General features: G+C 35.8%; 1 protein-coding gene and 2 long non-coding RNA genes across 7 annotated transcripts; all 3 read right to left on the reverse strand.

Annotated features, from left to right (window-relative positions):
• Window positions 1-10,342: 10,342 nt before the first annotated feature.
• On the reverse strand, window positions 10,343-11,974 carry LOC107761466 (uncharacterized). The gene is made up of 2 exons (XR_012699133.1): window positions 11,836-11,974; window positions 10,343-10,893 (listed from the first exon to the last, which is right to left on the reverse strand). It is a non-coding gene; the product is annotated as an uncharacterized LOC107761466 (long non-coding RNA).
• An 18,656-nt stretch (window positions 11,975-30,630) lies between these two features.
• LOC107761477 (uncharacterized) lies at window positions 30,631-31,812 on the reverse strand. Its single transcript, XR_001642604.2, has 2 exons — window positions 31,663-31,812; window positions 30,631-30,930 (listed from the first exon to the last, which is right to left on the reverse strand). It is a non-coding gene; the product is annotated as an uncharacterized LOC107761477 (long non-coding RNA).
• A 1,045-nt stretch (window positions 31,813-32,857) lies between these two features.
• Window positions 32,858-41,936, reverse strand: LOC107761491 (ethylene-insensitive protein 2.1-like). 5 transcript variants are annotated; one of them, XM_075230546.1, is made up of 10 exons: window positions 41,577-41,786; window positions 41,002-41,041; window positions 40,752-40,839; window positions 39,898-40,610; window positions 38,446-38,532; window positions 38,248-38,358; window positions 37,910-38,122; window positions 36,872-37,057; window positions 34,047-36,773; window positions 32,858-33,534 (listed from the first exon to the last, which is right to left on the reverse strand). In XM_075230546.1, the coding sequence occupies exons 4-10, from the start codon at window positions 40,147-40,149 to the stop codon at window positions 33,142-33,144; spliced, it is 3,969 nt and encodes a 1,322-aa protein (XP_075086647.1). In that variant the 5' UTR covers window positions 40,150-40,610; window positions 40,752-40,839; window positions 41,002-41,041; window positions 41,577-41,786; the 3' UTR covers window positions 32,858-33,141. The 5 variants fall into 5 exon arrangements, with proteins under 5 accessions (XP_075086647.1, XP_075086644.1, XP_075086650.1 ...); XM_075230543.1 differs by lacking the exon at window positions 41,002-41,041 and having other exon boundaries at window positions 41,577-41,787; XM_075230549.1 differs by lacking the exon at window positions 40,752-40,839 and having other exon boundaries at window positions 41,577-41,761.
• Window positions 41,937-72,089: the final 30,153 nt, after the last annotated feature.

A 72,089-nucleotide genomic window follows, 5' to 3' on the forward strand; every position in this document is an offset into this window, starting at 1 on the left:
TCGAACTTCCCTGTGTATACTACCTTCGGGCTCAACTCCCAAATTTGCATTTAGGGCGACATGTGAACTGACATCTACGGGATTTGCAATTAGTGCTCCCTCGAGGTCGGCCTGAGGCACCTCGATTCCTGGGGCGGCTATGTTATCGTTTTCCCCGTGAAATCCGAGGTTGTTGTCACCATGTGTAAGTGTTGCTTGTGAGTTTGACATGTTTGTCCTGAAAACAAAGATTCTTACGAGAACAAGTGTAAACCAGTGTGTGTTATTGGAATCAGTATCAAGCAATCACTATTATCCTTAGCCCCACGGTGGGCGTCAAACTGTTTACCCTTAAAATTGGATAATAATTAAAGTTATAATGAGGTTCTAAGGATATGCAATTTCACTTAATACCGATAGACAAATATAAAGATTAATAATAGAAATGAACAACAAAATAAAGCGAACTAGTATTGAAACGGAATTCAACCCTCTAGGGTGCCCTCGAACTGACTGATACCAAAATAGTTGAAAATAAAGCAAAATTGATGAACAATCGTATCAACAAGAAAGAAAAGTGTATTGCTTTTTTACGTGAGAATTGTGCCTTACAAATGGTTAATACTCCCCTTTATATAGTAGATGAGTTTTACTTATGGTATAACTCTAATTACAGAAGGAAATCCCATGATCAGATAATTAACCGTTTCTGATTTGATCTGTTCCGAGATTTACGCCATGATCCTCGACCAGTCACCGAAATTTATGTCGTGATCCTCGACCAGTTAGGGATATCTCGCCTTTCTGTTATTGTACTATCTTCGATCTTGCTCGATGTCTGTCTTGTTTGGCTTCGATCGCTACTAGCCTCGATCTTGACTGGTACATCGGTTCTGAACTTGGTACCTTATCCTCGTGATATGGCCTATTTCGTTACGAGGCCATCATTCGATGCAAACTCCCGATCTCAATCAAATAGTAAAAGTGGATGGGCCCGATTTTAACCGTATACAATTATGTTTAAAGGTCTATGGTAATTTGTTTTACATTGTTTCCTTTGAGCAGAAAAGGCTGGATTAATATGAACCCAATATTTATATTCTCCATGAGCCACGGTCGTTATTAGTATTGAATTATTGTCTACTCAATTATGTATTATCTTTATATCGGGAGATCTCTTAAGGCGTATAACTCAGTCAACATAATTGTCGGTTATTAGCTTTAATGATATAGTATTATATTTCGTTGAAGTAAAGATTTATTAGTCAAACGATAATTTTCCATCAAAAACGCACTTTGATACATTTGATAAAGATGCTCGTGTCTTTTAGGGGATATTCGGTAAAATTGAAATGAGACAAACTGAAACGAGACAAATAGGCTTGCAATAAGGCACATTATTTGGTCTCATACAATTAAACAAACAACCAACTTGCTCAAATTTTAACAACATGACCTGTACAAGTGAGAATGACAGAAATAGGTGTGCCACTATTAATTTTTTTTATCCCGATAATATAAGTTTGGGAACTTTTATCAGAAAAGAGCCTTTAGTTTTCCTTTTGTTTTTTTTCGTTGGTTCACATGATATTGCTATACTAAAACGACCTGTTAAACTTGACGATATTCTTTATTTAGAGATTATTTTCTTTTCTTCAATCTATTGAACACCTAGTTTTCAGCTGTGTTTATTCAACGGTTCATATTGATATCATGATATGGTTAGAAAAGCACAATATTTTCGCAATTATTCTAACAATAATTTTTCTTTCCTTGACACCACTCTACCCTCCACAAAACCGTGCCAGGTATCCTTGAGATTTCTCAAATGCAATGTCGAACTCAATATCGAACAAGAAGTTCAATAATTTCCCAAAAAAAGAATTAGAAGTCACTTGTAAAAATAGAGGTTATCATTCTTTTCACGCCAAAAACAAAATGAACACCGAAGAGGACGTTGTAGGTGGAAGGACATAATAGACTGAAGAATAGACTCGGCCTCTAATTCGATTATAAGTCGTATTAGCGCAATATATAAGACATTTTGTAAGTGCGATTTTATAAGTCGCGTTTTATAAAAAACGCATTCACTAAATGCGACTTAAAAGTCAAATTCTGCAATTACGACTCAGTGCGACTTATAGGTTGCATTTTGGAATGCAATCTATAATCAATTAATGATACAGAAAATACGAAAAAATTAAGAAACAATAGAATGCGAATCGAACATATTCGACATAGAAACATTCGAAAAGAATATTAACATAATCTAATGCTGACAGAGTTGTATAAGTCAAGAATTATCTTAGTTATGTTTGGGCTATATCAACACTAAGAGGGCTTGCGAGGGCTGTCACGTGTCACCTATACAACTTCAACAAAAGACACATTCAAGGTAGAAGTGATCTAACAAGAGATGAAGGATCGGGTCAAGGAGTTAACAGAGATCAAGGTCGAGGACGAGCACCCACCTTAAACAAAGTAATAATGGCTAGTTTTAAGATAAGACTTTAAAGAGGATATTCCACAGAATATTCTCTAGATCTGTACTATTAGAGTTTTTGTGGCGCATGCACCCTTATAAATAGAAAAAGAGACATAATTATAGGGGACATGGAACACTCATTTGTAAGATAACACATTGACATTCTCTAAAGACTCTTGCTTTATTATACACATACAAATATATATCTTTTTCTTGAGATTCTTGTCTAACTTTTCTCCCACGATCCAAGGAGAATCCGAATATTCAAAGGCTCATCAATCATTCATCATTGTCAGAAAGAATACCAAATAATCTCATCCTTTTCGGGTAACTCACATGCTTTTATTTACTTAAATGTCATTTATTGCTATTTATTGTTATTAATGCTACCTCCTTCATTTTAGGATTATTGAATATAATCATATTGCCACTATTTATTGCTACTTAGACAATACCCGTATTATCTTGTCACAAAATCGGTTAAGATATCTATTGGATTTTAATATCGGCTAAGATTAACTCTACTTTATTATTAAATCTAATTGTTTAAATCTAAATTTAAATTTTGGGTCAAACAAGAGAAACACATATTCTTTTTTTTTTTGGGTTAAAACTGAAAATTTTTATTTAACCAAGTGTAAGTATGTATAACCACCTGCTCATTGGACTCTAGAGTCGGGTCTCACAAAACCACCCAAAACTTCGTAACGGTTAAGAATCCTCCACTAGATCTCTCTCTATAGTGGCTAGATTCCTATTTACATGGTAATCTGTTTATGCTATCTAATATTGTCCTCCATTTACAATATTTTTCTCCCATAATGTATAATTGTAAGACAATTTCTCTAACTCTATTACTATTTTCTTTCCTTGTATTTTGAAATCTTCTGAGATTCCTTTCCATCCATGTGTGGTATACTGCAGCTGCAAAGGCACTTCCTAGTGTACTCCATTGAATGTTCCTGCTCCTTGTTTTTGTTGCAAGCCAGCCGACTTCGTCATGCCACTGGCCTATTTGTCTTTTAATACCAAACTAACCTAACAATTTTTGCCAGATAAACTTAGAGTAGGGACACTCGTGATCATGTGTCTCTTCTTCATCAGTAGTACCGAGGACACATGCAGTGGATATTAGGATCCGCCATTTGGTTAATCTGCCCATTGTAGCTAATCTCTGGTGAATTGCCATTCACAAGGTGAATTGATGTCGAGGCATAATGCCTTGTGCCATGAATAATGACTTCCAGGAAACCTTTGGAAATTGTAGCGGAGGATTCTTAACCACGTGTAGTAGCGGACTAGCCAGTTTTCGGACTGGTAATTCAAAAATAGTCAGCGTTTGCAAAGTCATTAAAAAATAGCCATTATTTTGCTGCAACACGGACCGGTCCAGCATAATATACTGAAGATTGGTGCACATGTGTATGAACTTCCAGCATATTTTGCTGGAACTCCAACACGCGAAAAGTTCCAGCATAATATACTGGAGATTGGAACACCTGTGTATGAACTTCCAGTATATTATGCTGGACCGGTATATTATACTGGAATATTTTTCGGATTTTGGACAGTGTTTTCGTTCTGATTTATCTTTACATGAAAAATGGCTAAATTTCGATTACTTTTGAAACTGTGACTATTTTTTAATTACCAATTGTAAATCTGACTATTTTTGAATTTCTCCCACGTAACATATGGTTCTGCAACCCATACTTTGGTATTTCCATTTTGATTACTTGAAAGGTGTGTGTATCGTTAATAGTAACGTCTGATGTCTTCAAGTCTCGTACAATTATTTGGTCTCATACAATTAAACAAACAACCAACTTGCTCAAATGTTAACAACATGACCTATACAATGAGAAGCAAAATAGTAAGAAAATAAGTATGCTATTTTTCGGGTATGCTATTTTTCGGGTGGCGGAGAAAGGGTTCCGGGAGGAGGTGCGGGTGGTGGTGGTCCATAAAACTGAGGAAGTGTGGCGGCTTCGTGGCGGCCTCGCGATCTACCAAAAAGGTAACAAGCAAGGGCCGTGATGAGGAAGAAGAGGATCAATGGAGGTGATATCAGAATCACGTAACCCATTGATTCAAGTTTTACTTCAACCTAAAATGCTTCTCTTTTCCTGCCAAAATAATTGCGCGCACACATTAAAACATTACTAAACATAACTACTCCGAAGCTCACGTTATATATACTAACAACATAAATTTTTACCAATATATTCTTAACAACTTACAATCTACTTCAAGTTACCAATCTATATTACAGTTTACGCACAATGCATTAATTTACTTTAATTTAAGTGCATTAGACATTGGTATGATAAGAGAGTTTCAGTGTGGTGATAAAGATATAACGGGTTAAATTCAAAAATAGTCAGATTTACGAGTGGTAGTTGAAAAATAGCTACGATTTCAAAAGTAATCGAAATTTAGCCACTTTTCATGTAAAGATAATCTGAACGAAAATACTGTTCAAAATCCGAAAAATATTCCAGCATAATATACTGGACTTCCAGCATAATATACCGGAGTTCCAGCATAATATACTAGACTTCAAGCATAATATACCGGACTTCCAACATAATATACTAGTCCAGCATAATATGCTGGAAGTTCATACATAGGTGCTTCAATCTCTAGTATATTATGCTGGAACTTTCCGTGTGTTTGAGTTCCAACATAATATGCTGGAAGTTCATACACAGGTGCACTAATTTCCAATATATTATGCTGGAACTTTCCGTGCTGCAGCAAAATAGTGGTTATTTTTCAGTGACTTTGCAAACGCTGGCTATTTTTCAATTACCAGTCCGAAAACTGGCTAGCCCACGCTATTTTCACAGATATAACAGCTTGCTTCTCGAATCCATTCGAATCTTTTGGGCTCGATATTATAGGCTTACAGCAATTGTGTTTCCAGTTACAACCCTTGAAGAAATAGCCACTTGGAAGCCTCAAATATTGCCAAACTTTCAAGCTTACCAAAGTGGGTCATTTGTGTTATTGACCCAAAAGTGGCTAGTCCGCCAACAAACGGATTCCCTAGCATGATCGAACCTAGAGCTTGGACTTGACTCAATCAAAAGGAACGACTTAAATCCAAGACCCGAGTTTTCTCCTCACTAGAGTTTTACTAACTTAACTTTTTTTAACTACTTACACAAAATCACTGGCATATATGTTGCGTACTTAAATATCTAGGTCATTTAAACTAAGTTTAGATAACATTACAAAAGAATTTAGAACTTAAAGTATCCCTATGTATATATATATAAAAAGAACAGAAGTCACCAGATTTCTCTAAATCCTTAATTCGCTACTGTTCAAGAGTAAAATCAAGGTATAATTATGGGTAGATTTAAAACTCAAGGCAGCTTGAACCAATAATTTACATGTGAACAGAATAATCTAATAAAATATTTAAACTATAGCCACCTAACTTCGCCAAGTCTTTAATCTTGTGTTGGTTTATGGTTTTAAAGCAATGATCTCCCAATTTGATATAAGCCAAATGAAAGGAAATTAAAGTAAAGAGAAACGTACCTCGTTCAGACAAGAAAACAAAACTTTTTGATGACCTAGTACTGAAACAAAAAAAACTGAACTGTTTCTGAATCCTTAAAATCTGAAAAGAGGTGAATTCGAATAGTTGAGGTGTAGCTAGGTGTGTTTATTTGGGAAGGTTCGAGGATGATTAGGATGATGAGGTGTTTCAATGTAAAGGCTTTCAATACGAGTATATTACAGCTTTTCGTTTGTCCTTTATTTTTTCCTTTATTATTCTATTATTTATTATGTATAGGAATTTTTAATGCATATATAATATTTAAAACTTATTTATTAAAATTATCCTAATTTTATATATTACCCGTCCTAAATAATGATTACTTACAAATTATATACAATCAATTATTAGTGTCTTAAATTAGGGGATTTAATTATATTATTTTTTTTTTCTCTCCTATCCTCTTTCCCTATTCTCTGCCGTCTCTCTCCATATATAATCCATTATTAGTGCCTTAAATTAAGGAATTGAGTTACACCCTTTTTCTTCTTTTTTTTCTCCTCTCCTCTTTCCTTATTTTTCTTCCGCATTAATTGCTTGTAAAATTAAGGTGAAATCTTTCTAGAGCAATAAGGAAATGTCAAAAAAAATCTACCGCCTTAATTGCTTTTAACAAAACTTGGCTCTATGAATTTTATAAGAATTTGCTTCCTTAATTGTCATCGTCATACACTGTTTAGTTTAACTTTGCTATTGTTTTATTTTCCCGATATTTATTTAGTAAAAATGGAATATTATTTTTATTTATTCTACCACTTACTAATAAAATAAAAAAAACTTAACGCGATAAATGATATTTTAAGTGACAGCAGCATCATACAAATTTGTATGGTACAACAACATATAAATTAAAAATAAATTTCGTACAAATTTGATATATCTACAACTACATATAAACTAAAAATAAATTTTATATAACTAATTATATAGTATAAAACTTATTAACTTATCTACAATTTTCATACATTATTTTTACCCAATTAAATACAACTACAACATCATACAACTTAAATATAATTTTTATATAATATGTCTTTTGTATGTATTTTGTATATGATTTGTATATATTTTGTATGTGGCGTGTTCTTTTTCATCTTTGAAATTTCAATCAAAACTTCCTCTCTTAATACAATGCTGATAGATATCAACAAATTTATGTAAATAGATAGTATTTATAACTTAAATATAAATTTTATTGAACGATTCATACACTATACAACTATTTTCAACTTTCATACAATATTCAAATAAAAAAATATATAACTAGAACATAATACAATTTACATACAACTATAATACAACTTTAATACAATTTCGTAAGTATATTGTATGTCAGGTCTTCTTCTTCTTCTTTTTCTTCTTTTTCGATTTTCAATATGAAATTCGGCCAAAATTAAGTCTAAACTAAACACCCTTAAAATTGAGATATAAGCTCCAAAGAATATGCTCAATTGTTTGCAACAACACCAAATTCAAACAAATAATAGTTTTTGAAAACCCAAATTCGAATTCAAAGCTTCAAGCCTTTTTATGGTTGTCAATGGTGGATAATCAAACACCTTCAAATTTATTGATTGACAATTTTAATTCGAAGATCAATTGTGCAACATGAAAGAAAATTGCCAAATTGTATATGACCATGTAATTAAGTTAAAACTTGATTAGAGAGGATAATAAAATTTCATATATAGTATTGGAAGGTAAAAATTCCTAATATATGGTCATTTTGTTTATCCTTTCCTGTACTTGAGACAGTCTAGACTACTCCCTAAGCATTTCGGTTTTGGGTTGCGTATTGTTCAATTCACAACCGTAATAGGTACTTGTGTGGGAAAATTACGCGGACATCAAATATTTATATTGTATTTATTATTTTTAGATATACTTTCAATAAATTTATCATTCGTAGTTATATTTAAATTTTATAGCAAATTCATGAAATAAGAAATTAATTATTTTAAAATGAAATAAGAGAACAACAATTTCTTGTAGCTTAGTTGGTTAGATGGCTTGCTTTGTAAGAGAAAGTCTTGGGCTTGACTCTCATCAAGAGTATTTTTTTAAATGTATTTCGCCTTAGTTAACGAATACAAGTGATACATGCTAGTAAAAATTAAACAGTAACTGCGAATAATAATTAAGCAAACTATAGTGACTAAGTTCTAAACTGTAATGCCTAATGAAAATTCCTCTACTTGTTTCGCTTTCGATTTTTTAAAACTTTGTACTCAATTGAACTAAAATGCAAAAATTAAAACGGAAGAAGTATCCATTTTTTTAGTACAACATATTTGCATAATTCACCTTTACCACGATCAAAAACAAGACTAATAGATATCAATCAAATCTTACTAGGAAGCGGGAAGATTCTCAATTTTTCAGTTTCAATTCACATCTATGTTCTATAAGCAAAGATTCCGATAAATGATAACAACCCCTGTCGCTTAGCTTAATTAACCATATAGAAAATAAGATTTAAACTCAATTTGAAATCCTTACTATCTTAAGATGTGCGAACAAAATTTTACATTGATAGCTAAAAATATTGAAAACTTAAAAATAAAGTGTATGTATCTTTCAATGGTGTAAAGTCTTTTGAAAAAAACCGTGCGAGTTTGGCTCAAAGCAAATAATATTATACTATGTTAAAAGTATCTTTGGACATATTTAACCTAAAAACTAGTATCAGAGCCCAGATTCAATAGGACATGACGAGTATGACGATGACAGAGTGATAGCGTAGAGCTCTGTTGGCACATATTGAATCTTGAAAATTAACTTGTGCGAGCTTGACCCAAAGCGAATAACATCACACCATATTAAACGTATTTTTGAACCGATTTTGATGAACATTCAGCGAGTACTTGTGTCGACGTACTCCTATTTAGGATAGCCTACCCTTGGGTCATGTAATGAAATACAATATAAACTTTGTCTTATAATACGAACTCCTAAAGTCCTCAAGTAAATTAATTTAATATATACTACAACAAATGTGATATTTAGCTACGAAATTTATAGCTCCAACATAAAATTTATCACTAATTGTTAACTTTTTGTGACAAAAATTACTTCTTGTGTCTAAATACACAAGTCACTTACTTTTAGTGACCAAACAAAAACTTTTGTAGCAAAGTTTTGTCCACTAAAGTTTTCCACCAAAAAAATGAGTTGGCGCCATTTAATGGAAAATATTTAGCTACAAAGATAATGATATTAATGAAAAAAGAAATTGTCATTGACGTTGTATACCATTTGTGACGAAATATCTTTTGTCTTAATAATACCTAAATTTAGATACGAAAAAGTTTCGTCACAAAAAAAAATGTTAAAATAGCAACAATTAAAAATTTGTACCTAATAATGCGAATTTCAGCTACAAAATATTGTACTTATTTGTGACCATAGTTTTTGTCACTAATAAGGTAGATAATTTGTGACGATCATTCTGTTGTCCCTATATAATACGTAGTTTAGCCACGATGAAGTTTTGTCTTAAAATATAGTGTCTAGCTACAACTAAACATTCGTCACAAATCACTCATTTTTGTGATAAATATTAGATTTCATATTTGGATGTACTATTTAGGGATGATATTCAAAATTTAATAACAAACTTTTTCTAATACGATTTCCCACCAAAAAAATATTAAACACTATTTACAGAACAATATTTAGCTACAAAAATGAAATTGCTGATCACACATTATTTTATCGTTGACCTTGTGTACGATTTGTGACAAAAATAAAAATATTTGTCTCAAGTTGTTAAAATTACATTCAGAAAAAAGGTTAGTAACCACAAATTGGTTCTTGAATAATGATAATTAGAATTTATAGTTAAATTGCGCAATTTTTAGCCATAAAAAATCTTGTACTTATTTGTGGTGATAATTGTTGATATTATTTTCTAAACATTTTGGGGGAATGATTGCATTGTTTCTCAGAAATATGGAATTTATATTTTATTGTCACAAAATTATGTGTTTAATTTGACTACAACTAGAATCTCTAACACTATAAAAGTAGAAAAAATATTCAAATATGCTACTAAACTTTGAGAAAGACCCAAATATACTATGTGTCAATAATTGAATACTTCATATCGTTACATGATTGGTTTAAATATACCCTTCAGTAATAGCTTCCAAACACGCGATATATATATATTTTGCAATGGATGGGAAAAGACTCAAAATTGACTTTAAACTGGGATAGAGTACAAACAGTTTAACATATAACGATATATAGTCGAATCTCTCTTTCACCTTACGTTCGAGGAAAATACACTTGTGCATTACACAAGACACCACAATTACTAGTTTCATTCTTATAAATACACTATCAAAAAATAGGGTACAACTAGATAGAATTAACCTCTAGGATAGATTATACACTTTGAGCAAAAGGTTTCATTTTTCCTCCCTGTATCTATTTGTCTTTTGGGAGGAAAGGGCGACTGTATTAACGGAGTCAGAATTTTCACTAAATATTTTTTTTTTTAAAAGTAAACACGAGACGAAATCAAGAGAATTCAACAGCTAATACATATATATAAAATTCTTTTTGATCTTATATATATAGTGTAATTTTCTGACTATCTGAACCGTCTTCCGCAGCCCTAACTCCGCCCATGTTGCTAAATGGTCCAACAATCAATCTTAAACAGTGATTCTTTGACTTTCTGTGCCAAACAATCACCAGCGGCCCCGAGATCTTCCAAACAGGAAACAAGCAATGGCTACGATCAATACCAATATGACCAAAGGCAACGATATCACTATTACATGCATCTTCTTCTTCTATTATTGCAATTTCTGCTTCTCTCTCTTTAAGTAGTGGTGCGATTTCTCTCCTCCTGCATTGACACGAAAACATAATTTTCAAGAAACAAGTGCTATTAATTTATTGCTTTTTTATTGAAGATGGGAGGGTAGCCCGGTACATTAAGTTCCTTCCATGTGCAGAGTCCGTAGAATGACTGGACCATAGAGGTCTATTGTAGAATGACTGGACCATAGAGGTCTATTGTACGCAATCTTATTTTGTATTTATGCAAGAGACTATTTTTACGGCTCGAACCCGTGACCTCCTGGTCACATAATAACAATTTTACCAGTTACGTCAAGACTCCCCTTCCTATTGAAGATGAGAACATTGTTAATTGAGAGATGTTATAAGTACCATTGACCCAATCTAATTTATGTGACACCGTTTGGATTTCGAGCTGAGTCAATTAAGTTTTTCTTTGACCATAATTTTTAAATATTTTTTTATATATTTTAAATTATTAATTATTGTGACTTATAGTAATTTATAAGTAATTTTTAAATATGTATATTTTATTTTTAAAAACTAAAAGAATTATGTCTGAATCCATATATATAAATTTAGTAAGTTTCACCTTGAAATCCAGATGTTACCGCATAAATTGGGAAAAAGGAAGTATTAAAATCATTAACATGTTTACTTTACACAGTTCATGTGATATTTCTCTCCATATCTCCAATATATCTTAATCTAAGATATAAGGAAAAAAATAAAACAAAAAAAGATTCTTTCTTTCCCACCCCCCAAAACCCAAGCCAAAACCTCATATGTCAAGACTAGCCCTAGTCACGACAATTGTAAATTATTTTTTTTATTGCAATTTATGTGACGCTCTTTACTTTTTAATCAATCTAATAAAGAATGATACATATAATTTAACTTTAAATTTATCTTTTCATCCTTAATAAAATAATATCTAACCACATAAATTTCTATAATTTCCATAGACAAAGAAGAAATGAATACATACCTTAGCAAAACTACAAAGCCAAAACGCACATAAACAGAGAGGAGGGAGAGTTTGAGAAGCTTGGAGGCAAAGGCTGAAACTTTGCAGAGAGAAATGAGGAGTGGAAAGTGATATATGCATTTAGCAGACAGAAAAGGAGGAATAAAAAGACAAACAAAAGTGATATGCAGACAAAGTACAAACACACGATGCTAGCAACTTTCTACGTGTATGCTGTTGGACGAAGTTTCTTCCTTGTCACTTCAATCGCCCCAAAAAATGACTGCAACAATTTCTTTTCTTTTACTTTAAAATATCTAACGATTAATTAAATCTATACCGAACAAATAAACTTATTAAAGGGAATATATTCTTCAAATTGTTATAAAATAAAGATAAGTATAGAAAGAAACTGATATATTATTCAATTTCAATCTAAGGTACATAATGAACTGAAATCTCCTCTATTTATAGAAAAAAAGATGATGTTGTATAAGCTGCTACTGCAAGTTGCTGTGTAAGTTGCTTGTAAGTTGTTATTGTACCATATATAGATAATCTTCTACCGAGGTAATATTTATCCATAACGGAGTACCGAAATGATAAGCTCATTGTACCATATATAGATAATCTTCTACCAGTGATAATATTTATCCATAACGGAGTACCGAAAGGATAAGTTTCTTCATAAAACTTATTTCCAATAGAGTACTAAATAGATAAACATATTTACGGTTAAGTCCCATATGGATAAGTTTCTTCAGGAAGCTTATTTATAACGGAACACTAAATGAACATCCATAATATAATATATTTATAACACTCCCCCTTGGATGTTCATTAAAAGATAATGTGCCTCATTAAAACCTTACGAGGAAAAACTCCGTGAGAAAAAAAATCCTAGTGAAGGAAAAAGAGTACACATATTTAATAATACGCATAACTAGTTGTCTCATTAAAAATCTTATAAGGAAAACCATATGGGAAAAAGAGTATAGCGCATATTTTACTCCCCTGATAAAAATCTTGTTTCAAATATTTGAGTCTCCGCATTTCAATCTTGTATCATCTTCTCAAAAGTTGAAGCTGGCAAAGATTTAGTGAATAAATCTGTCGGATTGTCACTTGAACAGATTTGTTGTACATCAATGTCACCATTTTTCTGAAGATCATGTGTGTAGAATAATTTTGGTGAAATGTACTTCGTTCTAGCTCCTTTTATAAATCCTCCCTTTAGTTGGGCTATGCATGCAACATTGTCTTCATATAAAATTGTGGATCTTTTATCACATTCCAAATCACATTTTCCTTGAATAAAATGAATCATTGATCTCAACCATATGCATTCCCTACTTGTTTCATGAATAGCTATTATCTCGGTATGATTTGAAAAAGTAACAACAATAGATTGCTTTGTGGAGCACCATGATATGACAGTACCTCCATATGTAAACACGTACCCGATTTGAGATCGAGCTTTATGTGGATCAGATAAATAACTTGCATCTGCATAACCAACAAGATCTCCACTACCTTTGTCAGAATAAAATAAACTCATATCAAGAGTTCCCTTTAAATATCGCAACATATACTTAATCCAGTTCCAATGTCTCCGTGTAGGAGAAGAGCTATATCTTGCTAGTAAATTAACAGAAAATGCTATGTCAGGCCTTGTAGCATTAGCAAGATGCATAAGTGCACCAATTGCACTAAGATAAGGTATTTCGGGACCAAAGAGTTCCTCATCCTCTTCTGGAGGTTGGAACAAATCCTTATTCACTTCAAGTGACCGAACAACCATTGGTGTACTCAATGGGTGCGCTTTGTCCATGTAAAAGCGTTTTAAGACCTTTTTTGTATAAGCAGATTGATGGATAAAGATCCCGTCTGCTAAATGTTCAATTTGCAGACCAAGATAAAGTTTTGTCTTTCCAAGATCTTTCATCTCAAATTCTTTCTTAAGATATTCAGTTTTCTTTTCGAGCTCTTCTGGAGTTCCAACAAGATTTATGTCATCAACATAAACAGCAAGTATAACAAATTCTGATGTCATTTTCTTTATAAAAATACATGGACAAATAATATCATTTATATAACCCTCTATCAGCAAATATTCACTAAGGCAATTATACCACATGCGCCCAAATTGCTTTAAACCATACAAAGATCTTGTAATCTGATTGAATACATTTCTCGAGATTTTGAATATGCTTCAGGCATTTTAAATCCTTCAGGGATTTTCATATGAATTTCATTATCAAGTGAACCATACAAATAAGTTGTAACTACATCTATTAGATGTATTTCAAGCTTTTCATGTAGTGCTAAACTGATGAGATATCGAAATGTTATGGCATCCATAACTGGTGAATATGTTTTATCAAAGTCGACTCCAGGTCGTTGTGAGAATCCTTGTGCGACAAGGCGTGCTTTGTATCTTTCAATTTCATTTTCGTCATTCCTTTTTCGCACAAAAACTCATTTATGACCAATTGATTTTATACCAGCAGGTGTTTGGACTACTGGTCCAAAGACGTCTCTTTTAGCAAGTGCGTTCAATTGTGATTGAATTGCCTCTTGCCATTTTGGCCAATCAGATCTTTGTCGACGTTCTGCAATAGATCGGGGTTCAAGATCCTCGCTATCTTGCATAATGTTAAGTACAACATTATATGCAAAAATATTATCCACCACTATTTTTGATCGATTTAAATTAATCTCATCACTAGTAGAACTTATTAAAAGATTCTCACTCACTTGAGTCTCGGGTTCATTGATTTCTTCAGGAATCTCTGAACTAATCAGATCTTGGGTCTCTTCAGGAGATCCCTTCATAGTATCATTTTGACCATTTGTCGATTTTCCTTTTCGAGGATTTCGATCCTTAGAACCCAAAGGCCTACCACGCTTCAGGAGTGCTTTAGGTTCACTAGCTCTCATGCTAGTATATGGTCCTGCTGGGACATCAATTCAGATAGGCACATACTCTGCAGGGATATGTGACTTAGTTATCCTCTTCAAATCAGTAAATGCGTTTGCCATTTGATTTGCTATATTTTGTAAATGGATGATCTTCTGGACCTCTTGATTACATATAGGGGTACGTGGATCAAAATGAGATAATGATGAAACTTTCCACATAATTTCTCTTTTGATTTCCTTTTTCTCTCCCCCTAATTGTGGGAAATTTATTTCATCAAACCGACAATCTGCAAATCGAGAAGTAAATAAATATCATATCAATGGTTCAAGATAGCAAATAATAAAGGATGATTCATGTCACGGCCCAAAATCCCACCACAGGCGTCGTGATGGCACATAATCTCTAAGACTAGGTAAGCCGATTTCAATTATCTTTTGAAGCTATTTTTTTTTTTAATAAATAATCAAAACTGACAGCGGAACAAATATGAATATACAACCTCCCAAGACTGGTAGTACTGAATCACGAACTCTAACTGAATACATGGAATGATCACGAGGACCGAATATACAATACTGTTTGATTACGAGTTAACAATACAATGAAATGAAAAGACTCCAAGGGACTGCGACGACCCAGCAGCTCTACCTTGAATCCTTACGATCCCGCTTTAACTCTGCTCATGTCCGTTATCTTCAATACCTGGCTCTGCACAAAATGTGTAGAAGTGTAGTATGAGTACGTCATGGTCGGTACCTAGTAAGTATCAAGACTAACCTCCATGGAGTAGAGACTAAGTACAGTCAAGACACTCACTAGCCTAATAATTTGTGCAATATAATATACAAAATAATAGGAAATAAATAATAATAATAATAAGGGCAGGATAAAGCAACCAAATATTTGCACAACAGACAACAAGAATACAATTAATATCACTCAACAATTAATAAACATAATTACACCCAATTAAATAAAGTCTTTCAAATAAATGTCTTTCACATATAATTCTTTCATATAATACTTTCTAAATAAAAATCCTTCCAAATAAATATTTTGAATATAATTCTTTCAATTAAAAAGTCATCATAATCATAAAAATACGGGTCTCAGCCCATTTTCATATTTTTTGTAAACACGGGTCTCAACCCATTTTCATATTTCCACGGCACCTCGTGCCCATAATTAAATCATCATATTTCCCCGGCACCTCGTGCCTCATTTCATCTCACAACTGCACGGACAATTCGCGTGCCAAATATCATTACCACTTCATCACAGCACCTTGTGCCCACATTTCATATCACAACTGTACGGACAATTCACGTGCCAAATATCATTACCACTTCATCACAGCACCGCGTGCCCACATTTCATATCACAACTGCACGGACAATTCACGTGCCAAATATCATCATTATTTACTCACGGCAACTGGTGCCCATATTTCACTTTATAATCTGCCTGGCAATAGCCATAGGTTCTCAATTTCAACATAACACAGATTGTTATCAATTTACTATCAAAAAGACCAATTGCACAAGACATAAAAATAAACACAAGAAAAATCACAACATTACATAAAAATCATCAACACCACAACCCCACATCATCACATATCGTCCCTGACAATAGCCACCCTTATCGCTCTTATTGCCACCCTTATCACTCTTATAGCCACCCTTATCGCTCCGCCCAAACAATATCAATAGCCACCCTTATAGCTCCTATTGTCACCATTATCGCTCCTATAGCCACCCTTATCGCTCCGCCCAGACAATATTCCAACAAAATACAATAACAGTGAAATGCCACCCTTATAACCAAATAATATCAACGGTGAAATGCCACCCTTATCTCCCCAAAAAAATAACTCACACAACACAACAATTTACACGGAAAATTATCACAACATAAACAAATCAGTTCATATCACAATTTTTCCAATGGCCACAACCAAATTCCAAAGCTACAACCAAGTCAATTAATTTCACAACAAATAACCAAAAGCTCCACACAATGTATACAACATCCAAAAACAATCAATAGAGATAGAAAGTACTCAACATAAAGTGAAGTCTTCATTAAATTCAAATTTTTAATAATTATATAAATACCTCTTCTTAAGCTCATTTAATTAATTATTTGCAGAGGAAAAATCCATAATGAAATTAAATTCCAATAATTATCAAACCAACAAATTCATGAATTACATAAATAATCAAGTAACAATCACATCAAATTGTCATATAACAACAAATTCAACAACAACAAGGATTTAGGCACGACAAATAGATGATTAAATATATACCAATAATTATCCAATTTACCACACAATATGCTCTAAACTTTAACTCAATAAAATTTACACATATAAGCCGAGTACGTACTCGTCACCTCGCATACACGGCTTTTTCACATTTTACAAATGGCACATAAGACTCGATGCCTAAGGGGTAATTCCCCACTCGAGGTTAAGCAAGACACTTACCTCGTTTTGCAACCAATTTCAGGATTCCAATAAACCTTTTTCTCGTGAATTCGTGTCCGAAAGCTCCAAATCTAGTCACAAACTATTCAATATACTCAACATGAATCGTAGGAATTAATTCCATATGAGAATACAAATTTTCCAACAAAATCCGAAATTTAACTCAAAAATTGCACGTGGGGCCCATGTCTCGGAATCCGATAAAACTCATAAAATCCGACAACCCATTCAATTATGAGTTCACCTATACTAATTTTATCAAATTACGATATCGGATTGACCTTCAAATCTTCATTTTATATTTTTTGGAAGATTTTACAAAAATCTGATTTTGCTTCCATAAATTCACGGATTCATGATGTAAATGAGTATGGAATCATAAAATATAATCAATATAGGATAAGGAATACTTACCCCAATGTTTACCCGTGAAAATCGCCCAAACCGAGCTCCCCAACTATTTTTATGTCAAAAATGGCCAAACAACCCGTTTATAGAGCCTCTGGTATTTTCGAGCGTCACAGGTAGCGTGGGGCGCTGCCTGTGGCGCTATTTCCAGTACCCTTAAATATCCCTGCGCCAGGGCTAGCACCCCACGCTACACTGGGCGTTCGCGGCGACGGAAAATCTCTTTCGATACGGAAATGGGCATAACTCTCTCATACGATGTCTGAATTAGACGATTCTTTTTTCTATGGCTCCAAAATTTCAAAATGGATCTAATGCTTCAATCAAAACTGAATTTGGATCGCATTTTCTTAATGGGATACCACGTATTCTTGAATAATCGATGTCGAAATATAACAAATCCAGTCCGATTGACCTCAAATTTCACATACAAGTCATAATACATCATATGAAGCTATTCGAGACTTCAAATAGTAGAGAGGAGAGTAATTAATCAAAATGACAAGACGGGTCGTTACATTCTCCCCCACTTAAACATGCGTTCGTCCTCGAATGTGTCAAGAGTTATTTTCCAAGCCATCAAATCACTATTACATCTTACCACGCACATACCCGGAGGTGATCCCACGTCACCCTATTCAACATAAGCCCGACAACACCATCTCAATTGAGATTATTCCTTTTACCCATATTTGTAAAATTTAAGACCAAATTTATTACACTCCAAACATTTTCAAAAGTCCGATTTTCACATCAACGCACGGTATTAGTCTCAACTGGATATAGCAACTCTTGCCTATACACACATCAACTTTCTTAATAAAGCTTAAGTACTTCTAAATTTTCCGAGGTGTTACATTCTCCCCCACTTAAGATTCTTCACCCTTGAATGAGAAGTAGAGTCCGCCCTCAAACATATAACATAACTTATCTCTTCTTTCGCACATCTCAATCCCCCAAATTTTACTATCTCCCAAATTTTTCAGAAATTTCGGCAGAGTCTCCCTTGTAATTGGGCCTATTCACCTGCCAGAGTAACACCAAAATAACTCCTAACAGCACCTCCACAACCCAACAAAACACCACAAGGTATATATCCATAACACTAATCTCAGCATTACAAGCATTGTATTAACATAATGATATCAGGACATGAAGCACATCATATGTATGCTCCTCACCACATCTCTGGTCTTAAAAGTTGTTCATAATTAATTCCAGCAGCATCAATTATTCTCATATTAACCAACACCTCGTTTCAAATTTTTACAATACTGACAACAGAATGTGAGGCATGAAGACCTCATAACTATTCACCCGACTTAACGAGTCATATTTAAAGCCATCTGGGCACTCACCTCGTAGGCTAAAGCTCAATTATTACAGCACAATTATGGCATAGAAACACATAAAAGAATTATCACATAAGCCTATCAGGCATAACTCCCTATTAGTACCATAGTACAAATTTAACTTCACAAAGGGAGAATTTAAACTCATAAAATTTCACCACAAGGACCTCGTCCTTATATAACTTCCATCACGGCTCGTAGTCCAGTTTAAATATTTCACATCATAAAAAAAATGTGAGGATCTCGTCCTCTACTCCGAATCACAAGTACTTTGCACATTGTGCCAACTGAATTTTTCAATTTTCTTTCTTTCCACTTTTCAATATATTTTGTAAACAGTTTTCACAACACATAATGAACCCCTCATTCCAATAGGGCATAAAATTCATAAAATTGAAATCAATTATTCCGAAATCACATCAAAACCACTGTGGTGAGTAATAAAAAGTCACGTTTGGACTCATATCCCACAATAATGTGCAAAACAAAATTGATACACGCGGGCTAACACCATAAAATCTCCCAACAGGGATAAACACATAAGTGGTTCACAAAATTACGATGGTCGCCCAAAAGTGGAGCATAATAGGAGGACTCGTCTCGATATCTAGAACTGAATCGAATTAAGGAGAATTATCCCTTAATGAAAAATAGGGATCGTACTTTTAACAACACCATCTGGTGTATCGACCTCAGCCAAATTATTGCAATTATATCAACAGGTTGGGCCTCCACCTCTTAGGCCCCCTCTACCCGTCTGTCCTCCACCTCTAACTGGCTGTGCACGTGGGGTAGTAACTTTATTGGGGCCCATAGCCTAAGTGTTCTGATGAAATCCACCCCTCCCAAGTCTGGGACAATTTCTCATAATGTGCCGAGTATCACCATACTCATAACAACCCCTCTGAGGTTGCGGCTGCTCGTACTGAATCTGTGCCGGATAACTGGAATAATCACTGTAAGAATCTCGTGTCGGTGGTGCACTGTAAACTGGAGCACCCCGAGTAATCTGATGTGCGGACTGAGCTGACCGGCTGCTCGAGCCTCCGCTATAATGGGTTCTAGCTGAAGAGTAAAATCCACTGAACCCTCCAGATCTTCGAGACATTTTGGCCTTCTTAGACTCCCTTTCCTCGCCTAAAACACCCTCAATCTTCCTTGCAATCTCCACTACTTGTTGAAATGGAGGATCAGTTTGCAACTCTCGAGCCATACATATTTGAATTTCATATTCGAGCCCCTTAATGAATCTACGGGTCCGCTCTTTGATTGTAGAAACCAAGATAGGTGCATGACGGGCTAACTCATTGAACCTTATAGCATATTCTGACACTGTCATAGTGCCCTGACGCAACCGTTCAAACTCTGCGCGCCACGCATCTCTGAGAGTCTGGGGAACAAACTCTTTCAAGAACATTTTCGAAAATCGAGCCCAAGTTGGTGGTGTGGCATCGGCTGGTCTACCATCTTCATAGATTTTCCACCACCGATACGCTGCGCCTGACAGTTGAAATGTAGTAAAGGCAACTCCGCTCACCTCCACAATACCCATGGTGCGGAGAATACGGTGATAATTTTCTAGAAATTCTTGGGCATCCTCTGTAGTTGTGCCACTGAAAGTTGGTGGATCGTATTTCTTAAACCTTTCAAGTCTCCTTTGTTCTTCTTCTGATGCCTCGGGCATGACCTCACGCCGAATCGGAATAACAGGTTGTACCGGTACTACACCCGGAACCTGACCAACGTGAACCTGCTGCTCTGGAGTTGTGATAGGAGTCTGAGCTACTCCCCCAATCTGCGGAATGTTTGGTGCAACAGAGGTAAATCCCGCCTGAGTAATGTACCAAATATACTCAGGAACTGTGCCAAAGTCTACTGAAATCCGGGGGTAACAACAGGTGTTTCTGGCACCTGTCCCCCAACTGGAGCTACTGGTGGCTCCCCAACTGTTGTTTTTATAGGTGTTCTAGTTGTAGCACGTGCCCTTCCTCGGCCTCTACCTCGGCCTCTACCTCGGCTCCGGCCTCTTGTAGCCCTAGCAGTATGTGCGGATGCCTGCTCAGCTAACCCAGCAGTACGTGTCCTCACCATCTGTGAGAGAATGGAGATACAAAGTTTCAAATTCCAAATTCAACAAATTTCGCACGATAGGAATGAAAGAAATGGAAATTTCCTAACAGTTCTGTAGCCTCTCGAAGATAAGTACAGACGTCTTCGTACCGATCCGCAAGACTCTACTAGACTCGTTCGTGACTCGTAGAACCTATGAACCTAGAGCTCTGATACCAACTTGTCACGACCCAAAATCCCACCACAGGCGTCGTGATGGCACCTAATCTCTAAGACTAGGTAAGCCGACTTTAATTACCTTTTGAAGCCAATTTTTTTTAATAATAAATAATCAAAACTGACAGCGGAACAAATATGAATATACAACCTCCCAAGACTGGTAGTACTGAGTCACGAACTCTACCTGAATACATAGAATGATCACGAGGACCGAATATACAATACTCTTTGATTACAAGTTAACAGTACAATGAAATGAAAAGACTCCAAGGGACTGCGACGACCCAGCAGCTCTACCTTGAATCCTTACGATCCCGCTTTAACTCTGCTCATGTCCGTTATCTTCAATACCTGGCTCTGCACAAAATGTGTAGAAGTGTAGTATGAGTACGTCATGGTCGGTACCTAGTAAGTATCAAGACTAACCTCCATGGAGTAGAGACTAAGTACAGTCAAGACACTCACTAGCCTAATAATTTGTGCAATATAATATACAAAATAATAAGAAACAAATAATAATAAGGGCAGGATAAAGCAACCAGTTATTTGCACAACAGACAACAAGAATACAATTAATATCACTCAATAATTAATAAACACAATTACACCCAATTAAATAAAGTCTTTCAAATAAATGTCTTTCACATATAATTCTTTCATATAATACTTTCTAAATAAAAATCCTTCCAAATAAATATTTTGAATATAATTCTTTCAATTAAAAAGTCATCATAATCATAAAAATACGGGTCTCAGCCCATTTTCATATTTTTTGTAAACACGGGTCTCAACCCATTTTCATATTTCCACGGCACCTCGTGCCCATAATTAAATCATCATATTTCCCCGGCACCTCGTGCCCTCATTTCATCTCACAACTGCACGGACAATTCGCGTGCCAAATATCATTACCACTTCATCACAGCACCTTGTGCCCACATTTCATATCACAACTGTACGGACAATTCACGTGCCAAATATCATTACCACTTCATCACAGCACCGCGTGCCCACATTTCATATCACAACTGCACGGACAATTCACGTGCCAAATATCATCATTATTTACTCACGGCAACTGGTGCCCATATTTCACTTTATAATCTGCCTGGCAATAGCCATAGGTTCTCAATTTCAACATAACACAGATTGTTATCAATTTACTATCAAAAAGACCAATTGCACAAGACATAAAAATAAACACAAGAAAAATCACAACATTACATAAAAATCATCAACACCACAACCCCACATCATCACATATCGTCCCTGACAATAGCCACCCTTATCGCTCTTATTGCCACCCTTATCACTCTTATAGCCACCCTTATCGCTCCGCCCAAACAATATCAATAGCCACCCTTATAGCTCCTATTGTCACCATTATCGCTCCTATAGCCACCCTTATCGCTCCGCCCAGACAATATTCCAACAAAATACAATAACAGTGAAATGCCACCCTTATAACCAAATAATATCAACGGTGAAATGCCACCCTTATCTCCCCAAAAAAATAACTCACACAACACAACAATTTACACGGAAAATTATCACAACATAAACAAATCAGTTCATATCACAATTTTTCCAATGGCCACAACCAAATTCCAAAGCTACAACCAAGTCAATTAATTTCACAACAAATAACCAAAAGCTCCACACAATGTATACAACATCCAAAAACAATCAATAGAGATAGAAAGTACTCAACATAAAGTGAAGTCTTCATTAAATTCAAATTTTTAATAATTATATAAATACCTCTTCTTAAGCTCATTTAATTAATTATTTGCAGAGGAAAAATCCATAATGAAATTAAATTCCAATAATTATCAAACCAACAAATTCATGAATTACATAAATAATCAAGTAACAATCACATCAAATTGTCATATAACAACAAATTCAACAACAACAAGGATTTAGGCACGACAAATAGATGATTAAATATATACCAATAATTATCCAATTTACCACACAATATGCTCTAAACTTTAACTCAATAAAATTTACACATATAAGCCGAGTACGTACTCGTCACCTCGCATACACGGCTTTTTCACATTTTACAAATGGCACATAAGACTCGATGCCTAAGGGGTAATTCCCCACTCGAGGTTAAGCAAGACACTTACCTCGTTTTGCAACCAATTTCAGGATTCCAATAAACCTTTTTCTCGTGAATTCGTGTCCGAAAGCTCCAAATCTAGTCACAAACTATTCAATATACTCAACATGAATCGTAGGAATTAATTCCATATGAGAATACAAATTTTCCAACAAAATCCGAAATTTAACTCAAAAATTGCACGTGGGGCCCATGTCTCGGAATCCGATAAAACTCATAAAATCCGACAACCCATTCAATTATGAGTTCACCCATACTAATTTTATCAAATTACGATATCGGATTGACCTTCAAATCTTCATTTTATATTTTTTGGAAGATTTTACAAAAATCTGATTTTGCTTCCATAAATTCACGGATTCATGATGTAAATGAGTATGGAATCATAAAATATAATCAATATAGGATAAGAAATACTTACCCCAATGTTTACCCGTAAAAATCGCCCAAATCGAGCTCCCCAACTATTTTTATGTCAAAAATGGCCAAACAACCTGTTTATAGAGCCTCTGGTATTTTCGAGTGTCACAGGTAGCGTGGGCCGCTACCTGTGGCGCTATTTCCAGTACCCTTAAATATCTCAGTGCCAGGGTTAGCGCCCCACGCTACCCTGGGCGCTCGCGGTGACGGGAAATCTCTTCTGATACGGAAATGGGCATAACTCTCTCATACGATGTCCGAATTCGACGATTCTTTTTGCTATGGCTCCAAAATTTCAATACGGATCTAATGCTTCAATCAAAACTGAATTTAGATCTCATTTTCCTAATGGAATACCACGTATTCTTGAATAATCGATGTCGAAATATAATAAATCCAGTCCGATTGACCTCAAATTTCGCATACAAGTCATAATACATCATATGAAGCTATTCGAGACTTCAAATAGTAGAGAGGAGAGTAATTACTCAAAACGACAAGACGGGTCGTTACAATTCAAACCCAACGTATATTCCTAACCTTATCTGTGTGCCCATCTTACTACGTTGTGGTGGTGCTACTGGCACATATACAACACATCTGAAATTTTGTAGATGGGCAATATTTGGTTCATGATCAAAAACTAATTGTGAAGGAGAATATTTATTATAATGTGTTGGTCTGAGACGGATAAGTGATGTTGCATGCAAGATAGCATGGCCCCAAACAGTATTGGATAATTTTATTTTCATAAGTAGTGGTCTTGCTATTAATTGCATGCGTTTAATAAATGACTCTGGAAGGCCATTTTGAGTATGAATATAAGTTACAGGATGTTCAACTTTTATCCCAACTGAAACAATAATCATCAAAAGCTTGAGATGAGAATTCTCCAGCATTATCAAGGCGAATAGCCTTTATAGGATAATCTAGGAATTGTGCCCTTAATCGAATTATTTGGGCTAATAGCTTTGCAAACGCCAGGTTGCGAGATGATAGTAGGCACACATGAGACCATCTTGAAGATGCATCTATTAGGACCATAAAATATCTAAACAACCCACTTGGTGGGTGAATAGGTCCACATATATCCCCATGTATACGTTCTAAAAAGGCAGGGGATTCAATGTCAACCTTCATTGGAGATGGTCTAGTGATCATTTTGCCTTGATAACAATCATCACAAGAAAATTCACCATTTGTAATAATCTTCAGGTTCTTTAATGGATGCCCACTTGAATTTTCAGTGATTCGTCTCATCATTATTGATCCAGGACAGCCCAAACGGCCATGCTAAAGCACAAAAATATTTGAATCAGTAAACTTCTGGTTTACGATAGAGTGTGCTTCAATTGTACTAATCTTTGAATAGTATAAGCTAGAAGATAAAATTGGTAACTTTTCTATAATGCACTTCTGGCTAGAAACATTCTTTGTAATATAAAGATATTCCACATTCATTTCATCTATCATCTCAACATTATACCTGTTTCGGCGGATATCTATAAAACTCAACAAGTTTCTTTGGGACTTGGAGGAGAATAATGCATTGTCTATAATAAGTTTTGTTCCCTTAGATAGAAATATAGTGGCTCTTCCGGAGCCTTCAATCAAACTTATATTACCAGAAATTGTTGAAACATTTGCTTTTTCCTTATGCAAATAAGAAAAGTATTTCTGATATTTGAATATGGCATGAGTTGTTCCACTATCAATTACATTAATATTTTTATGATTGGTCTTTGATCCAAACATAATTTGAGGATTATCCATATTCTACAAAATAACATAAACAAAATAAATGTGATAGTAAACATCATTATCAAAGCACAACTTTTATTTATGTACAACAATTACATAACCATACTATCTACTACAATCAACAAAAATTAAAATATTTATATTTCTACAGATTCATCATCGATCACATGACTTGTTTCTCCTTCCGGGAGTGCAAAGTAATCAGCTACATCCAAATGCATTAAGTCTAAATTATCTTCAGAAATAAAATTTATTTCAGCATTTTTCTCTGTCTTCTTTAGGTAGGCTTGATAAAGCCCAACCAGGTGCTTTGGCGTACAGCAAGTACGTGACCAACGCCTTTTTTCTCCACATCTATAGCAAGCATTTTTTGCATTTGTTTCTTGCACCGCTTCATGCTTTTGTTCCTTCCTTTTCCACTACTGGTGGTGAGAATAGTTCTTTGGTGCATTATTATTACCATGATTAGAGTTTCTTCCCCGACCACGGCCATGACCACGACTGGGGCCACGACCTCTTCCACGCTTAGCTTGGTGGAAGTTCGTCTAATTCACTTCAGGGAATGGATAAGAATCAGTAGGTGGGCTTTCATGATTTTTCATTAATAGCCCATTATGTTGCTCGGCTATAAGAAGATGTGAGATAAGTTCATAATATTTTTTGAATCCCATCTCTCGATATTGCTGCTGCAGGAGCATATCGAGGCATGAAAAATGGTGAAAGTTTTCTCCAACATATCATGATCAGTAATATTATCACCACATAATTTTAATTGAGAAAACATTTTGAACATAGCAGAATTATACTCACTGATAGATTTAAAATCTTGTAACCTTAGATGAGTCCAATCATAACGTGTCTGTGGAAGAACGACCAACTTCAGATAGTCATATCTATCTTTCAAATTATTTTACAGTAGGACTGGATCTTTAACAGTGAGATATTCTATTTTCAAGCATTTATCAAGGTGATGGCTGATCTCGTCCAATTTCATTCCTTTATTTGAGGATATGAAAACGGTCGATGCAATAGTAATACCCATCAAAGAGTCGGGATCGATTTTCCATAGGGAGTTATGAATAGGTCTTAGGGATATATATATTATAGTGTATGAGTTTGAATTATCTCAAATTGCACTTCCACAAACTTGGGTTATTTATAGGTCTAATTTAAACTAATATTATAAACTAAGAATTTAAACTAGGAAAGTATTTTTGGTTGTTTTTCAAATGATATAAAAGGCATAGGGTTATGACTTTCACCTAGGTGTTCGCCTAATGAGTTGTAAACTTTAACGCTTGTTTTATTGGTCGGGGTATATTATAGCTATCAACACCCAAGTACTCACTCAATACCTCTCGGTCAGAGGGTTATTTTGTCCAATTTGGCTTTCTCAAGTCCAAATGGATATTGAACAAAATAATTGATGATAAGCTCAAGTCGGGCTTTACTATCTCTAGGTTCAACCCTTTAATTGGTCTTATCAATCTCTCGATTGACCCAATTTCTTGCTAACCAAGTTTTCCTAGACTAAGTCTCTCTTTATCAAGTAGAGACCAAGTCAAATAGGCATGAAATAATGTTTGCAACTACTAATTCTTCACATAAAAGCAAACACTAGGCTAGATAATCAACGCCCAACCATAAACAAACAATAAATCAAACACCCATTAAGTTTACACACTAGGGTTGGTTGACAACCCTAGTGAAAATCTAGCTACTCATGCTTAAATTGGAAGAAAAAGAAGAAGTGATAATTAAACCCATATTGATAATTAAAATAATGAATACAATATTCAAAAAGCTCAAAATAGCAAAAACTAATAAAAAAAAAGTAAAAGAAAACGTTTATTGTAGCTGCTGATGTCAAAACTTGACCTAAAAAGTGAAACTCTTCTATTTATACAGTGCTGGAATTTTCGGACAAAAATGCCCTTTCGGAAGTTCTGCGGCTGCACAATTCCATGTGCGGTCCGCACTTTGCTTCAGGCTGACATGAATGGAAATCTGCGGCCGTATAATTCTGAATTGTGGCTGCACTTCTCTCTTCTGTAGTCCGCGCATTTCTGAGTGTGGTCACACAATGCTCTTCTGCGGACGGCACAAATGTGACTGCGGCCGCGTAGCTGTTCTTCTGCGGCCGCACAATAATTATGCGGTCCGCACTTCTGTTGAACTTGAGATACAAGTTCTCTGAACTTTTTCTCTTGCCCAGGTTCTGCGGCCGCACATGTCATGTGCGGACCGCACTTTGCACTTGTCTCTAATAGGAGTTTCTTCACAATCTGCGGTCCGCACTTCTGAGCTTCTGTGCCTGCTTGTGTCCTTGAGTTCAGATCGCTCCTTCTTGAGTTGCATTTCATCTTGGGGCTCATTTTCCACTATTCCTACAATTAAGAATATTTCATCAGTTTTTGGGAACACAATTAAACGTTTTTGGACTAAAACGAAAGCAAAAAGGTGCTAATAAATAGTCAAAATCCCCACTTATCAATGGCATAGGAATATCATTGCTTTGGCACAACCTTGATTTGATGCTTGATTTTTGTCCTTGATGGTGTCTGCCAGACCCATCGCATCAAGATGAATTTCAGCATCAAGCACCCAAGACATGTAGCTTTTGCCCGATATATTCAAGTTTAGAAAGATTTGACATTATTTAGAAAAAGAAAGTCTGTACCTCTAATACTTTTAAAGTATTTGCTCGAGATGGCAGAGTCTCGTATTGATAACGTGTTATAAAATAAAGACTGTAAAGTAAAGACAAGTATAGAGAGCAACTGATATATTATTCAATTTCAAAGTGATGTACATAATGAACTGAAATCTCCTCTTTTTATAGAAGAAAGGAAGCTGATGTGTAAGCTGCTACTGCAAGCCGATGTGTAAGCTGCTTCTGCAAGCTGTTGTGTAAGCTGTTGTGTAAGTTGTTTGTAAGTTGCTATTGTACCAGATATAGATAATCTTCTACCGTGGTAATATTTATCCATAATGGAGTACCGAAAGGATAAGCTCATTGTACCAGTTATAGATAATCTTCTACCGTGGGTAATATTTATCCATGACGGAGTACCAAAAGGATAAGCTTCTTCAGAAGGCTTATTTCCAATAGAGTACTAAATAGATAAACATATTTACGGCGGAGTCTCATATGGATAAGTTTTTTCAGGTAGCTTATTTACAACGGAGTACTAAATGAACATCCATAATATAATATATTTATAACACAAATTATCAATTTTCATTTTTGTGTACTCCTCTGTTTTAATTTATTTGAATTTTTTAAAATATGAGGGTCAAATTAATTATTTTTTATGTAAAATTAAACATAGATGAGGGTCAAATTACTAATTTTTTATTTAAAATTAAATATAGATTCTTTAGGTTTTTAAAAATTAAATTTAAATATTAGAAAACTACATAAAATATACTATAAGTTACAATAATATTAATAATTCAAAATATTTAAAAACTACTAGCAAAAGATATCCTTAAAAAAATTATTTGACTCCCAAATAATAAAAGGTTCGTTCTTTTTTAAACTGGAAGGAGTATATGAAATTTACGATAAAGAATTGAATGTGAGACAGCAGGTACCCATGGAAATTAGTCAAAGTTCGTTCAAATTCGACTTGAACATCGATTATCTCTATTATATTAAAAGCACGAAGACCCTTAGCAAAATGTCGTTCGCCTTTTTTGCAATTTAAAAATAAATTTCACACTAGACGAAAGAGTAATTTAAGTTTTTCCCAAATTTTTAGGAATTTAAATTAACTAAAATTTAGTCCATATTAAATCCTTCCATGTTTTGAACTCCTATGCAATTAGTCATAATATATAGGGCTCACGTAAGAATGAAAATAATATTTCTATGAGAAAAAGAAAACATAGGCTCACCAAGATTACTATTTGCTCAGTTGACTAATAAAAGAAGAAAGATATCATCTTTGTGTCAAACGCATTGAACTTATAGACAAATTCTATTCTAAACGAATTGTCATTATTTCTTTTGCTAATTATTTCAACAAATGATAATTTTCTACAGTAAAAAATTCTTTAGCGAAATATCTTTCGTTTTTTTTACCCTTTAAAAATAGCTTTCATATTGAACAAAATAGTATTAAATTATTTCTCTTAAATTTAGAAATTTAAAATAAACTAAAATTTTGCATATTAAATCCTTTTATATTTGAACTTGTATGCAATAGTCATAATATACAAGGGTCACGCATGCTATAAGCATGAAGAACCAAAATAAAATATTTCCTTTTATGAGAAAAAGAAAACTTAAGGCTCAGCAAGATAAATTGCTTCGTTGACCAATGAAAGAAGAAAGATATCATCGTTTGTGTCCTAATTTTAATAAACAAATATATTCAACTTATAGACAACATTAGTAATTTTATTACTTATCAATTTTTTTATGAGCTATAAGCCAACATCTTTATTCCCAAAAGACTAAATTTATTTTATTTGAGAAATCTTATTGTCTCATAAAGTCCTCATAAATCACAATTATGTATATGAGGACTTCTATGGCCAAGATTTCATCGCTAAATGGGATCAACTTTCGTCTTTTTAGCAGCTTATATTTTTTTAATTTTTATTTTACAAGCCAATCACATTATTACACGGGCAAAGCGCTTACCCAAAAAGTAGTATCAAAAAAAGAGTATACACTAAGGTGACAACCAACCAATCATATCCGGTAATGATCTCAATAATTTCAACTAAAGCGACAAAAGATAAAGAGATCTTTATTGTTTGCTTTTTACAACCTAAAAATAACTTCGTCAGATCACTAGTAGATCTAAACTGGCAACCGAAAAATTCAGAAGTAATTACTATTGTATTGGTAAGAAATGGACTTACCATATCAACAAATCAAATCTTAACACGTGTTGAATGTTATCAGATTATATTAGAAGGTCGTAGAAAAATATTAGGGGAACGCAATTAAATTGATTTGTATAAAACAAATTTAAACGATGGTCTATAAATAGCTTAAATGCAGGGACAAAGTTAGCATGGGAAGAACAGGTTAGACAAAACTCAATAACTTTGATCCATATCATATATATTAGTTGAGAAATTCACTTACATATAATAAATTTCAGAACTCATTACTTTCAAATAAGCTTAAATAAACTTTTCAATTTCAATGCATATTATTACTAAATAAGATTAACTCCTACTTTCTCTGAATTTCCTCTTCTTCTTCGTAGGGTTCATAATCCATGTATTATTGATTAACACGATCTTCCACATAGATAACAAACAACGGCTACGATCAATACCAATATGACCAAAGGCAATGAAATGACAATTACATCCATCTTCTCTGTACAATCAAAGGGCACAAGAAAATGGAAAAATATATTAGAAATAAGGAGGAAATTTTTGAAAAATGCAAAACAAATCCTCTTGAATGTAGTTGTTAAATTTAGCCCATAAAAATTAATGTATCTAATATTTTTTTAATGCTAGGTACATGTTCATTGGCAAATTAATTTGAGAAATTCCAAATTAACCCATCCAAAAGCTTAGACCAATTTGGGCTCATATTTATCATAACATTAAAAAGTAAGATTTTTTGGTTTGATTTGTTTGATATAGTCATAATAGAGATACTCCTTCCATCTTATTTTATACTTGACTATTGTGCATAAAGCTGAAGAAAGAAATGAAAAAAAGCTTTAACATTTATAGTCTAAAACAAGTCATAAAAATTAATATAACTATAATAATCCCGTAAAAGGTAAAATAAAGAATTTAAAATTAAATTATTTCTAAATATAAAAAGATATACTTTATTTTTAAATATTACTAATAAGAAAAGTATATCAAATAATATTGTACGCACTTTCTTGAACAGATCAAACTCGAAATTATTGGAAGAATTTATCGCACAAGCTTCTTCTAGTTTGTGGGGGAGTATGTATATAAAAGTCAGTTTGGTATTTGAATATCTTTTGTATCATTGATCTGATGAATTATATAAATTGGGACAGATGAGTTTTATAAGAAACAGTGATTTTTCATAGACCAAGAAGGAAGGGATATTTTCACATACCTTTTGTGGAGCAAAACTACTTGGATTGGATTTCCCCTTTAGTTCTGACCAAACAAAAACAAAAACTCATATCATATGTACAGAGAGGGAAGAGAGAGTTTGAGAAGCTTCCCCTTTTTATGGTGTTTTCAAGAAGCTTCTTTTTGCATAAAGATAGGAGAAGTGGAGAGTGATTAAGCAAACAGAAAAAAAGAGGAGATAAAACCATACACGGTTCAACTTAATGGGTTTAACTTTGCACGCGACCAATTATACTATTTAAAATTATGGGTTCAAATTTAATATTTATTTAAATTTTATATATATAAATATATCTGTCGAAAGTTATTGATTCAAATGATCTCACGTGCATATACAACTGGACGTGATTTGCTCCTTGTTAATCCCGTTATTCCATTCCATGTGATATACTTTTTTTTGTATATAAATAAAAAATGGGACAATTTAATTTTAACAATCCCAATTTATCCTCACTAATAATCAATTATTACTAGAAGTTGTACCACTACTAATTTAAAATGGAAAAAATATTCTGAACTCTCACGACCACTCATTTAAAAGGATACTTTTGATAATTTGCATATATTTGACTTACATCTCGCGAGTCCTCTTTAATTTCTAAAACATTTACTCCAAAAAGAAAAAGAAAAAGAAACCCCAATTCATGTTTGCTTTTCACAACCTAAGCATGTCGTCAGGAACACGAGTGCGTCTACCTTTTGACTTGAGAGTTGAGAGTGATAATTGTAATGTCCAAATCAACCAGCCAATTATTCTTGGTATCAAATTTATTGACAAATTGACCAACCAAAGACGAAAAGAAATCAAGATTTTTAAGATAACTGATTGAGCTGGCAACAAAATGCTGCAAAAATAACAAAAAATCCAGGTTTGATTGGAATATGATTATCCTTTTCCCTGTCAATCATTCATACGCTTTACCGCGTTTTACATACTACTGATTACTGAATTCTGCTCTGGCTCTGCAATTTAACTAATACTAGTAAGATTTTGACTAACTGTAACTGGGAGCATCAAATTGACGTACTTAAACATGGCAGCAAATTCCATCTGCAGCAACTAATATTTTTCCAACCACATAAATACCAAGTACTCCTAATATAATAAGCTTTTGAACTAAAAGTAACTCAGTCAAGTCTAAGTTTCAACTATGTAAAAAGGGAGAAAACTGCAATTTTGCAATAACATCTTTTCCCGCCTTTTTATCCCCGTTTCATTTTATCGCTGCAGTTTTACATAACCTCGTTACAACTTATCCTATTTGTATACAAGATTTGAGGTACAAGGGTGTTGGTGAATATAAGCTGCAAGATTCAAATACACATGAGAAATACAAGGGAGGGAGAGGGAAAGAACAGTACAGAGAGAGAGAGAGAGAGAGGAGCAAATTCATAGCAACTAAGCACAAGTCTAAAAGTGGTAATCACCGGTCAGCTGCTATGAACCAAGAAACAAGTGTTACAAGCTGAAAGGGGCTGCTGAAGGTGACATTACTTTGCGCGGTCCAGCTCCACCGGCCTCCTGGTTTCCTACTGGCTTATTAGATAGTCGACGTTTATAGCGTTTGAGGACAGATGCCAAGTTTTCTTTCCCTTTAGGAAAAGCAACATCCCCTGCAGCAGTGCCTGTTCGTCCCTTTCGACAAGAGATTGCCATCTCCACGTCTTTGATCATATCTAAGAGCATCGGTGCAGTTGTGCATTTTCCTCGCCCCTGTTTTGCTTGTGGTGGCAGACTTCCATTTGAAATTGGAGGGGGGCTTGATTTTTGCTGCCGACCAATTGGAATTTGAAGACAAAAACAATGACTAGTCGGAGAACGGGGCTTGGAAAATGCCAGATCTATTATGCCCTGGAGTAGGTAAATGTTTCATTAGATGCATAACAAGATCAAGAAATCCCCGAAGACCAGTGGCACAAATAAGACATTTATTAATGTAACACATTTCCCAAGACCAACTTAATTAGAGCACCTCATATAGTTACGAGAAATGATATGTCAATCAAACAAGATACCCCAAGAGTAAAGCAGTTTTTTCAGTATGAGCGTAAAGCAATCACAAAGTTATTGACTAAATACATCTAAATATTTCGTTCTATGGAGAAATGGGAGGTCGGTTTTCAACGGTGTCTTTCAAATTCTTTTACCGCTTGTTTCTTTCAAGAAACAAGAAGTTAACCTTAAATTACACCAAAGAGCATGTTTCATTTCCAGATGCTTAAAGTTTCCTTTTCAATATAAAATAATTGGAAAAAGAATCAAAAAAATAGAAAACTTACCCACTTGACTGGATAAAAGTTACTTAACACAGCCAAAGTGTCAATAAAATGAGAAATGAAAAAGCATGAAATATGAGGGTTTACCTGAAGACGGTTGAGAACGTAGGTATATTTGCCCCACAGCTCTGGCCTACTTTCCATAAGTGAAAGCTCGAGAATTCTGTGAATGCACCATACACCGAAGCTAACAATGAGATCTACTTTCCAAACACAACCTTCCCCACAGTGAGGAACTGACATCACCAAGAACTTGGTGTAATCCATCTCTTCAGGTTTTGGGGCAGAACCAGAACCAGGTTTCCTGTTGGAAGAGAAGTGTGATTCGCCAATGTTGGTCAATCTACTTATCTCCCTAGTTTCAGCCTCATAGAGAAATTTCTCTCTTGCAGCAATCCGATCAATAAGATCCTCGTCAGCCCCATCATCTTGCCTAAATAACCACTCAGATCCTTCGAGTTTCAAAAGTTTGACGATACAACTTCTGAAAGATTGAAGCAGCTTAGCTTCCAAGTCGACCGTAGATGTGCTCTCTTGAGTAGATGAACTCTGCACAGTTCCATGATCACTGCTAGCAGCAACATCCGTCTTACCAGCTACACCAAATTGCTCAAAAGGCTGTCTAGACCACAGCGATCCAGATCCAGATCCAGTCCCTGAATTGGAGGAGCTATACTGCAACGAGAAAGCATCTCTACAGACTTTAGATGGCGAATGTTCAAATCTCTGAGGACCACCTGCCCTAAGTGAACCAGTCATATAGGCTTGTTCGTACGTCGATCGACCAACAGATGGTCCATATACCATGGAATTGTACCATTGAGCTCTCCCATCCGAGAGTGAAGAATCTTGGCGAGGAACATAGCGTCCTGATATATCAGGCAAGCTGTAATACTTCTTCGAGTTGGCTGTGCCAGCAACGGTCTCGGCATTTTCAGTAGAGCTAAGGTCAGTGAGAGTGTTAACAGGCTGCATGGAATTATTCCGGGCTACAGGGACATTTCCAAAACCAGGTGGCGCTCGACTACTCACTCCACTCTGAGGTTTTTGTCCCAAAGCACGAGCAAATGGTTCAGCATAGTTTGACGACATTGATGATGACACAGAACGAGGAGATGGTGACTCCAGTTGCCCATTTAAGTAGTCAGATCCTCTTTCTTTAGCAATTTGATTAAGGTAAGCAGTAATCTGATATCCATGCACAGTAGCAGGCTGCTGATCATAGCCAGCAGAAGATGCCGGAATCCGCATACTGGAATAGCGCCTCTCACCTGAGTCAAGTATGTTGCTGTTGGAACTTTGCACATACGCATCTAATAATTTCATATGGCTAGACCATGAAGATGGCTCCTTGGGGATTCTATAAGCAGAGTCCACATTGCCCGATGCAAATTGCTGCTTCGAAGAGTATATATTCGAGTTGATCAAAGACTCAGGTACCCTTGCACTCCCAGATGGAATATACACATTATTAAAATCACTCCTGCTGCTCTCCATTTTTAATGACGCAGGGGCAGGTTTTGGGTCCACCTTTGAATCCAGACCAAGTATTATATCCAGTTTCTTGGACTTTGCTTGTGGTGTGGCCACCCCATGGTAATCAAAGAGCTGCCCCCAAAACTCATCTAGAACTATTGTTAACTGCCTCCTAGCTGCACGACCAAGACCTGCTAATCTTGATAGACTTCCGGTACCACTCCCTGTGTCCTCTTTGCCACTAAGACTCTTGAATGATCCCGGACCATCAGAAATAAAAGATTGGGTGTTGTTCTCAGATACTCCTTTATCGGGCTCCCACGAATCTCCTTCATCATCCTTGTCATTGGCCATGTCCCCTTCAATTCTGAGTGTCTTCTCTACGACATCCACAGATTCATCGGTGGTACTGAAGACGCTGGTATCCACAGATTCAACACCAGACACCTCATTACAAACACTTTTTGCTGCGGCAGTTTCTCCTGCTGGTGCAGATACTTCAGGATGACTGAGAGGAGCTGAAAATGTTGTTTCAGTTTTGCTCTCATCAATAGTAGCCAAGTGAGGGTCCTTCTCATAATCCAAGAGTGACTCCGGCAAGATTTGATCAGGAATTGGAGTTGATAGATCTGGATGGCCAACCAAGGATTTTTCCGCATGAAATACAGCTTCTTGCTTTTGAGCAGACCTTTCTAGACCAAAGGTAGAATCACTCGTATCAAGTTGATTACGCTCCAGATATGACTCGGGCATAGGTGAATGCAGAAATGCCTGAGCATCAAACCTGGAACTTGCAGATTTCAGTGGAGTAACTGCTAACCACAGCATCAGACAAAGAGATAAAGAGGCCGCAATGAGGAGAAAAACATATGGTATAGACACACTACTCCCAATATTCCACTTCAAATTATTAACCCAATCACTATTTCCAAATATCATCTCTATGACAAATATAAGCTTTAGGCCAAGTAAGCCGATAAATGTGCCAAGAGATAAAAACTCCATTAACTGAGAAATTTTGTGGATACCCATTATTGATCTGGAAGAAGCAACTCTGAACAGGGGTATGACAGAAGACGGAAGAACAAGAGCAACCACAACCTGTGTGAATATTAGTAGCTGATATAGGCCTTCCGCTCCTGAATTCCATACACAATAAAGGGCCGGAACAATAGAAATTACTCTAATTGTCACATGGTGTAGCCAGCCTGGGATATCCATTCCAAATAAGTCATGCACAACTGGTTGTCTACCAAGATCCCAATTTAGTGCTGTAATCTGATTGGAAATAAACGTAACCAGCATTATGGTGAATGGTGCTACTGAACTTCTGAACACCTGTGTCAATATTCAAAAACTTGTTACATTTAAAAAGCCCCCACTTTATACAATATACATAGCTAGCTCATAACCATCTTTCGCTGATTCAATCCAACCTGATCGAGCAATGATAATGCGTCCTGAAATGTCAGCAATAAAAGGCCAGTACTATAAGACACGTTGGCTGCTGAATTCATCACGGCATAGTTGACCAGGAAAACGCCACTGAATATGAAAACAATAGCAAAAAAATGGTCCTGACACAGAGCTCCCCTGGAAAGTTCTGTTGATTCCTTACCTTGCTGCAAAAAGAATTTATATATAGAGGTAAACACAAGATAGTCTAGTATTGACCTCACCAACACAAGTAGCTAAGATCAATATGATGTAGAGTTAAGGATCATTTCTAGACTGACAATTACTGAGACTAAATGTAACCATCTAATAACATAAAAACACAGAAAGTTCTAAAAATTTGTCATATCACAATATCCAAAATTAAATGTGCTAGAAACATGGAAATTATTTTGGCTGCACCAAAAAACCACATGCACGGCCGTCGAAGACACATCATTGAGCATTTGAGCCTGTTTTATATCCTTCTCACTTCCCCCACCCCAACCATAACGGAAAAAAGGACAAAAAAAACTCTCATTTTGTGATAGTCCAGTTTGCTTTATCATAAAGAAATAAACTCATCCAGCCAAAATTTATTTGATCCCTAGCACAAAAAGCTCAACAACAACAGAGGCTTCAGAAACACGGATTACTTCAAAGCTTCAACAGATTTATCTCTTAAAGGAATCAATCTAAGCAACTGAACTGAACATTCATGCCATCTTAAATCCCAAGGATGAGCAGTATAAGTTTAGGATTCATAAACGACAACCACAAGATTGAAGCAAATATAGAATTTGCATGTTAAAGAACAGTAAACAAATCGTCAGATGCATGCCAAATTCTTCCATCTGGGGCTAGCGTTCTCGTTTGTTGAGTAAAAGATTTATCAAGGCCCAATCTCGAATGGAAATAGTTAGCTTAACTATTTGAAATCCAAGTTACAGACGTGTGAGCATGCACTAGCACACAACAATGAGCCACCTACCCTGCTAGCATAGAGAGAGAGAGAGGGAGAGGGAGAGAGAGAAGGGTACCTGTACAATAGAAGAATGAAGGTAAAAATTGTGAGGCATAATACTTGCTCCAAGTAGACTCATCAATGCAAATGCACTCTCTCCACTGAACTTCTTCAGCATCCCACCAATGGAGAACGGACTTTCAGGTTGACTTATAACCACTCCAAAAACATAAGAGAGTAGTATAGAGCTTCCCCAGCCAATACATAAGAATTTTGCACTGCCATTGTCCTATAAAAAGTTTTTTTGACATCATTATTATTCATGGATGCTGGAATGAAAAGACAAGAATTTGAGATAATTCATAGATGCCAAATAACAGAAAGTCCACAAGAATGGTAACTAGAAAGACTTACCAAGAGAGAAGCAAGCAGTGGAAACAAAATGGCACCAGTTGCCGTTAGAAAAACACAGCTAAACAGGTCAACTCCAAAGACAACATTAAGCCCATGTGCAGTGCCCAAAACCTATCGAATCAAGTATTTTAATGCGCTTGAAAAGTCATAATCTCAGAAGAAACCTAGAGTATACAAAAAATGAAATAGTGAAACTACCATTGTGAGGTCCAAAGCAATCATCGAAACCTCAGCTTGAATTCCTAGGAATATGCACGTAACTTTGTCATATTCTTCACTGCAAATCTTTTGACACCATCAAGGACAACAAAGTTATTACACAACATTGGTAATGTGAATTACAAGCTAACAATTTAAGTAGGAGATGAAACTTCAGCTCTGTCACAAGAAACTTAAAATAAAAGGTGTACAACAATGCAAGTTTTGTTATAAGCATTCTTAACCAGTATATTGAATGATGGAAGAGAGACAAACTGAATAGCTAGAGTTGCCAAAGGAATGGCTTAAAACTGGTCAAGTCACATGATCATTCCAGTATTGTCCGCTCAATAGTGTTTGCCAACTTCTAAGACTCTACCACAGAATGGAGCTTGTTATCGTGGCATTATCTTTTGCACGCAGGTGATCAGTGTTCTTAAATGCGAAAAGCGCAACAACACAAAACAAACAAAAAAAAAAAGACAAGGTCAACGGAGCTTAAAGCGAAAAATGCAAAGTGAATTGCACAATATGTGAAGAAATAGACCTTGGGCGTAAAGCGAAAAACGCGAAGTGAATTGCACAATATGTGAAGAAATAGACCTTGGGCGCCTAACTCAACCCCAAAATCTAACTCATGAGAAGAGAATTGTCCAAGACCAAATAAGGAGACCAATTCCAAATTCACAACTTATGTGGAACAGCTTAACACCACCACCACCACCCACCCACCCCAAAATAAAAAAGCCTAAGTTTGTCAATATGGAGGCCCTAAACTAAGAATTGTGATGGGTCTGGCACTCATACCCTGTAAGAAAATAGACATTGGGCCTAACTCAATCCCTAAAGCTAGCTCATGGAGTGATGATTGTCCAAGACCATATAAGGAGACCAATTCCATATCTCACAACAAATGTGGGACAAACTATATATGAATTTAGTACTTTAATCAAATAGTAACAAAAATAACTAAATTCGGAATCCAATATACAATAATGTTGACATTAATCCGACTCTCCGAAGTTGAGATTCAAAGAACCATCTGCTTCTGGTTAGCCACTTTGTGCGTCATTATCTCAAGCGAACACTTTTGTGGAGCGCATGGCTTCACCCATAAAGCGATTAACCCTTTATTTACTGTTAAAAGTTATCTTTCCATGATGCTTTAAGGGACAAAGCGATGGCTTTAATAACACTGCTTCTGATATCAGCTGTAAATATATTCTCCCGGGGGTTAAGGACCTCTGACGGGTCTCCAAAAATGTCAAAACAACACTAGATCTAGATGTCCATACACAGAAACAAGACGCAATTCTTGATCGCATCTACGGGTGTTCCAGATAAGCATAAAAGAGCAGAAAAATCAACAAGCATTCATGTCTAACGTCACTAAGATCCATCACTAGGTAGACACTGCAATCAATAGTAAAATTCCAATGGAAAAAACGCTACCTGGGCAAGATTTCGGTCTGTAACCAAGGCTATACAAGCTGACAGATACTGGCACAGAATTGCAGCAAAATTGAACATGAGTACTAGCATGATTAAATCAAACCCAAATCGGGCTCCTCCATCAACCATTGCAGCCCATTTCCCGGGATCAACATAGCCAATTGCAATCAGCAGCATTGGCGCAGAAGCAGAAAGTATCCGTTGAAGCATGCTGGGCTGCCTATTATCTATAATCAGAGTTTCAGATTCCATAATTTTTTTTAAAGAGTTAGCAAGCCCAGAGATCACAGTCAACTAGCATTACCACATTACAAAGCAACCAGTTTGACATGAACAAGCTAAATAATTACAATGCCAACCAGTGAAGCTCCACCCTCACAGCTTTTCTATGTACCAATTGCAGCTGCAACTGTTGACCGTAGCTCAATGTAGCATGGATAAAACTGGATACCAAACCCCTCGTAATCTCTAGAGAGTTATGAGCAGATCCGCGCCCAAAACCAATAGACACAAAGAACTTGACAAGTGCGCCTTATTACAATGACAGTCTTCTCGAGTTGCTAAATCAACCAACTCCAAACAATAAATTAGACAAGTCCGCCTTATTACGATGATAGTCTTTTCGAGCTACTAAATAAATAACCCAACTCCAAACAAGTACACGGCAGTAACACCTTCTCATTCACCAACAACACAATTGCTGATTCTGATTTCTGAATGAGTGGAATATTAAAACTTCAATCAAATGTTCAACATTTGTAGATATAACAAAACAAGGCAACCACAACAATCAAACATAAAAACAGCTGGTGAAAGCACTATTATCAGAATTAAAACTGTACAAAGCTTAATACCAGTTAGAAGACAAAAATGCTGAAGTGAATTAACTACCCAACAGAACAAAATTGGATCTTTCACAACTTCATACATCATCACAGTGTCCTGTAGTGAAAGAAACATGAATCACACAAATATGACTAAAGGACCTTCACCGAGATCTCAAACCAACCAGCAGCATTAATTTAGTTCAAATTGATAAAAAAAGAACTTAATAACAAGTATACAAAAGTCAACTTGCCAAAAAATGAAGGGAAGCAAACGTACAATACAGTTACAGCCTGGCATCTAAAGCTAATTGTTTCTCCTGCATTTTGATATTACAAGCTTTAAAATAAAAAGAGAGCAGCCAAAAAAATAAAAAAAGATTCAATTTGACTTCAGAAACACTATTACTTATTTTTTTTTTCAAGAAAAGAAGAAAAATGCAAAGAAACACCTTGACTTCAACCATTCAGATCTTCATTACAGAAACAAAAAACAATCAAATTTATCTAATACAAAAAAAAAAAAAAAAAAAATCTCCTCCCCCACAAAAAAAAAAAAAAAGAACCCAAAATACAAGATTTTTCAAACCTTTTAATGAGAAACTAATACAAGAAATCAAAACAATCAGCTGAAAAACTCAATATTTACTTCTTCATCGGATCTGAAATGAACTTGACCAATAAAGACCATTTTTTTTTCAAGATTTCAAAACAGATAATCCCTATAGGTATAACTACAAGTACCCATAACTGAAAAAATAAAGAAATAATAGTAATATATACATGTAAAAAGACACACAAAAATTTAGACAAGTGGCTATAGACCATTAGGGTTTTCCATTTTTTTTTAAGTACCTTCCTTTTTCTGGTGTCTTCTTTCTTTTCTCTCTATATTTCAGTGCTCAGAGTTCAGATCAGAGGCTTTTAAAAGAAGCACTAATATCATACTAAAATAAAAGAAGCCCCTATTTTGAGATAAAGAGGAACACTGTACATAATACATATCCTAGAGAGATGGGGAGTTATGGTGTGTGAGCTGTGAGAGAGACTATAGAAAGAGAAACTAATATATAAGTATATATATACTTGTATTTATATGTACTAGGGGAAAAGCTGAAGGGAGGAGGGGTAGGGTAGAGTGCGTGGGTGGGTGGGGTGTAAAAGCTATCTTGGAGAGAGAAAAGGTGAGGGGGTTTCACTTCACTAATATGAGTCAAAAGCTATGTAGAGAGAAAAGAGTGAACTAAAAGATAGTTTCATTTTTCTTTATCTTTTAATTTCTTTTAATGTACTTTCTAATTCTAATTGTTTTGAATTTTGGGAAAGCATTAGCCAATGAATTGGGAGATATTAGTAGTAGTTAAGCTTTTTTCAAAGTTAGCTCTTTACCCTTATTATTACTTTTGTTCTTGGAAGGCCAAAGAAGTAATGTGTAGTTAAAAGGAACTAATCCATTCTATCTTTATTTTTAATTAAACTATTGTGACTCTTAAATAGAAATTTTTTGATAGTTGCATTTCTTTTATATTAAAAAAAAGTAAGCATAAACTACTTCGTTTTGATTTTAAGAATATGATATTAGTAATGACAAGTAAAAGGTATTAGTGATATATAGAATGCAAAAACTTTTTGTCATGTAGAGCAAAAGGATTTTTCATTTTCTCCAACTTTTACAAAAAGTCTTACGTCCAGAAAAAAAATTCAAAAAAGTATATTTGTACATGAGATCATAAATATTGATTGAATTAGTAGGAGAATTTGTTCTTTTATTTAGTTGATTGTGTGATGAGATGAAAAACTTAGTTCAATCAAAGCTAAAGGAATAAGTATATCAAACAAAAGTAATTTTATTTTGTTGACTTGCTTAGAACGAACGAAACTTGCTCATTTTTTTTTGGATATCACTCGTTTATATTTGTAACTGGTGAAAATTTCTATTTACTTTTCTCCATATTTCAATTTGTATATATATATAACAATGTGATCTCACCAAAATAAATAAGTATGAAAACTGAAATAGCTAGTAGTTATCAAGTATATGACTATGTCTCGCAGTTAGATCTTAATCAAGTCAGTTTTCTTTTAATCATGGTTACATATTTTGCACGTGCAAAGTCCGTGATTTTATAATGATCTTGTCAATTAGTTTTAAAATGCATGCTTTTAACTTAGAAGTTCATATGTAATGAGGATAATATAATGTTGTTCCATCACTTTTATTCTCATCAAAATAAATGACGGTGAAAGATGAAGACGAGTGCTTTGGTGCATTTATAAACAAAATTAATTTAATCGACTAAAGGAACACGAAATTTATTTCTCGTTGAATATCACCTTTTTATATCTGAAATTGGTGGAAAATCCTATTTTATTTTTCTCCAAATATCAGTTTGTCGAAATATGTACTGCAGCAAACTTAAGAAGAGTTAAATACCTAGTAAACCTATAGCTATGAAGTACGATGCTCCCTTCGGTCCACAATAACTGATTATTTTACCTTTGGCACACCCATTAAGAAAATATGAACTCCTAGTAAAAAAAAGATATATTTACTAAATTAACATTAACTAATTATTACCTTGACACATTGAAATATGTAAATAAGGGTAAATTTTGAAAAATAAAATTAATTCCTTCTTAATTATGTAAATGGGTACTTATTTTGGACCAATATAAAAAGGTAAAATGGTCACTTATTATGGACCGGAGGGAGTAACTATTTGCTAGGGTCAAACAAAAGTAGTTTCTTTTTGGCTACTCATTCATCGACAAAAAACAAAAATCTTATGTATTTCTCTAATTCAAATTTTATAAAGTCAGATTTAAGATTTTTAGGACATGGGTGCACCACTAAAAAAAGAAAAAAAAGGAGAAAAAAGCAAATATTAAATGAAAATTGATCATTTTTTTCCTTTGACAAATAACTCAACATTTAACGAAGTGCATCATTCATCAAATAATATTATATCAGTTCCAGAAAATATGTATATAAAATACCTTATTTTGCAGAAAGACCATGGGTTCACTAGATGAGGAGCCGTGATTTAAAGCTTGTGGGTTCGAAATTATAATATTTTTAAATTACTAGGTTTAAAATTAATAATTTATATATATTCAATAAATTTTTAAGATAAATATAAAATTTGAACAAAATCTATTGAGTTTGGTCCAACTTGCATCTCCCACTTTGGCTCAGTTCACGCGCCTCATAATTTGGACCTAAATCCGCTGTGATTTTACATGACTTAAACGTAATTGATTTAAGATGATTCTTTTTCTTTTGTCATTTATGCTAATATGTGAGACTTCAATTTAGTAAAAACTAAAAGTGTATCAATATATCTTGACAAAAGTTGTTTAGTTTTTATTCCTTTCTACCGAATAAGGGAATGTTTTATTTGTTTCTCTTCTTAGCTTATCGATGTTTAACAAAATTAATAATAAGTTTATTTAGTAACTTGATTGTATATAGTCGAAATAGATTTCGGCCTTTCTACGTTCGATCGAGTTCAAGTGGTAAGAAGTCGGAGTGGGATTTTGGGAGTGAGCTCCCCGAAGACAGTACTAACGAGCCTCGAGTCCGAAGGCTGCTCGAGGAGTCGGCTCGATAACCTTATCGAACCTGTGACCAAATCGATCCGCAAGGCATTGCTTCGAGGTCGGAAATACGCGACGCCCATCCCGAAGGTCGAACTCGAGCCAAGACCGAAGGGCTCGACCCAGTAATGAGTTCGAGCTCACAAACAATAGTCGTTGCAATCGCATTAAGAGAGAGAATCTTTGCGGGAATTGAGGAAGAGACAAATCATCATAGGTCCTCCACTATATGCTTTATTTTATTATTTTTTGTTATAAATAAAGTAATGACCCTATACTATAAAAGGGGATCCTTGTAAGCTATGGACACACTGAATACACTTGAACAAAAGATACCTCCTTGTGCTTGTTTTACTTCATATTATTCGTTCTTTCTGATTCATTATTCCCATTGTCATAGTCAAGAATAATCGTATTGCTATCTCTCTATACGATTTATATCAAAGGGCATCATGTATCCTTAATGTTATCAAATTTTTCGGGTAAACATTGACAACAGTAACAATTACAAAAACACCAGTATATCTTGACAAAAGTGGTTTAATTTTGGCGCCTTAGGTATTTATAGTCTATATTTGTAGAAATTGATCCACGTGTTCCCAACAACAAAAAAGAGATCAAATCAAAAATAAATACGAAAAAATGAAATGCCTTTGACATTTCTTTTAGCCAAACTATTACTTTTCCTTTTTCATTTACACAAAAGTACTCAATCTCCTAGAACTTCAATTTTAAATGTTGGCATTAAAATTGTCACGACCCGAAATTCTCACATTCGGGACCGTGATGACGCCTAACATTTCACTTGCTAGGCAAGCCAGCGTTAGAATTATTTGATCATTTTTAACAATTAATCTTACTTAAATAGTAATGAAATCAACAACTAAAATAATATCTGAATTTAGGTGAACAAACCAAAATAAATACGATATCTAAATATCATCTCATAACTGGAGTCACAAGTACACGAGCTTCTAGAATAATACAAACAAGGGTCTGAACAAAAATAAAGATGTCTGAAAGAAAACACACAGCCAAGATAGGGTAGAAGGGGACTTTAGAGATACGAACGTTGTGCAGCTATACCTCAAGTCCCCTTTGATAGCTGAATCCGAGCAAATCTACAGTACGCTGCTGGGACCAGCTCTGGTATCTACACAAGAAGTGCAGAGTGTATTATGAGTATAACCTACCACATGCACTTTGTAAGTGTCGAGCCTAACCTCGACGAAGTAGTGACGAGGCTAAGGCAGGTCGCTTACATTAACATGTACGCAATAATAATAATAATAATAATAATAATAATAATAATAATAATAATAATAATAATAATAATAATAATAATAATAATAATAATAACAAGAAAATAAGTAAAACCGGTAAATCATATCAATTATTGAAGTTAATTCAACAGTCATAAACTTTCAATTAATTTTCTGTTGCGGCGTGCAACCCGCTCCAACAATATAAACTTAGAATAAAATCTGTTGCGGCGTGCAACCCGATCCAACAATATAATCTTTCAATTAAATTTTGTTGTGGCGTGCAATCCGCTCCAACAATATAAACTTTCAATAAATCTGTTGATGCGTGCAACCCGCTCTAACAATATAAACTTAAAATAAATCTGTTGTGGCATGCAACCCGCACCATCAAATTAATTAAACAACTCTTAAATGTAAAAATACTACAATAAATACCACATTTAATAAGAAATTATTAGGCAACAAAGCATACAATAATTATGATTTCACTACAAAAAAATAGGAATTAGCTACGAAAATCGTCGCTAATCTGTCGCTAAAACGCTCGTAGCTAGCAGAAGTTTTTGATAATCCGTCGCTAAATGAGATTAACGAAAGATTTTTCTGCTTAGCTACAAAACTTGTCCGTCGCTAAAACCTAATTTTTTAGTAGTGTTTATTTAGGAAATAAGTAATGACAAGTAACAATTAATTGTGGAAATCAGGGAGAAAATAAATAATTTAATATGCTAAATATCAATTAACAATTAAGACACATAATTCAAGTAAGCATGTACCAATTATAGCATGGATCCAAGACATAATATTGGACAATAAATATGAGAGAAATAATTAATATAATAATTAATTCATGATTTAAAATAATTTATGATTTTCAGATAAATATGCAAACAATCAATTTGACGACGTATAGGCACTCGTCACCTCGCCTATTGGTCGTTACACATGAAATTCACGTAACAAATAATTCAAGGGTTCTATTTTCTCAAGTCAAAGTTAACCACGACACTTACCTCGATTTGCAACCAACTCAAGATTCCAATACACTTTTGCCTCATGAATTAGTGTCTGAAAGCTTCAAATCTAGTCACAAACAATTCAATATACTCAACACGATTCATATGAATTTCTAATTTTCTGAATTAAATTCTGAAATTTATCTCAAAAATCAATAGTGGGACCCACGTCTCGAATCTCAAAAAAACTTACGAAATTCGAACACGCATTCCGAAATGAGTCCAACCATACAGAAATTATCAAATTTCGATGTCAAATAGACCTTCAAATCCTAAATTCTTGTGTTTGGAAAGTTTTACAAAAAATTTAATTTTTTTCCATCTAAATCCAAAATAAACGATGAATATAAACATGAATTTATGAAATATAATCATTTTCAGGTATAGAACACTTACCCAAATCGAAGTCGTGAAAACCCCTTTGGAATCGCCCAAATCCGAGACTCAAAACTCAAAAATGAGTAAAAATGGCTAACTCCCGATTTTTAAGCATTATGTCCAGCATTTTCGCATCAGGGGACATATTTTTGCATCTGCGAGCTGGCATTTGCGAAATGAGGCTGCCAGGCGAAATTTAGCATCTGCAGACATCAATGTCGCACCTGCGACGTCGCAGAAGCGACCAAACGACTGTAGAAGTGGTCTCTTCCGCAAAAGCGGTCACGCATTTGTGCCTCATTCCTTCGCAGAAGTGATGCAACTCGCCAGTGCCCAGGTCATAGAAGTGACCATCTTCTCACAGAAGCGGCTGTGCACCTGCGGTCACGATTTCACATGTGCGATTACACCAGGTTCTTCCAAGAACCAACTACTTTCAGCATGCTCTAAACTATTCGAATTCATCCGAAACTCACCCGAGCCTCTCAGAACCTCGACCGAATATTCCAACAAGTTCCATAACAGTACACGGACTTACTCGGGGTTTCAAATCACGTCAAATAACGTCAAAATTATAATTCACACCTCGATTTAGACTTATGAGTTTCAAACTTTTCACTTCATAAAACCTCTGCCGAAACGTATTAAATAAATCCGGAATCACCTCAAATTTTGCAGGTAAGTCCCAAATGACATAACAGAGCTATTCTAACTTTCGAAATCTAAATCTGAGTATGATATCAATAAAAATCAATTTGTGGTCAAACTTTGAAATCTTTAAGCTTTCAAACTTCTAATTTTTAATAATTGGCTATAACTCGAGCTAGGGACCTCCAAATTAAATTTCGGGCATACGCCCAAGTCCCGAATCACGATATGGACCTACCAGAACTGTCAAAATATTGATCCGGGTCCGTTTTCACAAAATGTTAACCGAAGTCAATTTAAGAGAGTTTTAAAGCACTATTTCACATCTTTATCAATTTTTCACATAAAAATTTTTCGAAAATTTTTACGGATTACTCACACAAGTCGAGGAATGCTTAAAGGTACTACTCAAGGTCTCAGAACATATAAATGAATGTTTAATATTAAATATAATATTTTGGGTCATCACATTCTCCACCTCTAAAATAAACGTTCGTCCTAGAACGGAATTAGAAAATACTTGAGCTGGTGAAAAGTATCTACTCCGCATGTCCGACTCGGACTCCCATGTAGATATTTCTACCGGATGACCTCTCCATTGCACACGAACTGAAGGATAACTCTTAGACCTCAACTGTTGAACATACCGGGCTAAAATAGCTACCGACTCTTTTTCTTAAGTCAAATCTTTGTCCAATTGGACTGAGCTGAAATCTAATACATGGGACGGATCACCATGATATTTTCGGAGCATAGACACATGGAACACCGGATCAACTACTGATAAACTAGGTGGTAGTGCAAGCATGTAGGCTACTTCACCCACCCTATCAAGAATTTCAAAGGGTTTGATATACCTAGGGCTCAACTTGCCCTTCTTTCCGAATCTCATTACACCTTTCATAGGTGAAACCCAGAGAAATACTCTTTCTCCTGCCATGAATGCAACGTCACGAACTTTACGGTCAGCATAACTCTTTTGCCTAGACTGAATGTGCGAAGTCGATCCGGAATAATCTTGACCTTATCCAAGGCATCCTATACCAAATTCGGTACCTAACAACCGAGCCTCTTCCGGTTCAAACCAGCCAATCGGCGAACAACATCGCCTCCCATATAATGCTTCATATGGAGCCATTTAAATGCTCGACTGGTAGTTGTTATTATAGGCAAACTCTACAAGTGGCAAGAACTGATCCCACGAACCTCCAAAGTCTATAACACAAGCGTGAAACATATCTTCCAATATCTGAATAGTGCGCTCTAACCGTCTGTCTGTCTGTGGATGAAATGTTTTACTCAACTCAAACCGCTTTCCTAACTCACGTTGTATAGCCCTCCATAAGTGCGAGATGAACTGTGTACCTCGATCAGAAATAATAGACACTGGCATACCGTGAAGGCAGACAATCTCACGGATGTAAATCTCAGCTAACCGCTCTGAAGAATATGTAACTGCCACTCGAATGAAATGTGCTGACTTGGTCAACCTGTCCATAATGACCCATACTGCAACGAACTTCCTTTAAGTTCATGGGAGCTCAACAAAAAAATCCATAGTGATATGCTCCCACTTCCATTCAGGAATTTCTAACTTCTGAAGCAGACCACTAGGTCTCTAATGCTCGTACTTGACTTGCTGATAATTTAAACACCGAGCTACATATGAAACTATATCCTTCGTCATTCTCTTCCATCAATAATGTTGCCACAAATCTTGATACATTTTGGCGGTACCTGTATGAATAGAATACCGGGAATTGTTGGCCTCTTCAAGAATTAATTCACGAAGCCCATCTACATTAGGCACACAAATACGACTCTGCATCCGCAGAACTCCATCTTCCCCCACAACAACCTGTTTGGCACCACTATGTCGTATCGTGTCCTTAAGGACAAACAAATGAGGATCATCATATTGTCGCTCTCTGATACGCTCATATAAAGAAGACCGAGCGACTGTGCAAGCTAGAACCCGACTGGGCTCTGAAATATCTAACCTCACGAACGGATTGGCCAAAGTCTGAACATCTGCAGCTAACGGCCTCTCACTAACCGAAATATACGTAAGGCTGCCCATACTCACAACCTTTCTACTCAAAGCACCGACCACAACATTAGCCTTTTCCGGGGTGATACAAAATGGTGATACCATAGTTTTTCAACAGCTCCAACCATCTTCTCTGCCTCAAATTGAGATCTTTTTATTTGAACAGATATTGTAGACTACGATGATTAGTGAATACCTCACACGAGACACCGTAAAGGTAGTGCCTCCAAATCTTCAGCGCATGTACAATGGCTGTCAATTCTATGTCATGAACTGATAATTCTTTTCATGAACCTTCAACTACCGCGACGCATATGCAATCACCCTGCCATCTTGCATTAATACTGCACCAAGCCCAATGCAAGATGCATCACAATACACCGTATAAGATCCTGAACTTGTGGGTAATACCAACACTGACGTCATAGTCAAAGTAGTCTTGAGCTTCTGAAAGCTCAACTCATACTCATCTAATCATCTGAATGGGGCACCCTTCTAGGTCAATTTGGTCAATGAGGATGTTATGGATGAAAACCTTTCCACAATCCGACGATAATAACCTGCCAAACCCAGGAAACTCCGGATCTCTGTAGCTGAAGTAGGTCTAGGCAAATTATGAACTGCCTCAATCTTCTTCGGATCCACCTTTATGCCTTCTGCCTATACAACATGCCCCAAAAGGCAACTGAATCTAACCAAATTTCACATTTCGAAAATTTGGCATATAACTGATTATTCTTCAAAGTCTGAAGCACAATCCGAAGATGCTGCTCATGTTCCTCTTGATTGCTGGAGTAAATCGAGATATCATCAATGAATACCACCACAAATGAATCAAAATAGGGCTTGAATACCCGATTAATCAAATCCATAAATGTCGTCGGGGCATTTGTCAGCCCAAATGATATCACTAGGAATTCGTAATGCCCATACCGAGTCCGTAAAGCTATCTTAGGGACATCGGATGCCCTAATCTTCAACTGATGGTAACCATACCTCACATCGATCTTTGAAAACACCTTGGTACCCTGAAGTTGACCGAATAAGTCATCAATTCTTGGCAATGGATACTTGTTCTTGATAGTAGCCTTGTTCAACTTTCGATAGTCTATACACATCCGCATTGAACCATCTTTCTTCTTTACAAATAACACTGGTGCACCCTAGGGAGAGACGCTAGGTCTAATGAATCCCTGGTCAAGCAAGTTTTGTAATTATTCCTTCAATTCCTTTAGTTCCGGCGGGGCCATACGGTATGGTAGAATAGAAATGGGTTAGGTGCCCAGAGTCAAATCAATACAGAAATCAATATCTCTATCGGGTAGCATCCCAGGCAAATCTGCAGGAAATACATATGGAAACTCACGGACAACTAGGACTGAATCCATAGAAGAAACAAACGCATTGGGATCGCGAATATATGCCAAATAAGCTAGACACCTCTTCTTGACCATACACTCAGCTTTCACATAAGAGATAACCTTGCTGATAGAATGGCCAGGAGTCCCTTTCCACTCTATTCGAGGTAACCCCGGCATGGCTAAGATCACCATTTTGGCGTGACAATCCAATATAGCATGATAAGGTGACAAAAAATCCATACCCAAAATGACATAAAAATCTACCATATCAAGAAGTAGGAGATCCACGGTGGTCTCAAGACTCCCAATTGTAACCATACACAAACGATAAACATGATATACCACAACAAAATCTCCCACCGGTGTGGACACACACACAGAAACACTCAAAGAATCACGAGGCACAACCAAATATGAAGCAAAATAGGAGGACACATAGGAATAAGTAGATCCTGGTTCAAATAGAATGGAAGCATATCTATGGCAAACTAGAATAATACTTGTGATCACGGCATCATATGACTCGGCCTCATGCCTAGCTGGAAAAGCATAAAATCAGGGTTGGGCCCCACCACTCAGAGCTGCATATTTGGGACGGCCTCTAACTGGCTGGCCTCTACCTCTAACAACCTGAGCTCCACCTCTAGCTGTCTGACCCTTGCCTCTAGCTGGCTGGGCGGGCGGTGGAGCAATCAGTGCTGGTATGATGGCACGAGAATTCTGCTGACATTTATTGCTCGACAACCTAGGGCAATATCTCTTGATGCGACCAATGTTCCAATACTCATAACACCCATCTTGCTGATGTAGCTGCTGAAGCTGACCTGATCGGGCCGGATAACCACTATAGTGAATCTGGAGCGGTGGTGTACTGATAAGAGCTGAATGTGCACTAAATGTTGGCATCCCAGAGTAAGGCATAATAGGGCCATGACTCTCTGAAGAACCGCGAGATGCCTGAAGTGCTGAATAAAATGGTCTGGGAGGATGACCCCTACCATAAGTACCCCTGCCTCCAGATGAGGCATCGTTGAAATTACCGGAATGACAGGGCCTCTTATCTGATATTGGCCCTTTCTCCTGAGCATGAACTAACTCAATCTGCCTAACAATATTCATAGTTGTCTAGAAGGAAATATCACTCCATGTCTCCTTGGCCATCTGAAGTCTGATAGTATAAGTGAGTCCATCAATAAATCTCCTCAATCTCTCTTTTTCAGTATGAAGCAAGACGATGGCATGACGTGCTAAGTCCACAAATCAAGTCTCATACTGGGTAACAGACATACTACCCTGGTGGAGACGCTCAAACTGCCTGCGGTATTCCTCACTCAGTGTAATAGGAATAAACTTCTCCAGAAATAGTTGTGAGAACAGATCCCAAGTAAGTGCATGCAACCCAGCTGGTCTGGTCAGCATATATTCTCTCCACCACCTCTTGGCGGAACCAGTCATCTAAAATACAGCAAAATCGACCTCGTTGCTTTCAACTATTCCCATGTTCCGCAGCACCTCATGGCAGTGGTCAAGATAATCCTGTGGGTCCTTAGTAGGTGTACCACTGAAGTGAACTGGAAAGAGCTTACTAACCTTGTCCAATCTCAATAAGGCCTGGAGCCTGATACTAGGGAGCTATCTGCTCCAGAGCGGGAGTAGTGGGAGTTTGTGTTCCTTCCCCAGCCTGTGAGATGGCTAGTTCCACTGGAAATGTACCATTCTGTGCCACACCCTCTATTAGGCTCACCAAACGGACTAGAGCATCCTGAAGTACTGGAGTAGCAATGAATCCTTCCGTGACCTGAAATGGTCCAACAAGTACTGTCTGAGCTGGAACCTCCACTTCCAAATCCACCTGAGGTTCTAAAATAGGTCTTGTTGTTCGAGCTCTAGACTGAGCCTTATCTCTGCCTCTACCTCGGCCTCTGGCACGATCTCGGCCTTGGCCTCTACCCCTGGTCATAGTTGCCACCAGAGGCTCTGGTCCATGTTTGTCGGTAGATGTATTACGTTTCTCGCCATCTGCGAGAGAATAAGAATAGAATGGTTCAATTATCGATGATATAATAAAATCGCACGACAGAATAAGAAAGAAGTGATATTGTTCCTAAACTTCATAGCCTCTGAGAGATAAGTACATACCCCTCTGTACCGATCCTTCAGAGTCTACTAAGCTTGCTCGTCACTCGGGAGACCTAAGTAACCTAGTGCTTTGATACCAACTTGTCACGACACGAAATTCCCACCTTCGGGACAGTGATGACGCCTAATATTTCACTTGCTAGGCAAGCCAACGTTATAATAATTTGACCATTTTTAACAATTAATCTTACTTAAATAGTAATGAATCAACAACTGAAATAATATCTGAATTTAGGTGAACGAACCAAAATAAATACGATGTCTAAATATCATCCCAGAACTGGAGTCACAAGTGCACGAGATTCTAGAATAATACAAATAAAGGTCTGAACAAAAATAAAGTTGTGTGAAAGAAAACACACAACCAAGATAAGATAGAAGGGGACTTCAGAGCTGCGAACGTTGTGCAGCTATACCTCAAGTCTCCTTTGATAGCTGAATCCGAGCAAATCTATAGTACGTCGCTAGGACCAACTCTAGTATCTGCACAAGAAGTTCATAGTGTAGTATGAGTACAACTGATCTTATATACTCTGTAAGTGCCGAGCCTAACCTCGACGAAGTTGTGACGAGGCTAAGGTAGATCGCTTACATTAACCTGTACGCAACAATAATAATAACAGGAAAAGAAGTAAAACCGGTAAATCATATCAATTATTGAAGTTAATTAAACAATCATAAACCTTCAATTAATTTTTCGTTGCGGCGTGCAACCCGCTCTAACAATATAAACTTAGAATAAAATCTGTTGCGGCGTGCAACCCGATCCAACAATATAATCTTTCAATTAAATTCTGTTGCGCCGTACAACCGGCTCCAACAATATAAACTTTCAATAAATCTATTGCGTCGTGTAACCCGCTCCAACAATATAACTTAAAATAAATTCGTTGTGGAGTGCAACCCGTTCCATCAGTATAATTAAACAACTCTTAAATGTAAAAATACTCCAACAAATACCACATTTAGTAAGAAATTATTAGGCAACAAAGCATACAATAATTATGATTTATTTAGGAAACAAGTAATGACAAATAACAATTAATTGTGGAAATCTAGGAGGAAATATGCAATTTAATATTTAATATGCTAAATGTCAAGTAACAATTAAGACACATAATTCAAGTAAGCATGTAGCAATTATATCATGAATTCAAGATATAATATTGGACAAGGAATATGAGAGAAATAACTAGTATAATAATTAATTTATGATTTAAAATATTTTATAATTTCAGATAAATATGCAAACAATCAATTTGATGACGTATAGGCACTCGTCACCTCTCCTATATGTCGTTACACATGAAATTCACGTAACAAATAATTCAGGGGTTCTATTCCCTCTAGTCAAGGTTAACCACGACACTTACCTCGATTTGCAACAAACTCAAGATTCTACATACACCTTTTCTTTGCGAATTAGTATCCGAAAGCTTCAAATCTAGTCACAAACAATTCGATATACTCAACACGATTCGTAGGAATTAATTCCACATGAAATTTCTCATTTTCTGAATTAAATTCCGAAATTCATCTCAAAATTCAACTGTGGGACCCATGTTTCGAATCTCGAAAAAATTTACCAAATTCGAACACCCGTTCTGAGACGAGTCCAACCATATAAAATTATCAAATTCCGATGTCAAATGGACCTTCAAATCCTAAATTTTTGTTTTTGGAAAGTTTTACTAATATTTCAATTTCTTCCATCTAAATCTGAAATAAATGATGAATATAAACATGGATTTTATGAAATATAATCACTTTCGGGTATAGAACACTTACCCAAGTCGAAGTCGTGAAAAATTTCTTTGGAATCGCCCAAATCCTAGACTCAAAACTCAAAAATGAGTAAACATGGCTAACTCCCGATTTTTAAGCATTATGTCTAGTATTTTCGAATATGCGGACATATTTTCGCATCTGCGAGCTCGCATTTGCAAAGTGAGGCTGCCAGGTGAAATTTCGCACCTGATGACATCAATGTCGCACATGCGACGTCGCAGAAGTGACCAAACGACTGCATAAGCGGTCTCTTTCGTAGAAGCGCTTCATCCTTCGCAGAAGCGGTCGTGCATTTACGACTCATTCCTCCGCAGAAGCGACACAACTGGCCATTGCCCAGGTCACAGAAGCGACCAGCTTCTCGCATAAGCGGTTGCGCACCTGCGGTCACTATTTCGCAGGTGCGATTACACCAGGTTCTGCCAAGAACTAGTTGCTTTCAACATGCTCTAAACTATCCGAATTTCGTCCAAAACTCACCCGAGCCTCTCGGGACCTCAACCGAATATTTTAACAAGTCCCGTAATATTAGGAGGACTTACTCGGAGTCTCAAATCACGTTAAATAATGTCAAAATTATAATTCACACTTCGATTCGGACTTATGAGTTTTAAACTTTTCACTTCACAAAACTTGTGACGAAATGTATTAAATAAATCCGTAATTACCTTAAATTTTGCATGTAAGTCCCAAATGACATAACAGAGCTATTCCAACTTCCGAAATCTAAATTCGAGCCTAATATCAATAAAAGTCAATTTGTGATCAAGCTTTAAAATCTTTAAGCTTTCAAACTTCTAATTTTCAATTATTGGCTATAACTCTAGCTAGGGACCTCCAAATTAAATTTCGAGCATACGCCCAAGTCCCAAATCATGATACGGACCTACCGAAACTGTCAAAATACTGATCTGGGTTCGTTTGCTCAAAATATTGACCGAAGTCAATTTAAGTGAGTTTTAAAGCAATATTTCACATCTTTATCAATTTTTTACATAAAAACTTTTCTAAAAAATTTACGGATTGCGCACGCAAGTCGAAAAATACTGAAAGGTGCTACTCGAATTCTTAGAACATAGAAATGAATGTTTAAAATTAAATATGACAATTTGGGTCATCACAAAAATATCTTGTGTTTTTGTTTCCACCCGTTGTCCTTTATTCGTATGCCCCATTAAATGTGGAGACGCGCCAAAAAATCTCACATTGGGGGTTAATGCGATCTCTAACAAATGGAATTTCACACCTAGGCTCAAACCTAAGACCTCTAGTTAAGAATGAATGAGTATTTACCACTCTACCATAACCCTTATTGACACTAAAATCTCTAAACTCACATTCTTGACAAAGATTTTATATTGTGATTTAGCAAGAGACTCTAATCAAGTAGAAGTTAGAAAGATTTTTTTTTCTGCCTTGCATCTCATATCTTTATTTTAATTCAAAAGTTACCCAAGTTTCCATTTAGATTATATTTGATTGAAGTTGAAAAAATTGAGTATTTGAACTTGAAATTAAAGAAAGGAACATTGAAAGTTGAAAGTTTGTTTGGACATAAATATCATTTGAAAATAAAGTTGAAGCTTCTAAGTGAAATTCATTATTATTTTCACTTGAATATTCCTGTTAGACTAATTTTTTAAACATCATATTTTATATTTCATGTATCTTTGTAAAAAAATATTTTCTAACTCATATAAATTGCACGTATTTTATACTTGACTATAACAAATACAAAATTTTGATCGATATATTCTTCGTTATTTTTTTTTCAATTTATCACTATACATGCAAAACAAAATCAATCATTCATTAATTCCCTATTCAGCATCAGGCTCTGATACCGTATTGTCACAACCCAAGTCCATAATACACATTGTCCATTTTGGCCCAACAGACCTCATAGATTTATGGAATTGTTTTCTTCCTATATACTATATAAAACTTAATTACCTAAAATATTCAGATTTTGTAAATTACCCGCCATAAACATATTTTTCATATAAAAATTGTACAATCGCCTAATATAATGTCCTTCTTTTCGTAGGCTTCGATAATTACACGCACGATTGAAGGAAGAGAATATTTTTCAGTTACAAATTTTATACGCTATAATCTACAACTAAAATAATACGCATCTCTGTTCTGCATAATCATTCTCTAATGATGATTTCCTTAACTTTTCCATAAAAACGCAACCAAATCAAAACAAATTCCTTTCTATCAATCATCGATTGTAGATTAATGTGAAGTATGATCAATCATCTCTTATAGCAGATTTCTAAACTTTTTATATCATTGCAAAATTATTTTTTCTATCTTGAATTTGGGAATACAACTGAATTATAATGTAAAAACTAGTAATAATTGTACATGACATTTTAAGTCCACAAGCATAAATGAATCAACATTTTTTAACGTTAGAAAATTCAACAGCATGCACACAAGCTCATTGATGGACAATATATTTATACAACGTAAAGCTACTGTCATGGTAGTTGGGCAGCATTGTCATGCCAAAATATGCAGATCCTAAAACAGTATACACCAAAAGACATACAAACAGACATGTTGTCAGAACATGCTGTGAACGTAACGTACATGTAATCTTGGAGAGTAAAGGAAAGGATTCTGTAATTTTTTGTAGATCATCATGCTGAATAATACAGCCACCTACCGAGTTACTTGTACATTTTTGTAGAAGATTGAGATTGGTAGTGAAATTGCAAAAGACTGAAGATGAATGTTTCTTGTATTCATTTGTTGCTCTTAATACATTCATTAGGGTTTGGTAGTATTGTAGGCCAATTGTAGTAGTCGATGGCACCTTCTTAAAATCGGCATATAGGGGAACCATGCTAACAACTAGCAAAATGGATGCAACATGTACATCTTACTCACAATTAGTATTCTATTTAAAATGTATAGAATAATTGTAATTTTATTGAATTCAAGTTGTTTATGAAACTGTATTGTTGATGTATTCAAGTTTATTACTAAATTGATTTTTTTTAAATCGGCAATACTTTAATTTGGGTAGGAACAATATGGTTAGATAATGTTTGAAACCTAATGATGCTATAATCTAGACGATGATATATGTTATGATTCAGTCATTTTGGGTTTTCGGAGGGTTATTTATCTCTTTGTGGGTGGTCGGAGTTGATTTGGGGGTCCATTAGTGAATTCGGAGGTCCCTAGCTCAAGGTATGAATTTTTGATAAAAATTAAAAGTCTGAAAATTAATTATTTTCAAGAATTGGTTGATGTTTGACATTGTTAGTGTCGGGTACGTATTCTGGTTTAGGAACCCGGTACCGGTTCATTATGATATTTAAGACTTGTCTGTGAAATTTGGTGAGAAACGAAATTGATTTGGCGTGATTCGGACGTCTAGTTGAGAAGATATGAATTTTAAAGTGTTTTTGAGAATTTCATTTGATTTGGTGCTAAATTCCTAGTTCTAGGTGTTATTTTGGCGATTTGATCGCGCGAACAAGTCCGTATGATGTTTTTAGACTTGTGGGCATATTCGGTTTGGAGCCCTAAGGGCTCGGGTGAGTTTCGAATAGGCCACGGGATGTTTTGAACTTAGAAAATTTTGCTAGTATAACTGAACATGCTGCAGGCCTCTGATCTCGCAATTACAAGATCAAGCATCGCAAATGCGAACATAACAGGGTCCGCAATTGTGAAGTTTTCATCGCAATTGCGATTAGAAGCCTCGACCAGTAGTTCTTGCATTTGCGAGGTTACCTTCGCATTTGCGAAGGGAGTCTGGGAAGGGCAGGTTCGCAAATGCGAACATCTTCTCGCATTTGCGAGGTTCAGTGGTCGCAAATGCGACACTTTCCTCGCATTTGCGAAGGCAGCAGTATTGTGAAGGGCATCGCAATTGCGATTGTTCCTTCGCATTTGCGAAGCTCAAGTCGCAATTGCGACACCTGCAGCTGAGTAAAAGGGTTTTAGACGGGATTTTTCATTCATTCTTCAAATGTTCAAAACCTAAACCTCAAGGGGCGATTTTTCAAAGACCAATTCTTCCCCAAATCATAGGTAAGTGATTCTAAACCATTTTCTTTCAATTATCCATTATATTTTATGAATTATCAACCTAAAATCTAGAGTTTTCATGGTAGAATTAGGGGTTAGGGTAGAAACTAGGAATTTCGAGAATTTGAGGATTTAGACCTTAATTTGAAGTCGGATTCCAAAATTAATTACATATTCGGGCTCCGGGGTCGATTTTTTAACTTTTTGGAGGAAAATTTGGGGAATTTAATTTATGCAATATAATTGATTTCTTAAGCAATATTTGATATTATTGAGTCATGTTTGAATAGATAAGAGTGATTTTGAGGTGAATTCCAAAGAAAAAGTTGTGATTGAGAATTTAGTGGCCTTCGGAGCAAGGTAAGTGTCTAACCCTGACTTGAGGGAATTAGGAACCTTAGATTACTTGCTAAGTGAAATTCATGTGAGCGGCGTATATGTGAGGTGACGAGTACTTATTCACCACCAATTTACCTATTTTTCATGTTTCTTAGTTTTTCTTATATTGTCTCATTCCTATGCCTAATTGCTATGTGTTATACTAGTGTTATTCAATTTATCGTTCTTATCATGTTTACGAATTTTCCGGTGATAATTGACTTTTTATTTCAAGTTGAGATTGATGTTATGGAACCAAATGTTGAATTAAGGTTTGTACTTGGTATTCTATCCCCCTATTGTTATTTATGTATTGTATTATGGTAAGGTAGAGTGTTAATGCACGAAGGATGATGTCGTGCTATATTGTGAGTGTTAATGCACGAAGGGTGATACCGTGCCATATTGTGAGTGTTAGTGCACGAAGGGTGATGTCGTGCCATATTGTGAGTATTAATGCACAGAGGGTGGTGTCGTGCCATATTGTAAGTGTTAATGCATGAAGGGTGATGCTGTTGCCATGATATGAGAGTTAATACACGAAGGGTGATGCCGTGCCGTTTCTATTAATTTTTGTTTATGGTGAGATTGAGAGTAAAAGCACGAAGGGTGATGCCGTGCATTTTTCCTTTTTAGTTTTCACTATTCCTGTTGATTCATGGTATATTGACTTCTTCGGTTATCATTCTGTTGTAGTTCTTTATCTCGTATTCCTCTAAGTATGTTCCCCTCCCGACATTTCCTGTCTAGTTCTTCATTTCTGTTATTTGTATATACATTGTTAAATTGTACAGTTTGGTTCGTATGTGCCTAACCTTAGTCTCGTCACTACTTCGTCGAGGTTAGGTTCGACACTTACCAGTACATGGGGGTCGGTTGTACTGATACTGCACTCTGTACTTTCTTTGCAGATTTTTATATCGGCTCACTTTCTTTGCAGATTTTTATATCGGCTCGGGTTGATCGAGATTTTTCCTATTGGTCCGCTGTCCGGAAATTCAAGGTAGATCTATCGGCGTTCACAGACCTTGAAGTCCACATCTATCTTTTCTGTTATACTGTTTCTTTCATTCATATAGTTGTATTTCTTAAGACTATTACTTGTAGTAAATTCTAGAATTCTCGTGAATTGTGATTCCAGATCCGGGTGGAAGTGATTAATACAGTTTTATAATATTCCGTACTTATTATATTTCATCTTAGTTAATTATTGTTATTTACTGAATGGAAATAAGCAATTGGTTTAATGATTCTCTAACGTTGGCTTGCCTAGCAAGTGAAATGTTAGGTGCCATCACGGTCCGTTGGTAAAAATTTCGGGCCGTGATATAATCAACATCATGTGGTGCAAAAAAAAAAATCGATTCTGCATGGAAAGAAAAATAACTTAATAAAATATGTTTAAAGGCATAAAAACAAACATAAGAATAATACTGATACAATTTATCTACATACAAATGACAGTAATACATTACAAATAATTAAATGGAAAATTCAAATAGAAATAAAATAATTAAACTACAATGTATCTACATAAAACTGACAGTCCTCTGTTTACACAAAATTTAGACAAATATTGACAAATTCACATACATATTGAACAAAAAAACTACAATGTAACCTACATTTAGAACATTAGGTAAAAAATAACTCATGTACATAATATCTATAAATTCTTTTTACAAAAAAACACAATTAAAATGGGTTTGAAACAAAAATAATAAAAATTAATATACAACACATGACATATTCAACATTCATACTGACAAGAGAACAAAAATTAACCAAAAAAATAAACTAACTCATGAACTACATACCTTAAACAAAATTTAATCAAATATTATACAACAAATCTGCAATTGCAAAAATATTTAGAAAATTTATAAATAACAACATATGTATACAATGTAGACAACATTTTTACAATAAAGATACAACAAAAAAATAGGTAGCAGAATGAGCATGAAAATGACTTTTATTTACTAAAACTAAAAAACAAATATGAAAAAATGCATAAGTACCCCCGACCTATAGTCGAATTCCTAATTACATACTATACCTTTGTGGGGTATTTATTAGCTCCCTAAACTATTTAAAATAGAATTATTTGCACCCTTAAAGCTTACGTGGCAGAATGTGTGTATTTCACTCTCCTTGGGAGAGTGAGAAACAAGAAAAATGATTTTCAGATTTTTCTTTTTTCCTTTTTACCATTTTTAGTGAGATATATAATTTCTACTTTTTTCCCTTTCCTTTTTATTTTCCTTTTCCTTTGTCTTTTTCTTTATACTTTTTTTTAATAAAATATGATGTGTCAAGCGAGTGTGATTCACTGTCCAACGGAAATTTGTACATTAAGGGTGAATTTATTTGACTTTAAAATAGTTCAGGAGGTAATAAAAACCTCGTAAAGTTAGAGTGAGTAGTTGGAAATCTGGCTATAGGTCGAGGGAGGGGGTACTTATGCATTTTCCCAAACAAACATTGTAATGACTACAATTTTACCTTGTCTAAAGGTTGTTGAGATATGTGTATAGGAGATTTATGAACCTTCTTCTTTTTTGAAGGTTTGCCAGCAAAATACACCTTGATTTTTTTTTTTTTGCATATTTGGGAATCACTTCTTCATCCACGAAATCGCCATCTCCAGCGATTTCTTAGCCTTTCTGTTTACTGGCTTAGCAAATGACGATCCTTCAGTAGCATCCCTGTCATGCTTAATTTTGTTTGCGCATCTGCCCTAACTTCACGAGGAGGTAAGCATAGACTTTTTCTATGGTGTTGCATGCCAGGATTTCACCATTTTTTATGGTGAATCATGTGAGAAAGCACTCAATCAAAAGTAGTAATTTCGCCATCTCCCGAATTAGTAGAGTTTTTAGGGCTTTTCGTCGGAGCTCTTTTCTTCTTCATCGAAAGGGAAGGAATTGTTGATGAACTACAGATTTCGAATAATGTCTCTCAACCCTAGAATTCTAAGAGAGAAAATGGAAGAACTTTTGAAAAAATAAGGAAGTTCAACGTTAATGGAGAGAGAGAGGTTCAGAAACGTGTGTGAGGGGGGGGGATAGGAACATTAAATACAATATGGTGTGGGATACAGGATTAATTGATATCACAATTAATTCTTAAAATGTATATATAATTGGTAAATTGTATATGCCCATATAATTAAGTTAAAACTTAATTAGGTAGGGTAAAAAAGTTTCATACAATGTATAGCTAGGTAAAAATTCCTAGATTTATTATAATGACCCGGCCGGTCATTTTAAGTATATCAACCCTGTTCCCCCATTTACTGCTCAACTTATACTTTATCGTTGTTATGTGACTCACCGGGGTGATTGGTTCAGGTTCGGTGAGGTTTTGAAATGAATTGGAACACTTAGTTTCAAGGTTTAAAGCTTAAGTTAAAATAGTGACCGAATATCGACTTATATGTAAACTACCAAGGAATAGAGTTTTGATGATTCTAATAACTCTGTATGGTTATTTTGGACTTAGGAGCGTGTCCGAAAAATTATTTGGAAGCCCGTAGATAAATTAGGCTTGAAATGGCGAAAATAAAAATTTAAGTTTGGGAGTTTGACCGGAGAGTTGACTTTTTAATATCGGGGCCGCAATCCGATTCTGAAAATTGGAATAGGTCGCTTATGTCACTTATGACTTGTGTGCAAAATTTGAAGTCAATTTGACTTGATTTGATAGATTTCTGCGTTGAATGTAGAAGTTGAAAGTTCTTAGTTTCATTAAGCTTGAATTGGGGTATGATTCGTGGTTTTAGCGTTGTTTGATGTGATTTGAGGCTTCGACTACGTTCGTATAACGTTTTAGGACTGATTGGTGTATTTGGTTGAGGTCCTAGGGGCCTCGGGTAAGTTTTTGATCATTAAACAGACCAAATTTGAACTTGGAGTAATTCTGGAATTTTTCCAGTTCTGGTGCAATCGCACCTGCGATGGAAATGGTTGAAGGTGCGTGACCGCAAAAGCGACAAAATGGTCGCAGATGCGGCCTGGTCTAGGAAGGGAAATGACCGTAGATGTGCAATCCTTACCGCAGAAGCGGAGTCGTATATGCGGCTTTGCGATCACAAAAGCGGAAAAGGGAAGGGGCAAGCCTCATCGCAGATGCGAAAAATGCTTGGGCAAAATATAAACGAAGGGTCCGAGAGTTTTTCTAATTTTTGGACTTTCAAGCACGGTTTTTGAGCGATTTTCAAAGGGAATTCACGAAAAACTTGAGGTAAGTCACTTTTGATCATTGTTAGTCAATAATATTAGATTATCATTGAGTATTTCGACTAGATTACGTGTTTTTGAGGTGAAATTAGAAGATTTGGGCTTAGGATTTCAAAATAAGAATTTAAGATTTGGAGGTCGAGTTGATGTCAGAATTTGGTAAAATTACTATGGTTGGACTCGTGGTTATAAGGGCGTTCATATTTTGTAACTTTTGTCGGATTCCGATATGTGGCCCCACGGGCGATTTTTGGGTATAATTTCAAAATTTGTTGGAAAATTAATATTTTCATATGGAATCAATTCTTATAATTTGTATTGACTGAATCAATTTATTTGTGACTTGATTCGAGGCATTTGGAGACCGATTCGCGAGGCAAAGGCATAGTAGAATAAAGAATTTCGCGGTTGAGGTAAGTAACAATTCTAAATCTGGTTCTGAGGGTACGAAACCCCAGATTTTGTGTTATGTGGTCGGTTTTGAGGTAACGCACATGCTAGGTGACGGGCATGTGGGCGTGCACCGTAGGAATTGTGACTTAGTCAAATTTTATGGAAATGTGTAGTTGAATAATCTGTGGTTATATGTACATTCTCTATGTAGTAGAGAAATTGAACCACAAATCATGTTTAGATTATGTGTTGGCATTGTAGAGACCCACAAAGGTCGTGTACATGTTGAATTATCTGCTAAATTATTGTTTTGTACTCAGTCACAGTTTACTTGTTTATTTTATCCGAGTCTATTGTTTATTATTGATGCATCATATCATTGTTGTTTGGGCTGATTATCATGATTATTGAGAGCCCGAGAGACTGGAGAGATTTATGACTGAGTGAAGCCGAGGGCCTGATTGTGAGATATTATACTATAGCACGTGATTTGACCATTCATCATGTGAGTTATCCGTGCGGATCTAGATATTATACTATAGCACGTGAGTTATCTGTGCAACACGTTAGTTGTTAGTGCGGATCCAGATATTGATACTATATCACGTGAGTTGTCCGTGCAGCACATGAGTTGTCCGTGTGGATCCATATATTATACTATAGCACGTGAGTTGTTCGTCCAACACGTGAGTTGTTCGTGTAACACGTGAGTTGTCTGTGCGGATTATAGCGCTTGGGCTGAAGGAGCCCCTCTGGAGTCTGTACACCCCCCCAGTGAGTTCATGTACCTACTGAGTGCGAGTGCTGAGTGAATGGAATGGCTGAGTGACTGTGGTCCTACGAGAATGCATTTGATTTCATTATTGTTGCACTTCAACTATCATATCACTCTTTTGGAAATTTCTGAGTGATATTATGTTATGTTTCGGTTGAACTTGACATGAAATTATTATTTTGGCCTTAAATATCGAACTTGAAAGCATGCCTACCTTATTATGTTGGAAATTACTGTAATTGGACGCAACTGTGAAGCTCGTCACTACTTTCAGTTCTTTATTTAGTATTGTTACTTGCTGAGTTGGTTGTGTCACACCTCCTTTTTCCCAAGGGGATAGGGGAATTTTTCCAATTAAAGTGATATTAATCGAAATGGAATTATTTATTTATCTCAGAGTCGCCACTTGGAATAATTTTAAGTTGTCCCAAGTCACTTGTTTATTTTAAATTCCAAATCGAGGAAATTTTACTATGTTTTAAGTCTGCGAAAATCAGAAGACCGGGTAAGAAATTCTGTTAACCCGAGAGAAGGTGTTAGGCATTCCTGGATTCCGTGGTTCTAGCACGGTCGCTTTAATCATACCTGGCTTAATTGATTTGTTTAATTACGTATTTTTTGAACCTATGTGTGTTGTACCTTTTACCGCTATTAATTATGGTATTTTATGGATTTATCTAAAGGATTACCTTAATGCGAGTTACGCGTACGTATACCCGTTTAGTTTGGTGTGTCAAAAATCATGTCATGCATACGTGTACACAACTCACGACATTTGGTTTATTTAAGAAAAATAGTCAAAGTCACGCGAACGCGTACCTTGGATTTATTTGAAAATCGAGGTCACGTCACGCGAACATGTATGCAACCATGATAGTAGTTTAAAATCCGCGCCTAAAAGCATTTCTACGAGTATTTGAATAAGGCGTTTTATTTACTAAGGGTGTTTGACCATGGTCACGCGAACATGTACCTTGGTTTATTTTGGTATCAGAACGATGTCACACATGCGTGTACATAATTGTAATAATCAATTTAATTATGAGTACCTAACTGGTAGTAGACTGGACCAGTATGGTAATGGTAGGATCGGTCAATTGGATAATTACGACGTGGTAAGACTTTACAGATGTTATGGTGGCAATTTCTTGGGCTTGGTGACCTGCGTGGCTTGGTTGGGTTGGAGAGATCCGGTCCTAATGGCTTGGTTGTGCAAATGGATTCCAAAGTATTCTTGATGGTTTCTACCGGTGTGGAGAACGTGTTGTGTATTGTAATTTTCTCTTGGAAAAAAGCAAGAGAAAGGTTTCTAACTAAAAGGGTATGTAAATTATTGGTGACTCAAAGTTGATAATGTGATTCTTATGCTTGTCACATGATGGCATAATAGATGTGGTGTGTTGTGTAGGATTAAGGTTGGCGTGTGCAAGGTCATGGTTTGTCTTTGAAATTGAGGTCATAAATTCTTAGAGGGCATGAACTGTTTTCAATGTTTAGATGAATGTTATAACTATTTGGTATTGCGTGAGTAGAGTGTACATTTCGAAGGCGCACTATGTTTTGAATTATGGATATTTCATAGGTATTACGGCATTTTCCTGGTTGATCAAACTGCTAATGTTCAAATTTTGCCTTGTGGCACAGAAGAATTTTAGAAATATTCCTCATGGGATAATCGTGTATGAGAGATGTGTTAGACATTCGTGCGTTGGAGATTGAACCAGAAATAGTGGTGCGTGTGTTCTATGGATTTGGAGACTAGGAGTTGTCAGGAACAAATTGTTTCATGGTTGTAGACTGTGAAGTTGTGGTCGGAGCTAGCCAGATGATAGAATGTATTATGATTCATTCATTATGGATTTTCGGAGGGATTTTTATCTATTTGTGGGTAACCAGAGTGATTTGGGGGTCCATTGATAGGCCCAATTAGGATGTGTATTATACACCGAGCCGGGATGGTTGGCTCCATACTGCTATTATTGAGGGACGTGCCATTCGATTCATGTTGAACTTATTTGTGTTCTGAATGATCTGCGGGTTACTCCTTTATGCTACGAGGAGTTGTGATTCATTGGTTATGTGCACACATGGTGCGGTTTTTATTGGGGGTCTTATGACAGAATTTGAACAATATGAGCATTTGAGTACATTTGAATTGTTGCGTATGGGTGCACGGATGGCACGGGTTGTGGCTCTGAGTTATATTGGTGCGGCATATATGTAGAATAGATGTGTTTAGTAAAATAAGGTCATTGGACCTAGAATGAGTACTATCAGGTTTGATTTCGGTATATTCGGGAGTATAATATTGAAAGTTGGCTCAAAAAGCGATTATGGTTCTGGTTGGAGCAAGAGAGCTCCGCGACTTGTTGATCTGGTTAGTGGTCATGAAATTTCGTGTGTTTCTTTTATTATCAACAGTGTACGAAGTTTTTGGGATAAGGTTTGGTTCGATATAGGTTTCATACTAGTATTTGGTTGGTTTTGTAGTAGTCATTGTGATCAGGAATATTGCTACGAGTATGCGAGTTGTGTAATATGAAGGTGATTATGTCCGTGGTTATGGTTATGTCTTGATACAGCTTGTTCAAACTCATACAATGTGTAAATGTAAGATTTGTGTCTTGAAAGAAATTCTAAAGGTTGGAAATTAAATTCCAAGGTTGATGGGCTAAAGTTAAATCAATGATTTCAGTTGTAATGTGTTATCAAGCCTATATGGAATAGGGTGACGTGGGTTCACCCCCGGGTACGTGTGTGGTAAGATGGAACAGTGATTTGATGGCTTAGAAACAACTCTTGGCACGTTCGAGGACCAACATATGTTTAAGTGGGGGAGAATGTAACGAACCGACCGGTCGTTTTGAGTATTACAACCTCGCTTCACCATTTATTGCTCAAATTATACTTTACAGTTATTGTGTGACTTGCTGGGATAATTGGTTCGGGTCCGGTGAGGTTTTGGAATGAATTGGAACACTTAGTTCCAAGGTTTAGAGCTTAAGTTAAAATAGTGACCGAATGTCGAATTATGTATAAATAACCCCGGAATGGAGTTTTGATGATTCCAACAGCTCCGTATGGTGATTTTGGATTGAGGAGCGTGTCCAGATTTTTTTTGGAAGTACATAGTGGAATTTAGCTTGAAATGCCGAAACTTAAATTTTTGGAAAATTTGGCCAAGGGGTTGACTTTTTGATATCGGGTCGGAATCCAATTCTGGAAATTGGAATAGGTCCGTAATGTGAAATGTGACTTGTGTGCAAAATTTGAGGTCAATCGGACGTGATTTGATAGGTTTCGGCGTCGTTTGTAGAATTCGGAAATTTGGAAATTTATTAGGCTTGAATCCGTGTGTAGTTTGTATTTTTGATGCTGTTAGGTATGATTTGAGGCCTCGAGTAGGTCCGTGTTATGTTATGGAACTTGTTGGTATGTTCGGACGGGGACCCGAGGGCCTCGGGTGAGTTTCAGATGGTAAACGGATTGATCTTTGAATTTGGAAGACAACTGGAACTGAAGCCTTCTGGTGTAATCGCACCTGCGGAAAAGTGGTCACAGGTGCCAGCTCGCAAGTGCGAGCAGGGGAGAGCTGAAGCGAGGCACGCATGTGCGAAAGGAGCTTCGCAGGTGCGGAATCGCACTTGCACGAGAAGGAGCGCAGATGCGGGTAGAGGGCTGTGAGGCATTGGTCGCAAGTGCGAGGGAATTTTCGCACCTGCGTGAGCGCAAATGCGGACGGAAGTGCACAGAAGCGGAAACTGGGCAGGCGAGTGGAGTCCGCAAATGCAACATTTTGCTCGCACAAGCGGATGCGCAGGTGTGCAAATCTTGTCCGCAGATGCGGAAATCGACTGGGCAGAACCTTAAAATTCGAGGGTTCAACATTTTCACCCATTTACGGATTTTGGAGCTTGGGTTGAGCGATTTTGGAGAGGAAATTTTCCACACAACTTGGGGGTAAGTGTTCTTAACTCCCTTGTGATTATATTCCATGAATTAATCTTCATTTTTGGTGTAAGATTATTGAATCTTCAATAGAAATAGAAGAAAATTTCTAGTCACAAAACGAATTTTTCAAGTTTGAATACCGATTTGGAGTCGGATTTGAGTGAAATTAGTATGGTTGAACTTGTAATTGGATGGGTTGTCGTATTTTGTGAGTTTCGTTGGATTTTGAGACGTGGGCTCCAGGGTGATTTTTGGCGCGTAATTTCAGATTTTATGGAAAATATTAGCGTTTGGATATGGAATTAATTCTTATAAATTGTGTGGACTGAGTCAAATTGTTGTGACTAGATTCGAGCCATTTGGAAGTTGATACGCGCATAATGGAATTTCTGGAGCATTGGTTAGCTTGCTCGACATTGGATTTGGCTTGTTCGAGGTAAGTAACTTTTCTAATCTTGGAGCTGAGGGTATGAACCCTGAATATATATATTATGTGAATTGTTAGGAGGTGACGCATATGCTAGGTGACAGGCGTGTGGGCGTGCACTATAGAAATTGTAACATAATTATTTTTGTGGAATTTTGTAGTTAAATAATCTTGGCATTTTCCATGCGGTTTTATGTGTTAAAGAAATTGAGCTGAAAAACATAATAAAAATCACGTTGAGGCTATGTGCCAGTATTATTGGGACCCACGGAGGTCATATTGCTATGAATTATTTGTTTTAAATTGAAACTTTATACTCAGTCATATTCATGTCATTACACATCATATCTCAATCTCTGTTGTTATTTATTGATACATCATATCATCATTTTGGGGCTATTTTTATGGCATTGTGAGCCCTTGAGAGAGAGACTAGAGAGATTGATGACTGAGTGAGGCCGAGGGCATTATTGTGAGGATTATTATGTGGATCGGGAATGTCTGCCTGCAGTAGGCCTTATAGGCTTTATTATAGCACGTGAGTTGTCCGTGCAACACATGAGTTGGCCGTACGGATCCAGATATTATTATAGCACGTGAGTTGTCCGTGCAGCATGCGAGTTGTCCGTGCAGCACGCGAGTTGTCCGTGCAGCACGCGAGTTGTCCGTGCAGCACGTGAGTTGGACGTGCAGATCCAGATATTATTATAGCATGTGAGTTGGACGTGCGGATCCAGATATTATTATAGTACGTGATTTGTCCGTACATCATGTGAGTTGTCCGTGCTTATAGCGCTTGGGCTGTAGGAGCCCCTCATGAGTCTGTACACCCCTAGTGAGCGCAGTCAACTATAAACAGGGATCGGGCTGCACGCCGCAGTAAGTATTGTATAGCGCTGAGTGATTGAGTATGCTGAGCACAGTGAGAGAGAATGCGAGACAATGAGATTGAGTACTCTGAGAGTGTGAGTACATGAGTGCAATCTCTGAGATACATTGCATTGACATGCACACATGACATATATGCATAGAGATGTGTTTTCCTCATGCTGTACGGTATTACATTATTCATAATTTCTCTCACATGTTGACAGATGGGCATAGTGATGCATTTGTTTACACTGGTTATCTGGGAAAGAAAATGAGATATTTTATTTATTATTGAAAGGATTTTGGAAAAATTACTGTTTTTTAAACTTATTCATATTTTTGGTAACTTCGGTATACGATTCGGGTTTTCATTGATATACTTGAAAGACAGAACTATTTTCAGAAGTCATAATTTAGCTGAGCATTTATTCTTGAGTTACTTCTGGTATTACTTGTTAAATATTGTTATGAACTATTGTTGGTCATGGAAGTTGGAATCTAACCTTGGTAGAAGCTCGTCACTACTTTCAACCTACGTCTAGGTTTGTCACTTACTTAGTACATGGGGTCGGTTGTACTGACACTACACTTCTGCACATTTTGTGCAGATATTGGTTGTTGTTGTTGCGGTGCTCGATCGTTGCGAGATTTGAAGATATACCTGCGTTCCTGTTGTAGCTGCCTCTTGTTCAGGGTATCCTTAGATTTATAAAAGCTCTGTTAAGTATTATTCAAATAGACTATGTATTTATTTCATTTCCGCTTTGTATACTCTATTCTTAGAAGCTCATGATTTATACTACCAGTTCTTGGGGGATGTATAAGATTAAGATCTTTATTCACTTAAATTGCTTTAACAATTATTTTTGAAATTGGATAATTGAAAGTTGGCTTACCTAGCGAGTTGGGTTAGGTGCCATCTTGACTAGCGGGGATTTTGGGTCGTGACAGTTTGAGTCTAATTGGACTCTGACCCAATTAAGCATCTAATCACTTAAACACTTTTGATTCAGAGGATTCGGCCTAGTAATAAGTCTGAATGACTCTGGCCCAATGCCCATTTATTTGAATGAGTTTGAATTTAACATTGGTAATGACATATGTAAAATTTACTTATATTTTGTTTATACTTTAAAGCAGAATTAAAAGGATCTTTGAATAAAACAAATCGAAATCTAGTTAAACTTGGCTAAATTTTCTACTGATTTGCATAAGTTTTTCGTTTAAAACACTAAGTTTAAAACTCATTTATATTTGACAATCTTAAAGTGATTATCTTTAATACAAAGTGTTTGTTTAATTTAAAGACTAAAATCTAAAATACAGTTTCAGGGATCCAATTGTTTTGGGCCTGGAACTGTATCAAAGCCTGCTACATTAATTATCTTGTGAACAACCCAGTTTCATACAAATTTGAGTTATTATATTTAATCACTAAAAAAAACAGAGTAGAAAATGGCTAAAATATTAAGCGGATCTATAGCATAAGAAGATGTAAAAAACGGAATTGTTACATTTCTTGTTTTGACAAACTGATCAGTGATAAAAATCTGCTTGTTATTTCTTAAACAAATTTCCTGGACTGTTTTTCCCTTATTCTCACTACTTCATACGAATCTCATGAACACAAAGCTTTAAACTTATTTCATAATTTGTTGACATTTTAAATGTACCACCTAAATTGCCTAGATAATTAATCCTTCATGAATTTACACATGATATATCACTCTACCGGCATCATTTATGTGATAACTTAGCTTAAAACATCCGGTCACATTCAAACCAACCACACACTTTATAAATAGTAAATGAAACTTTATAGCAAAAAGAATGAAAATTTACATTGTTAAGGAGATACCTTGACAGCAGCAAGAGAAATAAAAATAGTAAGAAAATAAGTCTCTGAATAAATTTTGAAGCAAAGCAACATCAATAAAACCAGATTTCAAAAATAGGAAGATATTTTTTTATTCTGAAAGATCAAGACTGATTCTCAGAAAAGAAAAGAAGGTTTTTCTCTTAAGGATGAAAGGAAAAT

This window comes from Nicotiana tabacum, chromosome 2 (genome assembly GCF_000715075.1).
Source record: "Nicotiana tabacum cultivar K326 chromosome 2, ASM71507v2, whole genome shotgun sequence".
Lineage (NCBI taxonomy): Eukaryota > Viridiplantae > Streptophyta > Magnoliopsida > Solanales > Solanaceae > Nicotiana > Nicotiana tabacum.

Coding starts and splice junctions, on each gene's coding strand:
- LOC107761491 (XM_075230540.1), bottom strand. CDS start 40,149: ATGGAATCTGAAACTCTGATTATAGATAATAGGCAGCCCAGCATGCTT. Junction 38,533..39,897: donor CAGACCGAAATCTTGCCCAG/GTAGCGTTTTTT, acceptor TGGTGTCAAAAG/ATTTGCAGTGAAGAATATGA. Junction 33,535..34,046: donor ACGTTCTCAACCGTCTTCAG/GTAAACCCTCAT, acceptor TACCTACTCCAG/GGCATAATAGATCTGGCATT.